Raw genomic sequence first — 72,089 nt, 5'->3', positions numbered from 1 at the left:
ACTTGCCCTCCACCTTTGGGTTGCGAGTTCGAAACCTACGTGGGGCAGTTGCCAGGTACTGACTGTAGGCCGGTGGTTTTTCTCCGGGTACTCCGGCTTTCCTCCACCTCCAAACATGGCACGACCTTAAATAACCCTGGCTGTTAATAGGACATTAAACAAAATAAACCTTATGGTCCATCCTCAGCTTGTTTTCACTTTCTCTACAGAGACATGAACTATATTTATATTGGATGTGCCTGCTGCATTTGCATTTTAATTTAATGACCATGAAAAAAGTAGCTAGTTGTCATTGTGAAATACAAGCGACTGTAAGTTTTATCTGTACGGTGTATTTCAATCCAACGTTTTTCTTGGCTTAAGAAATTAAAGCCACAATATGCTGTCATTTTCACTGGACATATGTAGTTATTTTTCCAATGCAAGTGTAAGGATAAGAGACATTGTTTTTCCTGTTGCTGGAAATATAATTAGAATCTGTTCATATTTTTTTCTTAGATATGACTGGTCCAGTATCATACTTTGTATGCATGTAATACAAATGGACATCCCAGACTGTTGCAGAATAAAATACAAAACTTTAACTTGGGGAACATTACTTTGATTGCTTGCAATCAAAATATCTATTTGGTTTGAGTTGTTATAATGCATCATGGTGGAAAAACTTACAAATGGATGAAAAGAAGAAAATATAAATGTTATGAATAAATTAAGATCAATATCTGTCCAGTAGTTTTTTTTATTCAATTACTGATATAGCGAAATTGTCAAAACTTAATTGGAAATTTCTAATATTATTCCATCAGTAACTTTACTAATACATACATTTATGTCATTTACGCTACAACAATGCTGCAGTTTATTTTTTTCGGCATAGCCGTATAATTTTTTTTTGTCCCCGGATATAACGCGACAGGTGGCGTTACTGGTCAAGATGAAGTACGTGATTGGTCAATGTAGCGGTAAATACAAAATGCAGATATTCAGTTAAAGACGAAACAAAATTAAAATTGAATGCAAACTGAATAAGTGGATGTATATATCCAAATGACACATTAATAAAATTATATTCCTGATTCAAATGCAGTCTTATTATCACCAAAAATTATTCAAACTGACATAATTTTATTATCCGGGCTAAAACACATTTATTAATTAGTTCTTTAATGTATTTCACCAGCAGTTTTACATTATAACCACCAACATTAAAACTATGCCGTTTATCTTTTTTTAAAGATATTTCTTGTTTCTGCTGTGCAGAACATGCATGAACATCTTCAAATACAGGGGACATAAATGCCATAAAAAGACAGTTAAAATGCTTATCCCTATGCATGTTTTGTCTTATTTCGATCTTGAATTCATTTTTAACACATATTTGTTACTGATAGTGTAGTCTGTTAAAGGGAAGCCTGTCTTTTCGATGATTAACCATTGCTGTTTCTATGTTAAAATTATCTGTGTCATTTACTTCTATTTGAAGTTAGTTTATGTATTATAGATATTGTTACTTTAATTAATAAAAATAATGAATAAAATGGTAGCCGAAAGTGATTATTACGATTGTAATTATTAATTATGTATTGGTCCATACAGATCAACTAATTTCCTGATTAATTCATATGATGTGATATCAAAATCATAAAGGAGAACCTTCGCAACAGATATTTCATTTTAATCCAGATATTGAATTGAGGTGTTGATCCTTCTAGCCATCTCGACTGTCTACTGGTACTTACAATATTATCTGACAATAAGGTCATGTCTGTTAATAAGTCCATAATATTCTTAGAATAATTAAATGTCTCTAACAGTATGCCTCTAGACAACACTTTAATCCAATATTTAATGAATAATTTTAAAAATACCTTCTTTTAATGAACAGACCACTTATACTACTTACCAAATAGGAGACCTACAAATCCATTTTGAGAAATATCCTTCCGGGATTTAACGTCCTATTAATAGCCAGGATCATACCGGCCTCATTTATATGAAATATGACTGCCCTCCCCAAAGGATGTTTCACACCCAATTTGGGTGTAATCTACCCAAACGTTAAGGAGGAGTAGGATTTTATAGCAAAATTTCACCAAAGTTGTTCCCTTTTTTTTGGCCCACCCCTTTGGCCTTAGGGGTCATACAAGCCTAATTTCTATCAAATATGACCGCCCTCCCCAATGATGCTTGACACCAAATTTGGTTGTAATCCACCCAATGGTTAAGATGGAGTAGGGTTTTTAAGCAAAACATTACCAAAGTTCCCCTTTTGGCGCCCCGCCCCTCGGGCCCCAGGGGTCACACTAGCCTCATTTATATAAAATATGACTGCCCTCCCCAAAGAATGTTTCACACCAAATTTGTTTGTAATCCTTTTGAAATAGTGACATGATGTTTGGTTAGATAAATCTTCCTTCAACCCTGTAGGTAAGGCCTAAGAATTGTACCTGCTGCCTTTAATGCATGACGTAAGATGTGACTACAATATGTGATCTTATCTTTATTCTCTCTAGTAGCTTTTCTTCCTAGTGTCTCCCTTGACAATGCTTCACTTTTGACCTTAAATTAAGCGTTCGCTCTAGCTATGATGAAGGCTTTGAGTTCTCTTCTTCTGTAAAAAAGGTAGTTTTTCTGCTCCTGTTTAGTGCTCAGCATTTGGGAGTAGGACGATCTGTTCATGTATTTCTAAATCAAAGTTCAATGTTTTTTGGGTGTTTTAATTGATACGATTCGTTCATATATGTGTTATTTGTTATGTCATTTTGTTTTCACACTATTTTGTGATGACAGATGAGCAAATTAACAGAACTGATTGATTGTGAAAGCTCACATCTACATGACACTTAAAAATTAACTATTTCAATACATTCACATTACCGAACAAATGCTAATTTTAACAGATGCTATTTGATAACTCAAAGTCAATACAGAATTATGAAAAATTTGCATTTATTCCCAGCATTGTACCAAAGTATATATATAAACAACAGGTACAGCTAAGCATGTGTACACAGTTGCCTTGTCTGTCTATATGCACACACACCGGCAATGCAGCAAAAATATGTGCATCGACCAGATACTAGTAGCCGCGGCTTGCTCGAACAGGTCCCATCGGTTAAACATATTCCTTTCTCCAGCGAAATTCTAGGGATTTCTTTTGCCCATTTGGTCATATTTTGTTTTGTAATTGACGAATATACCCTTTGAAATCACAGAAGATTCATTCGAGAGGCCATGTTTTTACAGGTGTGTGGTGTGTTCAATTCAATTAATTTCCAAATGCGGCATAGCATATAGGATTCCAAGATACCTATATAATACTTAATGCATACAAAATGGCGGAGTGCACGGCCGAATTATTTCTGACTAATACTGAACCACACAAAAATTATAAAATACAGGTGACATGTCTATAGTATGCTAATTACACTCTGACTTTGTTGGCATCATATACATATCTTACTTACTTGCTAATTTCGCCAATATTATTGACACACAATAATCATATAAGTTTATACATCGACGGTTTGCGCCAGTAAAATGGTTTGATGTATTTTTGTTCTTAATTAATGAAAACTTTCGCAATCTCAGGCGTAGTGCATAGTAAACGTTGCCATGTAACAGCTGATTTTAATCAGATTGAAACTTTCGCATACTAGAATAAAATTATACTCATCTTCAATATCTTGTTGACATTTAGTACAAAGTCATTATTCTTAAAAATAAGTAAGTGAATGTATCTATCTGTCTCGATAGCTAAATTATGAACGAACTGATATTTACAATCATCTGTCCATGTAATACTTCGGTCTGTCAGTAAAATCTGGACCGTCTGTGTTTGTATCGTTAGCCTTATTTTTTAAAAACAAAGTTTCCAACCATATTTTTTTTACTAAATGAAACAAACTAAATGTCGATAATAAATAATCAACTACACTAGTACCATTTGACCTACAAAAAGTAAACTCACTGGAAAGATTCTCGGGATCTCGTTCATTCATAATTCTAAGTCCTGAAGATTTACAAAGATTTAATAACCTGGTACCGAATTATTTAACACCTAGATCAGGATTTTTTTTTCTTTTGGGAAACAGGCGTCCGTCATCCGTATCAATAACATAGCTAATAACTGATTCTATATGTGACCGTAATCTTTCGTCTTTGTTATCGAAAGTAATAAAATCATTGGAATTACGGGTAAGGCTGTTTAGGTCGCCAATCACGATAACATTCTTAGATTCGGACAACTCTAACAACAGGTTTTCAATCAATGAAAATACATCACAATCATATTTATCATAGTAATTTGATGAGCTAGGCGGGATATAGGTAAACAACAGGACTAAGTCATTAGCACTGTTGGTTAAACATCTATCAACATTGACTAATATAATAGTATCATACAAAATATTGACTACACTGAGTACACTCACAAACTTGATTAAAGTATTACGGATTAACAGCACCATTCCACCACCTTGCGCACATTGTGTTTTTTGACGTGGTACAACAACAACCTCAAACTCATCAAGTTCTAGGTTAAAATTATTAGGGATCCAACACTCTGATTAGAAAATGATGTTATATGCAAATACAGATTTGCGGAATTCTATTAATTTCAGTTTATTCTCTAACGCACCATTAATATTCTATGATAAAATCTTGATATCCCCCTGACACCCCTACAAGAGGGCTACTTTCGATCTATTGACGGCCCCCGGGGGAGTGGCCGTAAAACGCCTTTTCCTCTTACTGTCCCGAAAGGAGGAAAAAAGAACGTCCGTTGTCGGTTGGAGGAGTACCGATGCGTTTGGCGCTGGTCTCTTCGGAATCCTCAGTAGACACAGCGGTACTTGCAGGAACATATAGTTTGCCGTCAATATGTAGTTTGTCGCACACAAGTCGAGTAGCATCTTTCTCAATTTTCATCGGGAACTGTTCATTTTTACTGTAAGGGCTATTACGAAGTTTGCATGCCAGGTTTTTAACAAAAAAGGGGGTCCTTGTAGTAGAGGAAGCGTGCAACGATTAGCCGGGGCTTCCCACGCCTAAACCTACCAAAGCGGTGAACATTACCGAACTCAATCCGGAAGTCGACACCAAGCTCAACGAAGAGGAAATCTCGCTGCACTTAAATGTTCTCCTTCCTCAATGAATCTACGTCGTTGTTCAAAGTTGAAGTATCGGAGGCGGCGCTGATTTTGATGTCACTCAGAGAAGATTTATTGGCATGAACATCGGATTTTACGGAGTCCAACACTCACATTTCCTTGACCGTTTGTCTATTTCACGGATATTACAATGTTCAAGTTCACTGTTTTTAACTTTCACGCCACCGACCTCACGTTCTAATTGGTTAACTTTGATTGAAAGTGCAGATACTGTGCTCTGGAAATTGTCTATTTTACCATTTAAACGTTTGTCCATATTCGACATAAGGTCCATTCATTGTGACCATGCCTACTCGCATTATCACCAAAGAGAACACTATGAGCTTCCTTAACTACGTGAGAGGTAGACACTGCCATCATTACCTTGCTGATCTACCCTTAGGCGCCTCTCTGACAAACAGATCTTGAGTGACGCGTTTTCTATTCACGTGCGGGTCAGCAGGCGTGCTCACGCGTTATCATCTATCTATATTATAATATTTTGAATGATTCCAATATTGTAAGAAAACTACATGTATTAATATTGCCTGTCGTGCTTGTAACATGAAAAAAATATTTGACCTCTTGTTACACACGCTGTGTGTCAGAGTGAATAAAGAAATCTTGAATCTTGAATATATATTACGCAAAAAATTGGAACGCAGCAAACTTCACCGGTTCTATACCATCTTTTGCATGCGCACATACCTATTCTAAAATAGCATTTAAGAAATTCATCTTGTCGTAATCTATTAGACTGATAGCCGCTCGCTCCACGTGTGTGGTATAGATATTTTGAAACGTGTCTGTAAATACACGGATATTAGATAATTATATTTGGAAATTCGGATGTCTGATCAAGTACTTAGATATGCCTGTAGGATAGCCATTGGTCAGATCAAATCATATGTCCTGTCTTTCTCCATTTTTAGGACGAATGTTTTGTTGTATCCTTGGGTATTGCATTATGCTTCAATTTTCTGATCTGACGATTTTGTCGTCTAGATAATTAAGAAAATAAAAAAAAAAAAAAAAAAAATGCGCATATAGTTAACATAATATATATTTGAATCTAAATAGTAATAAAGAATGATATACTTCATCATTCCACCACCAAGTAGTTATCAATCTTTTATTTCCATTATCGTTCTGATCGAGATGTTGTCAGCCATCAGCCTCGTGCACTTGCTAATTAATAAACGACAACTAATATAACAAAAAAAAAACACCGCTTGAATTAAATACATTATATTGTTGGGTTTTTTGTTTGTTTTTTATTCTTCTTTTTTAATATTTCTTTTTGTTGCTGTTGTTGTTGTTTTGTTGTTTTTTCCCATAATCTCAAAACTATTGTAACACTTGTAATGCATTCATGCAGTAATAAAAACAGGACACATTAATAAACCTAACAATAATGTCGCACTACTATTGTCAAATGTTAATATCAAAATAAATACTACCAGATATAACGAGATAAGCCAATTCCCTACTTCCATGAAGCACGAATTAACGCAAATCAGAACACGTAATAACGTAAATCGAAACACATTTTAACACGAAAATTCACGTTATAACGCGAAAAAACACGTAATAACGCATTTTTTTCGTGGTATTACGTGTTTTTTACTCTCGTTATTACGTGTTTCGATCTACCTTATTAAGTTTTTGTTTCGCGTTATAAGAGAAACAAGAGGCCCATGAGCCGTAACGGTCACCTGACTCTAAAAACCCTTGTAATATTATAGTATACATACTCAGTAGCAAGTATGGTGGCACTGTTGGCTATGGCAGCCATCTTGGATTTCGGACTGAGCAAAAAAAATAACAACACTTGGTCAGGACCATCTCAGGATAATTTCAGGTAAGCTAGGGCTCAATCCCACCAATGCAACTTGAGATGTTGCTTGAAATAGATGATGTTCAGCAAAACCCTGACTGCGTAATCATGTTACAAAATGGCCGCCATGGCTGCCATGTAAACGTTTTTACGAGGCTGAAAAATGACAACACTTTGTTGGCGCTCCCCTCCCTTATCATCCTCGCCAATTTCAAGTTCAATGGCATCAGTGGAACAGAGGTCACTTGTTCAGGTAGAGCATCCCATGGTTAAATCATGCATCCTGCGACTGAAATAGCTAGAGATTAGTTGTTTCTTGCAGGGTTTTCTGAACAGTTTTTTCGAGCGCCCTCTTGTGGCTATTATTAGCAAAGGGTGAACAGCTCATCTTTGTCCAGACTGTCAATGTTGTTAAAGATTTTGTATTTAAGCATTGAACGGCTTTCAGTTGGCATTCATAGTCAATATGAATGCCAACTGGACAGAGGCAAATTCCATGAAGCGCGCTAGCGCTTCATGTTGAATTTGCCTCTGTCCAGTTGGAATTCATATTGACTATGAATTCCAACTGAAAGCCGATCAATTCTTATATTTACCATCTGCGATTTTTTATTTGTCATGCGATTTTTGTTTTGAAATTTTCAAATTCAAATTTCCCGCGCTTACCAGTAGCAGAGATCACTTCCTGTTGGCAGTTCATAGGCTGGTGAACTCGCAACTGAATTGGTAGGGTTATATAGTGGCAGTGCCATACAATGGTAAATATACCTGTATGACTGGAAGAAAGACAGGTCTTATAGATCTAAAAGTAAGATGAATGTTGCTACATTAGGATATACTACAAATTAGGGTTCATAAACGATGTACACAATATATATATTTAAATACACTTAATTAAAACTAAGTAAAAGCCAATGCATAACACATTCTAGCTACACATCCAATACACATCACTTATCTATTGTCCACAAAAACACATTCCTTAAATCCTTCGTCGGGTCACTCCTGAACTTTATAGGCTTCTTATTCATATGCCATGCATTCGAGGTTTATCATAAACTGTAAATAATATAATGTTATGTAACATATGAACCAAACACAGTATTAATATCAACAAATTGTAGGCAGGTGGTAGAGATCTAGATAGGTTTTTTTGGAGGGGGCATATCTGATTGTATACAGTGTAATTGTGATGTCTTACCGGTTAGAACTAGCTAGGGGTAATTGTGATAACTTGCCGGTTAGAACTTGATAGGGGTAATTGTGATACTTTACCGGTTAGAACTTGATATGTGTAATTGTGATAACTTGCCGGTTAGAACTTGATAGGGGTAATTGTGATACTTTACCGGTTATAACTTGATATGTGTAATTGTGATACCTGAACAGTTAGATTATATAGCACTTTGCTTTGAGCGGAACTGATTATGACTGTCCTCTATAGACAGGTGTCCTTTGTACAGAGGTGTCCTTCACGGCAGGTTTGACTGTATTATATAATATATATAACTAAAAGTCTTTATAAAAATAATATTCTGTAAGAGCCTTAGCATATAAGCAGTTTCATATATATTGTCTGTTTCCTGATGTTACTACATTAGTTGAGATGTTGATATAGGTCAGCAATCGATAAGCAATATACGTATACATTTGTATATTGTACATGTATATTTTTTTTGTGCATTGCATGTACATGTGTAAATGTTTCAATTTTAAAACAATACAAGCTAAATCAAGTAATGGGTTGAGTTTAAATGTTTGGAATCATATAATAATACCCAGTAGTGATACATAGTGTTCAGTATTTATATATATAAATCTTCCAGTATAATACTTATGATCTGGATACAATATCGAAATAATATCTGTAAAGTACTCAGTACGACTGTGACAGTATAATAAATATGTACATGTACTTCGGTTTACAACTGAATCAGATTTTAATAACTACAGCACTTTAATAAACTAATGTCACAGAACACAGATTAATTGCTATACCCTTGATTATTATTAGCATAAATGTATATTATCCGGATTCAAGTAGAATACTAGCCGTGATGAGGCATTTCCGGTATACTGGTCAAAGTCGCAACAGTGCTTAAGTTGAATTGTACAATATTTTGGCATGAAAGAGTCGCGACGAATCAGACAATTTTAATTTCAGGCCAGGTGTGTGATGAACAGGTGTTGATCTACTCCTATAACATAAGAGGCCGCTGGTCGGCTCTTTTTCTATCGGATATTATTTTGCCGACTGCGACCTCTTATTTCCGAAGCACTAATTCTTTGATGCAGTTTCCGCCCGAAATCCGGGCGGAGCTAAATATGCTTGAAAAAAACTCTTAAGAGGTTGACAGGTCATTACAACGATGTCTACGTATCATGTATGCAATATTTATCCCATATGTATGTCACAGACACAAATATATAGTATAATACGGTGTATAACACACAAAATACATGCCCATGTCGTTGTAGCACTTTTCTAGTCGTTTTTAAAAATGGCTGCCTAAAGGTTGATGCAAAATAGGTGTGTTATTTCAAACGGAACGAAATGATACGGACTTTGTTGTATTCCGCTTGTAGGACAGAGATTGTAATCCATTTTTGTATTAACCGACAAATCACGTGGTATTTCTACTATCACTACCGACAGTATTGTCTGCTTGAGCTCTGCTCCGCTTCGGAAGAAGAAAACTTCATAATTTGTGTTTTTTTACGAAATTATTCTCATTTAATCATTCGATTATGGAAAGAAATATATATTGGACCCTGTGGATTATTTAAATGTAAGTTGACACGCTATGTTTTTTTCAATATACGAACTTTGAAAATTTCATCGTCAGCATCGGGAAAACCAGCTATGGGCAGTTAGAGGTTACACGGCGCCTGTCAAAAGTATCTCGCCGTGTAAAACCTCTAACATTGTTGGAGTAGTGTTGATCTAGACTTCATCAATATGATTTTATTATGTATTCTGTCATTTTCTCTTCCTATTCCATTTCTTTCTCTTTTCTGGATGGTAGACCATAACTCCTTAGATGGTAAGTGGATATATGTATTATGTTATAACCGATGTATGACCACACCTTTTGATTATGGATGACCTAAATATTTTGTCAGCAAACTGTCAGGGACTGGGGGAACACGTTAAGAGAAAGGATATTTTCTCATATCTGAGAGCAAAAGATTATAATATATATTGTCTACAAGATACCCATTTTACAGCAGAAAAAGATAATTTGATTCGCAGCGAGTGGGGATATGAATGTTACTTTAATTCTTTTAAATCAAATGCTAGAGGAGTTGCAATTTTATTTATTAATAATTTTGAATTTAAAATTAAAAAAACAAAATCGGACTCAACTGGTAACTTTTTAGCAATTAACCTAGAAATTAAAAATATGGAATTTACTCTGATTACTGTTTATGGCCCTAATTCAGACGATCCTAATTTTTTTAACCTTATTGATGATACTATAGATATCTTCAGTAATAATAGAATAATAATATGTGGTGATTTTAATCTAGTTTTAAATCCTGATAAAGATTATGATAAGAGTTACAGAAATATAAACAATTCAAAAGCCAGAGAGAAGATCTTAGAAATAATTGAAAACCACAACCTAGTCGATATATATAGAGAACAGCATCCTGATAGCATTAGATATACATGGAGAAAGCCAAATCCATTAAAACAGTCTAGATTAGACTTTTTCCTAATTTCAGAAAATACATTTTTTTTTTGTATTTCGTCGTTAGAAATAAATTCTTCCATAGAAACAGGATATAGATCAGACCATTCATTCCCCAAAATTTGTATGCAACTTCATGAATTTAAGAGAGGTAAAGGACTGTGGAAATTTAATAATTCGTTACTAAGTGATGTAGAATATATAGATGTTGTTAATAATATTATCCTAGAAATTAAAAAACAATATTGCTTACCTATGTATAATATAGACAATTTAGAAAATATTCCAAATTCAGAAATACAATTTAATATCGATGACCAACTATTTCTTGAGACACTTCTGATGAATATAAGGGGAAATACAATATCTCATGCTGCTTATAGGAAAAGATCACAAAATTTAACAGAAATTAATCTTCAAAAATCAATAGAAGAATTAGAAAGTCAAAGTGTTTTAAATACAATAGAAATTGATAAAAAGAAAAAAGAAGTAGAAGAAATCAGAACGAAAAAGATAAAAGGCAGCATTATTAGATCTAGGGCAAAGTGGGAAGAAGAAGGGGAGAAACCAACTAATTACTTTTTCAGTTTGGAAAATAGAAACTTTACATCAAAAATAGTTCCAAAAATTCAGTTAGAAGATGGCACCTTAATTACAAAACAAGAAGAAATTCTAGATAAATCCAATGCTTTTATGAAAATTTATATAATTCAGATGATACTTTAACTGATATAACTCTTGATTCTCTTATTGATTTCGAAAACATCCCAAAACTAAATATGTATGAATCTGATAAATTAGAAGGACTTATAACTATTGAGGAAGCATATAAGACATTAAGCAATATGAAAAATAATAAAAGTCCTGGCTCTGATGGCTATACCGTTGAATTTTTTAAATATTTTTGGAAACAACTTGGGTATTTCATTGTCCGTTCACTAAATTATGGGTACATGAAAGGAGAATTATCTGTAACACAACGCCACGGTGTAATAATTTGTATTCCAAAAAAAGATAAACCACGTCAATATATCAAAAACTGGAGACCTATAACTTTATTAAATATTATATATAAAATTGGATCAGGGGTTATTGCAAATAGAATAAAATCAGTTTTGGACATAATTATTAACAAAGATCAATCAGGTTTTATAGCAGGTCGATACATTGGGGAAAACACTAGACTTTTATATGACATAATGAATTATACTGAAGTAAATGATATTCCGGGGATGGTTTTAATGATAGATTTTGAAAAGGCGTTCGATTCTGTTTCTTTTAACTTCATAGCAAAAGTGTTAGATTTTTTTGGTTTTGGAAATTATATAAAAAATTGGGTACAATTGTTTAACTGTAATGTAGGAGCTTCTATTAATCAGGGAGGGAATCTTTCATCATTTTTCAGAATAAAAAGGGGATGTAGACAAGGGGATCCGATCGCACCATATATCTTCATTCTTTGTGCCGAAATTCTTGCTATTAGGCTTAGAAATAACAAACATATTAAGGGGATAGAAGTTGATAATACAAATATTTTACTTTCACAATATGCAGATGACACATATATACTTAACTCTTGATGGATCTGAGGAATCTCTTAAAGAAACAATGAATGAATTAAATATTTTTGCATCAATTTTAGGATTAAAAATTAATATTGATAAGACAGAAATTGTATGGATTGGCAGTAAAAAGTATAGTCAAGAGAAATTTCTACCTGAACTAAATTTGAAATGGGGAAAAGAAAAATTTACTCTATTAGGAATAGATTTCAGCGTTGATCTACATGAAATGATTAAAATGAACTTTTATAAGAAAATAGTAAAATTAAAAAATATTATTACTGCTTGGAGCAGACGTAACTTAACTCCAATAGGTAAAATTCATTTAATAAAATCATTAATGATCTCCCAATTTAATCATGTATTTAATTAAAAAATAAAAAAAATAAACTCTATTTTATTTGAATTTTTGTGGCATAGTAAAGTGGATAAAATTAAAAGAGATATTATTGTACAAGATCACTCTCATGGGGGACTAAAAATGCTCAATATTCAAAATTTTGTTGATTCATTAAAAATTGGCTGGGTTAAGCGACTGTTTCAATCTTCAGGAAAATGGAAAACACTACTAGAAAAATATTTAGACCTAGATAAACTAATGAATATTGGAGGGAACTATATAGATCTATGCCAACAAAATATTAGCAATTCTTTTTGGAAAGATGTACTTAGGGCTTGGTCAAGATTAGATAACTCTACTAATATGAAAATAGTCAAAGGGAAAGCACTCTTGCATACACCTGTCTGGCATAACAAAAATATTACAATAGGCGGTGGAACAATTTTCTGCTCTAAGTGGTATGAAAAGGGTATTTATGTCATTGGTGACTTCTTCAAAGATGTAAACAACAACACTTTTTTCTCTTTTAATGAATTTATTCAAAAGTATAGCATTAACACTAACGTTTTGAAATATAATGGAGTAATATCTGCAATAAAAAAATGTTTACAACACTTTGAATTTGATTCCACTAATTATAACTTTGTATATCCAGTTTTACCTAGCAATATTGCAATATTTCTTAATACTAATAAAGGCTCGAAGATATTTTATGATATCTAAATTCAAAGAATGATATTACTGTTAAAGGGAAAGAGAAATGGTCTAACGTACTTGATTTCAATTTAAATGATTGGTGTAGTATATATACACTTCCTTTTACAGTAAGTAAAAACTCACGATTACACTGGTTGCAATTTAGAATATCACATCATATCTTAACAACTAATTCATTTCTTTTCAAAGCCAAACTAACAAACAATCCATTCTGTAACTTTTGTAACTCAGAAATTGAATCAATTGTTCACCTTTTTTGGGAGTGTGACCAAGTTCAGAATCTTCTTGAAGGTCTAGATATATTATTAGATGCATTATTTATTCCCTTTAGACTAAATAAAAAAAACAATGCTTTTTGGTAAATATGATGGTGATTAAAAAAATCTATCCTTTAAAGTAGATAATCAAATTATTTTGATTATAAAACAATACATATACAGAAACAGATGTCTGCATAAATCTTTAAATATCAACTCTTTACTCTATTGTATCTATGATCATTATAAGGTCAGAAAATTTTGTATCTCTAAAATAGGGGAAAAAGAAAAAAACAAATGTTTGGTTGAATGGAGAAAATGGGATAAACTTTTGCAGATTATGGAATAATACTTTTTAAATATGTTTTATTGACTTATACATTACATATTTATTTGTATTAAATATTAATAATCGCATACATGTGGTACCTTCTTCTTTTGCTGGAATCCCAGTGTCTGACAATTGCAGTAAATATATATAATTGAGTTAATCTACATTTTTTAGTAAGAAGTCTACCACCCAGTCCTTTCCTCTTTTGGCATAAATTGTGTAAAGTATGATATTTTTTTTTTCTTTTGTACTCTCTTTGAATAAAAATACTTTAAAATATTACAAAGTACTCCCTTCCTTTTCTCCTTCTCCTTCCTTTCTTTCTTCCACCTTTCATCCATCTTCTCTTCCTTCTCCTTCCTTTCTTCTTCTTCTTTATGTATGTCTGTATATGTCTATATGGATTTTTGTCGTTTTGTTCAAGATTAAATAATATAAATGTTATGATTTGTATCCTGTCCACGTGTATCTGTGTTTGTTTTTATCTTATACCATTGAGTGAATAGATGCAATATACATAAATTTGAATGTCAAAAGATAGAATGTAGAGTGAGTGAGTAAGTATGTAAATGTTTCCGAAGTAAAATATATATATGTACCTTTGTATAATATGCCTTGGAAAAATAAAACAAATATAAAAAAAAAATCTTAACAGTTAGAACTAGATAGGGGTAATTGTGATACCTTACCGGTTAGAAACAGATAGTGGTAATTGTGATATCTTAACAGTTAGAACTTGATATGTGTAATTGTGATATATTACCCGTTATAACTAGATAAGTGTAATTGTGATATCTTACCTGTTATAAGCAGATAGGGGTAATTGTGATATCTTACCAGTTATAAGCAGATAGGGGTAATTGAGAGGGCAGAGATCTATAGGTAGGGGTGGGGAGGGACATATCTGGTTGTATCTGGTGTGACTTAGATATCTCACCAGAAAGAACGAGATAGGGATGGGAGGGGGTATAGACTTAAATAGGGGCGGGGGAGAGGGGGTGTAGACTAAAATAGGGGTGGGGAGGGGGTATAGAATTAAATAGGGGCGGGGGAGAGGGGGTGTAGACTAAAATAGGGGTGGGGAGGGGGTATAGACTTAGATATGGGTGGGGAGGGGGTAAAGACTTAGATATGGGGGGGGGGGAGGGGTACAGACTTAGATAAGGGTGGAGGAGGGGATATAGACTTAGATAAGGGTGGAGGAGGGGGTTAGACTTAGATAGGGATGGGGGAGGGGGTATGTACTTAGATAGGGGTGGGGGAGGGGTATTGACTTAGATAGGGGTGGGGAGGGAGAAGAGACTTAGATAGTGGTGGGGGAGGGGGTATAGACTTAGGTATAGGGGTGGAGGAGGGGGTTAGACTTAGATAGGGGTGTGGGCGGGGGTAGACTTAGATAGGGGGTATGTACTTAGATAGGGGGGGGGGGGGGGGTATAGACTTAGATAGGGGTGGGGGCGGGGGTAGACTTAGATAGGGGGTATGTACTTAGATAGGGGGGGTATAGACTTAGATAGGGGTGGGGGAGGTATAGACTTAGATAGGGGGTATAGACTTAGATAGGGGGGGGGGGTATAGACTTAGATAGGGGTGGGGGAGGTATAGACTTAGATAGGGGGTATAGACTTAGATAGGGGTGGGGGAGGTATAGACTTAGATAGGGGGTATAGACTTAGATAAGGGTGGAGAGGGGTATATCTGGTTGTGTCCGGTGTCATTTTGATATCCACCAGATTTGTGTGACGATGAGTTAGATGATGATACTTTTTTTTACTATTTTTTTTTCTTTTTAAAAAAATTCAAGAAGTTGACAAAACAATATATTTATATCAAGATTCAGAAATTTCACCATACACAACCGTTCACTTGCATTATTCTTTTTTAAAGTAAAAAAGCAAAAAGGGAAAAGAAGAAAAGGGGGAAAAAAGAAAAGAAAATCAGAATAAAGAGAGATACATATATTTAATTCGTTACCTGGATAGACAAAAAAAACCCATTAGACTGACATTGATAGTCATGCCTGTTTTATCGTTTTTACATGATAAAAAAATAAAATGGAGAATGAGTTCCATTGATGGCACTTTTTAACCCACGTTGCTGAAAATGGATAAGTTTAGAATATAAAATTACTTGGGTGATGCGGGTACCTGTAGTTACACACATCCAATATGGCGCAGGGCAAAAACGACGAGTATTTCAACTTTATATGGCATTCTGAGTAAGCGTATCCGATAGTTGGCTCAATATAAATGTAATCTTAAGCGATGAGTTAGCGATACATAGAGGTTACACAACGAGTGGTTGTTGGATATGGAATTTATTTCACACGAGTAAGTTATTTTTTCAAAGTTACAAAAGACACGAGCTTTAGCGAGTGTTTTTTGCAACTTTTAAAAAATAACTTACGAGTGTGAAATAAATTCCATACCCAACAATCACGAGTCGTGTGACCTGTTTCTACCACAATAATATCGGCTTGAATCAAAGGGAAACGTGGCCAAGTATAATTTCGCGTATGCAAATAAAGTGTACCGGTGACGTCCGGGACCCGGTGATGTGACGTCATTAGATTATTGATGACGTCAATAACAATTGCAGCTTGGGTCAAAGTTCACCGTGTTAGCCAATCGAAATGCGTACAGAGTTTATACCACGTGTGGTATAAACAGATTGTTAATCAACAGCTGTAATGATTAACTGATGGTCTGAGAGTTGAATAACACGGGGTATTGTGGTAGAAACTGATATTAACATCGTAAGTTTTGGCATGAAGACGTTAACTTTGAGTCTATATGATGCGGGTATTTGATAAGGTAATTTGAAAATGATGCGGGTAACTGCTAAACTGAAGCAGAAACTGCATGTGATTAGCGTAATTGTAGGAAATAACAGAATTACTTGTAATTGTAAGAGTTTGGGTGTCATTTATGCGGCATATATCGAAATTTGTTTGTACTTATAATTACGCTCCACAATCATCCAATGATTAATTTATAATGATTGTAGATTTATTTTTAATTTGAATTTATACCAAAGGACAATATTTTATGAAGGAAACTATTTGCAATAATCACGTGTTCCACGAATAAAATTGTTTGATATATTAGTGATCGCTTCAAGGAAAAATATACTGTACGTTTTCGGATGACTAGCATTATAGTGATTTCGTAAAATTGACTAAGCTATCGTTTGTACATCGCATCAGAGACCTATATACTAAAATATATATTTAAAAAAAATTAATATAGGTCTCTGATCGCATATACATACCCGTGCAGTTTGAATAGCACATCGCACAATTGTGAACACGATAACTGCAGGATGTACACAAACTGTTCTTGGTACATTGTGCGACCACACCACAGTAAAATATCTTGATTGTAATGCTTTAGCAAGATGTTATAGTGTATATCAATAACACATTCGTAATCCATCTGTACTAAACAAAATTCAACAAAACTAAAAAAAAAAAAAAGGTCTTAAATAAAGAATACAACAAATAAACAAATAATGAACTATTCAACTCAAATCTGTTTGACTTGTATACAGGCCTGTTTCGTTTGATAAAATCTATAACAGAAAGAATGGTTCATCTGGTGGATTTGATACAATGCGCATGTTTTCTTTGATTTGCATGCAGGATATAATGATATGTATATGTAACATACACTGTGTAGTTATATTAGGTCTTGAACCGCCCCTGTCAAGCAACGTGACAACGAAAGTCAAATACTCCTTTACTAGTAAAAACTTTTTCATGAAATACTCGTTACATAGTATAATTTAGTTTGTTATTCTGTAGTGTTTTCACTTTAAATACTGTCACAATTAACAATTTCTCCGATATAAAAACAAATAGGTATTCACATACAACAGGTTTCCATAAACTGTGGTTACATATAATAAATGCACACTCACCTCAATGTTATCTTCCATTACATTGAAAACCGGTCCGCGGAATTCTAAAAGACAACTGCATAATAATAAAAACCTATAACTTCAGGTGTATGAAAATAAAATCAATTTGTTTGATATATATAGTTATCGAAGTTTGATGGAACAGAATTAGCCGATAATTATTTTCCCTTCGGTGTCATATTTTCTGATAGGTGGCGTCGTGGTAGAGTAGCACACGTGCTTGTGTACGTGGTATGTGACTGTCTGGTTATTCCCTTTCAGCGATAGTCGCTCCGACAGCGCACGTGGGTTTTTTGTTTTTGATTTAATATATATATAAATTTGAATAATTTTCATTTAGGTGATTGGTTGGAAATTTACAATTTATAAAATTTGTATCGAATGAAATTAGTTGGGATATAAGAAAAGTGAGCTGTGCGAGTGAGTTGATAGCATTGTACATATCTGTCGGCGATTATGCGGTCCTTATCAATAAATACTATTGTTATTCAAGTGTTGAGTCTTTCCTGTCAGAAGGTATGGTATTGGAGGGAAGTATAGATACACAAATTGTAGTACAGCTTGTGACTCAGGGTAAAGAAACAAATTGTCCCGTCTGAATAGCCGATTGTTGCAGGTCAGCAAATCTTAAAACAATGGGATAATCATCAAGAATTTACAAAAAATGTAATCGAAATACAATTAATTAATGCGTTATGAAGATACATGTGTGTAGTAAAAATAGCGAGATAGTACGAGTGCAAAATCATAGAACAGAATAAAAGTAAATGCTTTCCAACATTTTTTCCTCTGAAATAATTTTTAAGCGAATAGTTTACTGAATTATACATCGGTTCTAATGCGTTTTCGATTTAAATGAATTTATACAAACCAGTTACTCTCATCATTATCAAAAGATACCGGCATCTTCGCGATTTGGACATTCTCACTCAGTTACCGTCATCATGCCAAAACTAACAATTTTAATATCAGCTTAATTACACCAAGTATCGCTCACTCATCGCTTAAGATTACATTTATATTGAACCAACTATCGAGTTAAAGTTGAAGAACATTGATAATTCACATCAGTTATTACTCTCCGTTTTCGCCCTGCGCCATATTGGTTGTGAGTAACTACAGTTACCCGCATCAGGTTAATTATAACCCCCTGTGAAAATAAGCAAGCATAGCATATGCTATGCTAAATGATGGTACGTTGTACGTTGGATGATTTTTATAAGTTTGTTCCATAGTGTTGAAAAAAAGTAAAAAGTTTTTAAGTTTTTTTTTTTTGGTAATTTCAATTCTACTCAAATATATTTATCAACAAAAAGCGTAACATGTGAACAATAAATAATTAACAAATGTGTATCATTCAACCAACAAACGACTAGACAAAGGCAAAACATTCCGGATACATATATAAACCTTCATTAAAACTTGAAGGGTATACATGTGGCCTTGATTTACATATTGGGCTTTCGGCCATGATTATTGGGCCTTCGCGGAATGCTGGATATAGGCACCGTCAGAGTCAGACATCAGCAAGTCGATTCGATCGCTATCAGGCTATATAAGGACATACACATAGATTTACGTCACCGGCCTGTTATCCATAATGCATTGCGAGGTCCAGCCATTCGTCTAAATGAGATGTGATCACATGATCTGCTTTACTACACAGTTACTAGCACCAGTCACCTGTTTCATTCATTAGATAATGATTTGTAAATAATGTTGCAAAAAAGTGCAGTGGGTAAAAGAATATGGCTTATCAATCGGTAAAAATTGTCGAAATGTTAGCTATACACATAAATTCAATATTCTACCTTTGGAATTTGTAACTTAGATGTTAGCAAAGACACAAAAACTGGTATCCAAATTCAGTCAATTTATTCAGAAAAAATCGGGAATTGTTTGTTCATTTACTAGTTCCCGAACACTGGTCAAAAACTGCAGTAATATTGTTTTGCTAGCTGTTTTTTTATTTTCTCAACTTTCATTCTTGTCCCCCATTCATCTTTTACACTTTCAGGCATCACTCTCACATTCTCGTCAATCATCGCAATCAATTCCTGTATCATTCTCAGTTACGGGGAATTTTCTTACTTTGATTTAAAGAATATTTTTTTATAAGTTCAAAAAAACAATTGTTTAACGCTTTTAAAAGTTGTGAGTTGTTGACACATTTCAATTTTACTATCAATCGACTTAATGTTTCTATTAGAAACACCTAAAGGCCCATGGCATATCAAATTATTGAACGAGTTAAATAAATTCCATATGACATAGCCACTCATGTAAGATCATCCTCTCTATATATAATGCATGTACATACTAGGTTATCTATTGTAATTGGGGGCTTCTCGGATGGGATTCTCTCACTTCAAAATGTCATGTCACTTTAATTTATATACGGCCAATTTCTAGCTGGAATTCTGGTATTAATTGTAAAATTGCTTAATTCTCGTGATATGTGTGTAACGCGTGTTTGCACGATACACGCATTGATTGACACGTGTCCTAGTACAAAAATACATGTACATGTATATGTGAATACATTATTGATAACGATTTCGGTGCTTTATTTTCTCAGTCTTTTATAAAAACGTGTAATTCCAAAGGTGGAATTGTTTATAATCTTGTAAACTTTACTGATACAAAATATTGAACAATAAATTACATAAATGAATTACCTAGAAAAAAACAAACAAAACATGTTTATGCACGCAACACGTGTTTTTTGCCTAGTAGACCCGTATACGTAGTCATTTAGTCGATTGGCCGAACATCGCAATGCATTATGGATAACAGGCCGCTGACGTAAATCTATGTTTATCTCCTTATACGTGTATATAGCGATCGACTCGACCTGATCAGCCAATTTAGCAAATCCCCACTCCCACTTTGGATTTAACTCTTATTACTTACCAAGTTCAAATTCTTTCAACGCTTCAATTGCTATAAATTAAAATATAGCAGAAGGGTGTAGACTAAAAGACATATTATACATGTGTGTACTTCATGTAGATCTACGCAGTGTTGGATTTTCCCCGGAGTTATTTTTAGCTACTTTCTCTATCGGGGCGCACATACGCATGTGTTTAGCAGAATCTGATAGCAACTGGTGACATTTCAGACTGCCCTGTTATCATTGTTCATAAGGTGTTTCATTTGATATATATATATATATGAAATAGTGATAAAACAAACAAACAAAAGCACAAAAATGTCTGGCCTTGGTGTCGCGGTAATCAAACAAAGATAAAATGTGTTCGCATATGTGTGTTACTGACCCGGACGTAGTTACGATAGTTTCTAAGTTTAGAATAAGAGTCATCAGGCAATGGATGATTTTGCCGTCCGCTGCTCAGCATAACCTAGTATTTCACCCCTTCTGTTTTGAGTATTAAGGTAAGAAGGGCTAGGGGCCAGTGAATCGTGTAATGTACATTTGTATGTACATAATGAGTAGAGTTTTATACTGTACCTCTGTGTAACCAATGTTATTCCCTTCAGTCAATTTCACAATCACTTTGACATGTCTCGTTCTTTAATTGTTAATTCTAATTGTAAATCGTAACCAATTTTAGTATTGATATAGTATAAAGAAGTTAATAAATATGAAGAACTCATGCGCACAAACTGTAGTTTTAAAACGTTTTCATATGCTTTTGACATTAAGGCGTAGAATTCACAGGTACTTGGGGGTAACCAAGTACCTGTGGTAGAATTAAGTTCGCCCGTTACATTTATCTCAAGTTACATATCGATACGAATCAGGGGTCAGAATAGTTCTTATCTTTATTTCATGCACTCACCTTGTCAATCAATATACACTCGATATACTACATGTATATATTGGGTGTATTGACAGACAAGACAAAAACTATTATATCTATATGAGAAGCCGACCGCGTTTTAATTGTTGCACTAAATCGTACCGGACCAGTCATGTGATATAAACCAACACATAAAGTCCTCCCCTTAATTAGTACATAGCATTAAGGATTACATCTTGTTCACGAAAATATGACAATAACAAAGGTAAAATTTTTGGATAAAGTAAATATGATTATTAAAGGAACTATTACCCTCGATTTTAACCTCGCATTGTTTACATTTCTTCATTTTTTTTAGATATCTATCATAAACAGTCGCAGTGACTTTTAATTTTTGTAATTAACAGAAAGTGTTAGTTTTGTAACATACTCTTAGAATATACAACGTTTTGTATCCTTTTCTCATAGTGTTTTTTTTTTAACCATATACAATAACATGTAGTCCCTTTAATTAAATACACGTACATTTTATTTGGATTTGATGCAGATAACAGTCACCTTTCAATTGATACGGACATCTATATACGCCGTCTGCGACAGGAGGTGTAAACAGATTGGTTTGATCACTGGAATTACTGGTTGACATTAATTTAAGTTGTAATTACTTCTGTGATGTATGTAGGGTTTGGTGATGGATCTTATGGCAGTACACGACTTCCTTCCGGTTGCGCAATGTACTGAATATTATTGGCACTACAAAGTAAGGTTATAAAAAACTCACACTGTCTTAACATAGGTTTTTGACAACTATTTATAGCTTTGTCCTATCAGTTGACATGATACTGAGGGAGTTGCACTAGCTTGTATCATGAATTCATTCAAAGTTTTAAAAGCACAGTTAAGTTTGTATATACATAATGTTCAAAGAGATACTTAGATGGTGTTCATAAAGACGATGGTTTGAATTTCCGTGGACGGTCTATCTAGCACAGGTTTAGCCCTTTAAAGCAATTAACACTTGGTGTAGAGATCACTTGTTCAGGTAGAGCATTCCATGGTTAAATCACCTGACTGAAATAGCTGGAGATTAGTTGTTTCTTGCAGCATTTCTGAAAAGTTTTTTTCGGGTGGCCTCTTGTCCAGACTGTCATTATTGTTAAAAGATTTTGTTTACCTGCAACATGTCGGCCCTTTCACGTCGATATTCTAGAGCTGGTAATCCAAGAATAAGTAGTCTTTCTGGATATGTTTAAGGCAAGGATGTGTTCAATTTGTAACCTAAAGTTTAATATTTATTTGATTCACATAAATCAATAGGATCATAAAAGGCCAAACAACGCTCCAATAAGCCGTATCGGTATGCAACCAAAGTTTTTCTTATTATTTGTGTATTTATTTTTAAAAAGGAAATTTATCTTAAAAAATATAATGAAATAAATAAATAAATATAACGTATGATATTGTGTGAACAAGTGTTTATATCAACTCAACTCTGAAATTATAAAATATTTTCTAAATACTTAAAATCAGAACAGGGGCAGTAATTGGTGATGAAAAATGTAGTGTATTTAAAACATTGTTACTAGGATGGTAAATGAGACATACCAGAAAAATTCACAACAGTTCGGCAATTTAAGTAACATTTGTTTATGATCTATTGACACAAGACAATATTTCCATGGTTGATAAAAGAATCTAAGGGATAATTTGCTGCCAAAAACATATAGAGGATCTTACATGAGTGGCTATGTCATATGAAATGTATTAAGCGAGTTCAATAATTTGATATGCCACAAGCCTTTTGGAGGGTTTCATATCAAATTAGCAAACTAGTTAAATAAATCGCATATTATATAGCCACGAGTGTAAGATTATATTTATCACATAACTACTATTTTATGAGAATATAAGCAATCAAGTTTCCGTCTACCCAGATACTTATGCGACGTCAGAAATTTATTTTGACGTCTTTATAGTGTTATTACACATATGTGATTTACAAAATTTATGTCATGGCCTTTAACTATATAAATAAAGCATGTATCCAACTTGCCGCTAGTATACATATGTAGTTAGGCGAACAATAGTCAGAAGAATAGACATAAAATCTTGATTTCACACATATCAACACGGAACTCCTGGTAAAAATTTAACAATCAATGCGGTACGAATGCAAGGCACTCCTTTTCCCAAATAATTACAAATTTGCAAAAATATCCCCACAAAAAAATCTTCGGGTTACATATAGAAGTTCGAAATCCGGATTTTATCACTTTTCTTTTTCTATATTTAGAGACAACCACACATTTCCGTTCCATTTTTAAACGCACATGGTTACATGGTAAGTACTACCAGTTTAGGGATTGGTTTTCTTGATTTTGCCTCTGGCTCTCTGTTTTTAAGTGTATTTTACACCGTAATGTAGAAAACAGTTATTTGCTCGAATATAAACTTTACTAGTTCTACCTAATGTGCAACCAATTTCATATAATTTTACCAAACCGGTGGTAGGTAACCGTGTGGTCGGGTAATTACCCCACGCCAATAAGGCCGACGCCGATCCAGGAAATAAAATTCTGATTATATATATATATATATATATTTGAATGACAGTATACTCACATATAAATGTAAGACATATCTGAAATGTGGCGTTCAGCTGTAAGTGTATATAAGAGGAGAAATGGCCTGTGCATTTGGGAATATTGTAGTAACCAACCACATTGATTGTTCAAAGCGAAAGTAGGAAACCCGAGTCCTTGGTCGTTTTCGTTTCCGCGGCCCAAACGGTTGGATCAGTCGGACCGGTGTTGTTCGTTTATGAAATAAATACTGACCTGGTGATTTTATACTACATGTATGTTCATACGAGCCTCGGCAAAGACTTCCAAGGCCTGTATTAACATTTGCAGGTCCGTCAAGAGTCGTGTTTGAAGTATTACATTTGAAAGCTGACGAACCGTTTTGTCCACATAAACCAACATGCCCCTGGATGCAGGCAACTGAAACATAAGCGTTTTAAACAAATTAATCACAAATGAGTGTACATGAATGTTAAAAAAATAATTTATCAAGTGAAATTCAGACTGTTTGTACGTATAGGATCGCTGAAACCGAGATGCATAACCTGTATACATAAAAAAAAAAAATTAAAAAAAATACTCCTTGATTCTACCCTAGATATAGAGGCTATCTAACAATTTCTTCAGTAAAACTAAATATAATTCATTCGTGCAGCTATTATTTTGATATTTTTCACGCGTGCGCACTGGAGATACTGTTAGACATTCTGTTTATTACATTTTATAACAAAATATTCCGAGTCTGTTTTTAATTTTCCCAATTTGTCGTTTGTAAGCACTACACTGCTTACTATTACTAAGCAGTGTTTTGATAGGTCAAATAAAAAAAACCCAGTGAATTAAAAAATATAAAATATCACTTTTAAAGAATGAATAATGTTCGATATTTTACTGATAAAAATGTAATAAAACTCAATTTTGTCATACTGGATTATCGGAACATGTCAAGCTCTTATTCATACATGTATATGTATTTACACCAAAGAAAGAGAAAAATCAAGATTTCCCGAAAACACGTCCTGCATTTGCAGTGCAAGTGCCGATATTACATTCCTGCGTACTGCATAGTAATTGAGGAAACACGATCTTCAATTGTATTGCTATCCCAATTTTTTGACAATTTCTAACAAAACCTCAGAAAGAAATGCTATACTTGTTTTGACCGCTGTTTATGATGTCCATTGATGACAAGTAGATCGTGAATGATGCAAAAATTTCAAAAAGCACGTGTTTATATTTACATAGTAAAACAATGATAAAGTTTTAAGTATTTAAAAAAAATTGTATTTGATTATTTTTTATTCAAATGCCTTTAGATTTATGTAAAGTATTAACATATTTTGATAGTTACACATATTGTAATATTGTAGAAATATTTATATTTTCATTGTACTGTATTACAAGTCTTCAATATGCGAGTGTTTATTGGGAAAAGACGTCGAAAAATCTGTTATAACTTGTGCCTAATCCTTTGTAATAAGTTCAACAATGAATATGTTTCAATCAAAATAAAATGGTGCACTTGCATGAATGCATTTTGCATTAGTGTTCATTTTGTCACGTGATTGTCTTTTACGAACTGATACGGTGGGAATGTGTAATATAAAATGGGTAGGAAATAAATCAAGGGAAAATTCTTCACACTGTGCCCGACTTTACAATTGTAATAGAAAATATTAAGTATTTCCATGGGGAACAAAGCTTGTCCATGGTCTATCAATTGATCCAGATTATCTGTAGCCACACTGCAGTCATAAAACATGGATTTATCTGAAAACAAAGAAATCCAAATACAAATCTCGTATATGCTTTTAGAAGTGCCGCTCAGTTACATGTAGGCACTCATAGCGATCATCAAATAGCATTAAACAGAAAAAAATATATATCTAGATACTATTATGAAAGACCAAGTACATTCAAATTTAATACACTTTTTAATTTTGTAGTAGACGATGAATTGAAATCACTTGTGAAATTAATTAAAGAAATAAGTATACGACTCAACAATATTTAAGATAATCTCTTGCTTAACAAATGTATCGATGTATTATATCATATGTCCTGTACAAATTTTGTATGTATATAATTCTCTACACTTTATATGTTTATGAGAATAAAATATTGTCATTGTCATAAAGTCAGCTACTCGCCACACACGTGTAGCGACAAGCATTTAGCTACGCACAATTTAACTTACCGAGACATCGTCATTTTTGTGAAGGCTGGTTTTGTTTATCCATAGATGTTTACATATGCGCTACGCTTCAAAGTTAGTCTTGAAGCAAACTTGAACCAAGCCAATAAGTTTAAAAGCATATACGTTGTTTTTCCTGTCTTGATTGGCGTCCGCCATGATGGCGGTTGGTAACTACAGTAACCTACCACCGGTTTGGTACCGGATATATATACACATGTATATATATGTATTATCATTTGTAACGAACCACTGTGACTCGTGTCCCATGACTAAGCCTCGAACCCACGATCTATGGTGGTCCACCTAATGAGTGACTTATGATGAATGTGTGTCCTGTCGGTTTTTTTGCTAGCCCGGCAAATCCAGACACCAAATCAAATGGCCAGATACAAAGACAAAATAGCCTTTATATTAATATATCTTAAACCATTTTAATTCGATTCAACCAATTACACATTAATTTGAGCATGTACAAATCAAATGAAATAGAAATAAGTGAGTAGAGCAGATATAAAAACATAAAAAAAAAATCTTTAAAAAATCTTAAAAGCCAAAATATAAAGGAAAGTTCAGTAAACAATTCTGTTGTGAAATTGAATCTGGGTAATGTGTTGTGCATGTTAAGCTAGAGAATTTACACACATGTAGTGTATACGTCCTCATAACAAATAGCATGTAACTAAAGTAGTTTAAATGTAGGCCGAGAGTCCACTCATTAAGTCAATAAGCTTTTAAAGTTACTATAATACATTTGTCAGCAATGTATCATATTGAAAATTAATATTAAAGTAAGTTAACCAGAAAATAGGTACGTGAGTAACTAACCCGTGTAGACTTATTCCAGGTGTGGATCCGGTTACCTGTGCACGTGCGTTGCCATTCACTCCAAACGTTCGTCGGCTCGTAAACTTTTCTCAAATTTTCATTTAAAAGTTTTTGCCAATTAATGATCAGCACCAGTCATTCACTGACATCAACTACTTGTCATAAATATGATGGTTATATACTGCATGTATGCTGACCTAATATGGGAAGTAGTTCTTAGTGTCATGATCCACAAAGTTCGCGGTGCAAGGGAGGTTACTCTAATGTGCAATGTTCTCCGAGTCCGTAATCCGCATCGTTTATATATTTTGTACACATTCCGTACGCAGGTAAGATTTAGAGATAATTCCGATTCCTGGTAAGTAATCACACGAGACAAGCTTTACGTCACACATGATCATGGCACAGATACTCTTTAATCATTCCAGGAAGAGTTACATCCGGTAAGCACAGACTGTTATTGGGAATACCGGAATAACATACACGTATATATGGGCGTGAATGGGATCTATAAATAGAAGTACTTCACCTTCTTCTTCCAATACGGAGACAACTTCCCCGGGGGTTGTAAATTCCCCGACGGTAGCATACTGGCTGAAACCATACTTTAATAAACATTAATTTTGCAAATGCACTGTTTATAATCATTCCGAGTTTGATGGAGTTTTTCTTTTTTTCTGGTTTTTCTTTTTTTTCTTATGACGAATTACTTTCGTATGAATTTGTTTGTGCTTACGTGGATCTCTAAGAGTCGGACTAGGTGAGGAATTATTATTTTCTGTAATAGAAACACAGGTCATATTAAAATGTTAACTGGCCGGGATATGATTTAGTTATTGGGTTGAAGAACTTACATGTACATTGTATATATATATATAGATGTACACTACCGAGATTTACGTTTTGAATTGGTCGAAATATCAAGGAAGTATATTTTCACGACATTATTGTATTTCTTCCTCGATATGGCGATATGTTTACTTAAGCGATATCGTCGCACGAATGTATGAAGCCATACTCATATGTTATTGATTGTTGATATACATGTGTATATTGTAAAAGGGATTGGTTGGATGTTTTTTTTTCTTCTGAAAGAAATGATAGGCCTGTCTTATAACTTAAAAAGCACGCCTGGCAACGTACGAACATCAGTATGCACGCAAATCAAAATATTTTATTTCATTTTCATAGAAACAAAAGTAAAAGTTAAAAAAAAAAATATAATAATAATAGTAATCTTATTTCCTGTTGGGAATCACCTAGTATTTGACATGAAGTATTCATAAAGGTGATTTATATCTGATGATGTTGTTTTTTATTATGTACAACTTCAACTTATTCTCTTTCATTTTCTTAACACAAAATCAGTGTATAGAGAGAACATATTTCCAATATCAAAAATAATAATAATGAATCATATATAGATATATAAAGATACACATAAGTACTGCTCTCTGAATGGATTTACCTTATATAATGAATTCCAAGAACGATATGAAATAATGGCACAGTAACCCAATTTTTCATAACTGAAAAAAAAAAAAAAAAAAACTACTGAATAGTTGATACCCGAAACCGGAAGTACAAGTGTATACATTTACGAGTCAGCAGTTATATATAAACGGCAATGAACAAGGGAAACTGTAAATCCTGTCATAGGATTCACAGTGGGGAATGTGATAATTTCTACTTCAAAAATACATGTCTAAATAATAAATTTAGTCGTGATAAAGAGAATTACTGCCAATTTTCCTATATCTATTTTCAAATTTCCTCTTTTCCTACTTTAGATTTTTATTTTTATATTTCTACGGGATGTCATTGGTTACATCCCTGTGATTATGGAGAGTATATAAGACATGTTCACATGTACAGCGGTGGGACCTAGAAAACATTTTAGAAAACTATAACGTGTGACATTTCACCTAAGAGTTACATAATTGTGTTAGAAAGTAGATAGTCGGTGACATATATTTAAAGATCATGATGTTGTAACCCGATTCTTCTTCTTCTTCTTCTTCTTCTTCCCTCTTCTTCTTCACTTTACAAAAAGAAAAAAAAGAAACTGAATGCGTATACATTTTTAATTGATCGAAGAATTTAGGTATTCAACTTTTTCCACTCTACAATTACGTACATTAAAAATAAATTACTGTGTAAATGAAAAAGAAAATAGATGTTTGAATAAGAATTCGAAAAGATTCATGTCATTCATACATCGCGCTGTTGCTGCCTTTTAAATGAATTTGATGAATTTGTTTTCTGTATCATTTCAGATTTGATTCGATGTCCTTACAACGAGCGATGGGTATTCATGGGAAATGTGTTTACCCTCGCAATCTTATATAGCGGCTTTGGAAGAGAAGTGATCCTGAAGGGATGTTGCATAGTCCGTTTATTAGGATATAAACGGCCTTACAAGCGAAAGCCTTCGGTGAAGTTAAAACATTTTAAAGAGTGGTTTCAGCTGTGAAGAACACGGTTGTCTCTACTCAAAAAGGACAGCCAATCCCATTACGACCTTGTTACTTCCATTTTTTCCCATACTGAACACTGATTAGTACTTTTTCATTTGTTATAGTTATTTTGCTCAATACGAATCTAGTCAGTGTACCTGTGTACGAATGATATCGGATGCGAGTAGTTTTGTGAATAGTGATATATGAAATTGTCTTTCGTGTGTTGATTGATCAAAACGTGCATTTGTTCGTTTTTGAGATTGCATTCGATTAGTACGCTTAGCATTGATAAAAGAATATTGATGAATAATAAGAATGTGCTTGAATATCGATTGAGAAAGTAAATGTTGATGAACAAAGATATCGAATGAGAAATTGGTGATGTTCCTGAATATCGGATGAGAAAGTGACTGCTGATTGGTAACAAAAGTCTACTTCCATGTGATATTTTTTTTTTTTTTTGTTATAAACATTTGTTTACATTATAACTCGGTATTCACATATTCGTGGACTTTTAAGTTTTATTGTGTATGTAACTTAGTATTTATTTAGTAATATGAATTTTGACGACAAACAAAGCTCCCTAAATCTGTCGGGTCCGCCATTAACGTTGTCAAGTACGGATCGTTTGACTGGAACTCTAGGGAATCTGAGTTTGTCCAGCTCCCTTGGGACTCCAGAAGATACACCCGAATTTGTACAACTTGATCCTTCGTGTTACTGTGTTCACTGCAAGCTTGTTGTGAGAGAAGCATTGCAACTTTTGTGCGGCCATCATGTTTGTCTACTTTGCCTTGATCCACTGTTTGGTGATGAAGACGTTAAAATATGTTCTGTCGATGACTGTGGGTACCAGATAAGCAAGTCGGAGGTAAGTTTGTAAAAGTAAAGTATATAAGGTCGCCTTACTACCCCAGACTAGTGGGAATTTCCCTTTAGCCTAGAATGGGCAGGATATTTTTCATTACTACTTAACAAGTTTTGGTGATGTTGTATCACCATTATAAGTAGAGATTAAACGGCAAATAAAAAATCGTGTCCTTATTTTAAGTCGACAATGATTTATAGTCTTTTCAAGACCCAGCTTTGGTAGAATAAAACTGTCTTCATAAATAGAAGGGTTCGATTAAGTTCCTTTAACAGAATTGTGAATTTCATTTCCTTACGGTTTTCCCCTGAGAGAGGGAAGAAGGGTGTATAAAGAGATGTAACAAGCGTCATTTTTTTTTATTAGAAATAATTCAAGCTAGCTTCGTTTGACTTATAACCACATATTGGTGTACTCGGCGAAAATGGGTCAAATTGAATGACATTTACTTTAAAAGTAGAACTGATGACCATTATGGTCCATAGGCCTCTTATTTCTGTTAAAATAGTACATGTATTGTTTTGAGAATTTATATCTCTGAGCGAAATAATCAATCGTTTTGAATTTAGAAAAAAGGAATAATAAAAGAACTGTTTGAGGACACAAAGTCGTAATCTTGTAAAGACAAATGAAAAAAAAAACGAAATGACTAGCAGAATCGTTCGCTACCTTGATGGTGTGATAGAGAAATCTTCAACACTCGGACGATACTCATGGTTGTCTGACCCGAAATTATGCCGAGAGTAAGGCAATTAAATATTACCCCAAGGTTTGGAGATTTCTCGGCTACGTCCTCAAGGTAGGGAATTATTATTTTCTCCCATCATACTATTTTATATCTAAAATGATATTGTAATGCGTCATGATGTCAACCCTGACGTGATTGAATTTCGACGTGACGTTATTGAACTGCCGCTGTGACATTACTGTGTTGTTGCAAAAAAACTTTATTTGTCATACCCTAGCGGGTGACAAGAGATATCACACCCTAGGGGGTAACAGAGATATCACACCCTAGGGGTTGACAGAGATATCACACCCTAGGATTTGACAGATATCACCCCTAGGGAGTGACAGAGATATCACACTCTGGAATTTGACAGATATCACCCCTAGGGGGTGACAGAGATATCACACTCTGGGATTTGACAGATATCACCCCCTAGCGGGTAACAGATATCACACCTTAAGATTTGACAGATATCTATCGCCCCCTAGGGGGTGACAGAGATATCACACTCTGGGATTTGACAGATATCACCCCTAGGGGGTGACAGAGATATCACACTCTGGGATTTGACAGATATCACCCCCTAGCGGGTGACAGATATCACACCTTAAGATTTGACAGATATCTATCGCCCCCTAGGGGGTGACAGAGATATCTTGAACAAGTCAAATTGGTGACAAATCTGCAAACGATGGGAGAAAGTACATTGTCATTAAGGCATATCGAGTTAAATGACGGTATACTTATTATTTTCGACTGACATGATCTTAATTCTGACACCGTCATAATTGTATTTCAGGTTTTTCCAGATACATTCAAACGTCGAGAGGTTCTGAAGCAGAAAGTTTACTGTACATTTAGGTCCCGAGGTTGTGACGCGATTGCGGCATGGAAAGATTTAAAGGTGACTCTACACAAGTTTGTTTTAGAATGGAAAGAAAACATTGTTAGATATATTAATCTAACGGTTTTATAATTGTAAAATATCTTTCTTCGTTAGGTTGTGTTTACACGGTGTGAGTAAAGTCCTTGGTTTAAAAAAATGACTTAATATTTTTGCTTAATGACAAAACGTAACGTTCAATAAAATCTGATGATTAACGTAATTGATGAATACTTAAACGTTATCTATTACAGTAGTAATGAAGTTTATGTATGTTTGAATTTGTAGAATCACGTTACCCGATGCGAGTTTGCACTGGTTCCATGTGTGAGGGCAGCCGAAGGTTGTACAGCGTTGCTGCCCAGAGATATGTACGATTCACACGTCAGAGAGACGTGCGACTTCCTACCCGTTACATGTAACAGTTGTCAAACGGTTACCCTGAAGGGTAAATTCCAGGTATGTCAACAACAATATCCCCATTCCTTTATACAGGAAACACCGGATGACAGGTTTTGAGATCATCATACCAATTAATATCATCATCGAAGAAATAACACGAAATCCTACTGGAATCTGCGTTTTAACAATATTCTTACATTTTCCATTTTCCAATACAATTAAACCGCTGAGATCATCAATCTGTATAATGTATGAATTCGGAATCAGTTCCACTTCATCACGAGAAGCAAAAACACTCCTGCACGCAACTCGCCCACGGAATGACCGCCCTGAAATGGATGTTGAGCAATACAAAGCCATAACAAACAACATTTATACTGATTAAATGGTCACTTGTCACATATTTAATATCTTTGGATCATGGCTTTTTACAAAAGTGTAAGAAAGGGCCACGAAGTGGCCAAATCGGTCCTATCTCAAAATAGAATATGGATGCTACCACAACTACAAAAGGTTGGAAAATCGTTAATTCTGTTATATGTATTATATAACAGAATTTTATACAAAACATGGAATCATAGCAAAAACTGGTGATTTCTGCTCTGCCATCATCGTTCGAATAGCATACCCTCAAAATCAAATTACAAATCTGTATTTCGATAGGCCAGTCATCTTTGTACTAGTGGATACATATATTACAACGACCCGTTTACACATTTTGTTTGGTATTTGAGAGATTTAATAGAATCGCATTTTATGGGAAAATGTTGAAAATAACTGAATTGATAGTTTCTGTAGTTTAGTATTGTGTTAATTTATATATAATATGTAAAGGAACTAGTCAATTATAAATTGAACGGATTTATGTATATATAAGTTACACGTTTTACTGCTTTATTATTTTTTTTATATTTGTTTTATTTTTTAAGACATTTTCAATACATAAATGTATAAGAACCACACACACACAAACACACATCAATTCCAATTGGTATGGTTTGCCTGTCATCATCATCATCATATTCATCACCATCATAACCTCATCATCATCATAGTAATCATCATCATCATAGAAATCAACATCAAAATATCATCATCATCATCATCACCATCATAATCTCATCATCATCATAGCAATCATCCAAATCTCATCATCTTCATTGTACTCTTATCATCATGCTAATCATCATCATCATATTCATCACCACCATAATCTCATCATCATAATCATCATCATTGTAATCTTATCATCATACTCAACATCATACTAATCATCATCATCAATTAATCAAGGAGATAAATAAAAAAAACCATACATACTCCTATACTTGTATATATATTCTGATACAATGTCATACCCACATGTACCAGAGAGAGAGAGAGAGAGAGAGAGAGAGAGAGAGAGAGAGAGAGAGAGAGAGAGACTTTTCAATTGTTATTTATTCAAGTGGTACCATAAACATATAAACTCCAGCATCCAGCAGCTCAAGCAAGCATATACAAGGTATGTATATTTACATACATAATAATATCATATATTGGCACACTAAATCAAAATTGTAAAGAAAATTAACTATCACATAGTTCAATAAGTTTTACTGCTTTATTATAGTCTTCACCACTTTTCAATGTCACATGTGTCATTTAAAAAAAAAAACTCAAGAATTTCTCAATTATCTTCAAGATCAAAGGGGTCGTATAGTTATTTCCTGATATGTATGACCTTGGTCGACTTTAAAGGTCACAGAGACAAATAGTGAAACATTCCTTTTTGAACCATCTTCTAATGTTATAAAGACCAGAGTACCCATCTATGACCAGTAGGTACCTGCTATGGAGTGATATTAAGTTTCCTTATATCAAGGACCTTGACCTGTTAACAGCTTCAGTGATCTTCTTTTCAAGTTCCAGAAGACCCATGTGCCTAACATTGTGCAATCAGTTAACAAGGATTGAGTAAGATTCATCATACAAATGACCTTGGCCTATTTTCAAGGTCATCGCTGTAAAATATGAAATATGTGGCTAGAGAACGCATACACTTTGTATAATACACAGACACACCAACATGCCTCACATTCTACATGTGATGGGTTTCACATTGGTGATGTTTGATATAACCTAAACATCAACAGAGGTAACGTTTGGTATTTCAATTACATTAACTGACTCGGAAATGCATTCATGCAAACTCTCATTGATTCAGCATTGCATCGGTGAATCACATCGCCACTTGTGTCGGGATATCGTCTTCAACAAGCTCTTATTTCCTGTATTAAATGATTTCATAAATAGATACTATTCATTCATGAATCATGGCACGATATGCGCACATGATCTTTTACTTATTGTACATATATATATATATAGAATTGCTAATGGGTGTTGAGCGTTTACTTATCCTCTTATAAACGACAAGTAGTGTTGTCAACCGTCATAAAAACAACTAGATTTTCCACAGCTGGGACAACCGTATGTGTTATATTTTGTGAGTTGACGAAGTTTCCTTCGACATGAATGCTTTAGCTAAGACTATGTTTTAAATGATTACAGGCCCACATCGAAAAGGATTGCCCTAAAGCCATGATAAGTTGCCCCTTTTCGTGCGGAACACCTAAATTTTTCAGAGAACAGGTAAGACAAGAAAATCAGATTAGTATGATTGACATCATTTCACCCGAGACGTAGTATCAATTAACATATTCTAATCGCCTTTTGTCGGTCGCCATGCGCCGTCTGTCAAAAGTATATGGTTTTATTTACTTATCAATAACCAAGAGGCAAAAAAACATTATAGGTGACAAGTAGCATGCTGGGATGAAGGGCTACCGATTTTGTTCCAATGAATAACATCTCTCTAGGTCACAGTGTTGAAATCTTAAAATGACTTTGCAATAACCAAAAGTCCTACGGTAATTATATTAGTCGATTTGCATTCTGGGATGAATGGTCACCAAGATTATTTAAATGTATAACTATACTTATTTTCACCCGAGTGACCCATAAGGACCATGGGTCTCTTGCCCAGTGTAGTATATTTATATAATTTAATGTACAGAGAGTATGTTTTGGAATTATTGTTTTTTCTATTACAGTTAGACACTCACAGAGAACAGTGCCCTAACAAACCCAACCAGTGTTCATTCTCTAGCATAGGCTGCGAGTTCAAGGTAAGTAGCAAAGGAGTATCATAGGACAGAGAAGTGATTCATATTCCTACTAACTCAAACAGTAGAAACTTGTGACAATTAAAACATTTGTTGGTCGAATCTTTTGTATTTTGCCACTAAAATAGCTTGGTTTGATTTGTATTTTTGAACGTCTTATCAACAGCTATTATCATTTAAGGACGGTCTCCCCTGTAAGAGAGATGTAGTGTGTAGTTCGTGTGCTTGAGACACAGATGCAGTATGTATGTTTTTTTTCCTTGTGATTATATAGATACACTCTCCAATTATTATTGTTTATCAGCCGTTCCACGGCTAAACCTGTATATATGTATATGGTTTGTTTTTTTGTGTGAATAATATATTATAATATGTCTGGACTTTTAACTGAATTGGGCCGCGGTGGCCGAGTGGTTAAGGTGTCCCGACCCTTTATCACTATCCCTGGGTTGGAAGTTTGAAACCTACGTGGGGCAGTTGCCAGGTACCGACCGTAGGCCGGTGATTTTTCTCCGGGAACTCCGGCCTTCCTCCATCTCCAATCCCGGCACGTCCTTAAATGACCCTGGCTGTTAATAGGACGTTAACAAAAACAAACAAACCAAACTCTTAACTGATGAGCTAAATAAGTAATAAAGAACCTTGTGATTAAGATACATGGGTATGGTGCGTGCGTGTTTCGGAAGGCTGTGGTATATTCTTGTTTGTCGACATGAGATAGCGGTGGAACTGATGCCGTGTTTACAGTGCTACCTTGCTGAAGCATACTATCAAAGACACTCAGCAGGTCACAAACCAATATTAAGCCTCTATCTAATGTTGATTTAGTAATGGGTATTATACTTTAGCTGACAGAAAGTTTGTTTTCTACAGTTTTGTATATTTTTCAACATATTAGAGCTTACATTTATTGATGAGGTTTTCTGTGTTTTCGCAATAGGGAACTCTGCAGTCGGTACAAAGCCACGAGAAAGATGACCTTGCATCCCATCTCCAGCTGCTTTCAAAATACACATCTGCTATGGAGCGCCGAAATGCAGACATCATGACAGAATTATCTGTAATTATTCCAGTTCATAACGGCAGTCTGACAAAAGCGAAATAAACGGAGCATGCCATGATTGTTTAAAATGGCATATGATATAAATGGCATATGATATAAATGTAACTGGCAAAACACTTTCCGCTATACACCTTTCGGCTAAACAGATATAGTGGTTGAGCATAAGACTAGTTAACTAAAGGTCATGGGTTCGATCGCTAGCGGAGGCAGTGATTTAAATCTAATGAGTGATTCGCTCTATTACATAATCAAACTATGTAGGTGTATTATAGAAGAAGCACAAAGAGACAATTTCAAACTTATATCGTCATCCTTTAAATGATAACATAGCCCGCCAACTATTTATCCAAAACACATATTAATATGTACATTAATTTGTGAAATACGTTTCAAGATTTAAGGCGATTCCTTTGATAGACTTCGACATTATGTAATGTTCAATATTATAATTAAAGTCTTATGTTTTACCTTATCATGCTTGTATGTTCAGATTGCATGACAACCAAATCTTTACACACTGGCCTAGTCGTAATTTAGACACTCTCTGCATATTGCATGTTAATTTCATAGGATCTTAGACAAGAGAAAGCGAAATGGCACCAACATGCAAAGGCATTGGAGGAGCAGTGCAACTTGTTGAAAAAAGAAAATTCTGCTGTTAAAAAATCAGAAAAAGAACTTACGGGTAAAGTATATAACGTTAATTGTTTTCTAAACTACTATCCACCATTTCAATCGCGCCTTCTTAACATTATTTTGTTAAGTCATTCTGTCTGTCATTCAGTTGCAAAAACGATGAAAACGTCAATGCCATTGTTGTTTTAACTTACAATGAGGTTTATTCATAACACGATATTTTCACCATTTCGAAGAACATCAACTTCTCCCTAGAATTGCCTATTTAGAAACAATATCGAATATCAGATATAACGTTTGGTGTGCACAGTATTTCTGGTGTAATGCTGATTGATTCAACATAATTTGCCTTGTTTATCTGCCCAGGTTCTGATTGCGCACCACGGAGAACGTGTAATTGGCCTAGACAGGAAGATCGAAGATAAAGCCTTGATGACCACCACAGACAAAGCTTGTCCGTGAGGTGACCGCTATCAAAGAGACTAACCAAGCCCTTAGTGCAAGGGTAACAAACATAGAGAGGGCCGGGCCGATTGTCGGAGTGGGCAACATAACTGATCCGGGTGAGGAAGTATACGTACTATAGAGTTTACAGAGGGACGTTTGACTTCTTTCTGCGTTTCTCTTGCCTAATATCATGAGATGATCAGCTAATCATTATATCAAAGTGGTTCCTAGTTATGGTAAATTGAAGTTTGGTATTAATCAGCCATCTCGAAATTTTAATATTTCATATTCTTGGCTACACATAAACGAACGCATTAGCCAAAATAACTGCAGTTTCTTCAGTCAAGAAATAGCGATAACGAACTTCAACTGGCAAAAATTCAAGTTGATTGACTGTCGCCAATTTTATTTCCCTATGAGATTCATAACTTTTTGGCTACAACTAAGAACCAAGGGGAATGAGTACTATTTACGACATAGTGATAGCCCAAGGGAAGAATAGTATACGTGTATATTTAGTCAGAATTATTCTGTTTACCGCTCTCATAAACTGCGAGGGGCGGACATCCGTCCAATGTGAAAACACCAATTTTCTCCGACACGGCTCTGGTGGCACATGTCTATGAATGATTTTCACTATTCCAACATAGCCAGTGGTGTATCAATAACGCACATAAATCAAAAGAGTATAGATCACTACTTTACTAATTCCAGTAACATAATCAAACATTGATATGTAAAACCTTCGGATATCTGTTAACTACCTTACCTATTCCAGTAGCATAATCAAACATTGATATGTAAAATCATCAGATATCTGTTAACTACCTTACCTATTCCACTAGCATAATCAAACATTGATATGTAAAATCATCAGATATCTGTACACTTCCTTACCCATTCTACAAATGTAGTCACATTAAATCAAACATTGATATGTAAAACCTTCAGATATCTGTTAACTTCCTTACCTATTCCAGTAGCATAATCAAACATTGATATGTAAAACCTTCAGATATCTGTTAACTTCCTTACCTATTCCAGTAGCATAATCAAACATTGATATGTAAAATCATCAGATATCTGTTCACTTCCTTACCCATTCTACAAATGTAGTAACATTAAATCAAACATTGAAGTAAAATAATAAAACTTTCGTTTGTGGCAAGTGAGAGCAATTAAACCATTGTGTACACACCAAAATTAGTTTATCTCACTGGTAGGTAGGCAGCACGAGTTGTTAAATATAGTGACTACAATAGTGACTACTATCCAGAGACTAGACCTCTAAACCTGGCCAAATAGACCACAGATGGCATGATGTCAAAGGGTAAACAGGTACATACTTACCTTGATTCTGATGGAACAAATTTTGTCCTGTTCGGTCGGCCGTAGTATACAACAAATATCAAAAACATTTACCACACTCAAATATACTCGTATAGTAAAAATACATGATACTAAATACATACAAAATATATGACACCTAGCATGAACTAGAATAAATACTACCGATTACTAACTTATCACCGGTAGTGGTTTTAACGGCTTTGCCTTCCTCTTCGCTTTTGCCCTAGTCTGAACAGCATTGAGCGAGTCCAACTGCTACTGTTCATCAGGTTGATCCACAGGAAGAGCATCCTCAATGTTTCCAACTTTCATGTCGTACAAAGGCGAATCCAACAAAAACGCTTCCGTCTCTCCTCTGAAGTATGGCGTGTCGATGAGTCAAGAAGCATCGGCTAAAATAAAAGTCTTTGTCTTGTCGGTGTTCTTCTCAGGGTCCACTAACCTGCGTCTTACGGCAACCTCATCACATCTCGAAGTACCTTCACAAGCTTACTGCCTACATGACAAAAAGCAACTCGCACAGAGAATGATTTCGTATTATAGTCCTGACTCATCTTTGGGGCATCTTCTCTGCTACAAGAATTCTGTACCTTGGATGCTGCTTTGCCTTCTTTCAAAATATCATATTTCTTCTTGCGGCAATCCGATGGCCAATCTTCTTGCAGTAAAGAGAGGTTCTCTCCTTTGACGTGTCGGATGAACTTCCCAGTTGACTTAACATGTATAGACGTAGACATTGAATGTCCGAACATCGATGGTCTCCGACCTCAATGTTTTGCTGTTTTGATTCGCCTGACATCTACGTACTGGACTGTATGTGTAGACACTTGTTCAATAGGATTTTGAATTCGTTCTTTCACGAACAAATCGAATCCTGGTTACATACTTGCAGAAACTGGTCCCTCAATATCAAGTCCTTCAATTCGTCAGACGTCTTGTTGGTGACGGAGAGTTCGATTCATCTCTCGGGGTAGTTGTCCAAACGAATAGTGAACTGGACAAAAGTTTTCCCTCATTCTTGTCGTGACGGACGAAAGCTTTCCCTGAACCCCTCTTCTATCTTGTCGAATCTCTTCAGCAAATCTTTGTTCAGTTCGTCGAAATCCAGGGCCTACTGAACCGGCAACCATGAAAATACTGCTAAGGCATTTCCAGTCAGTAATGCGCTCAAGATGGCTCCCCATCCAGGGGCCGCGGTGGCCGAGTGGTTAAGGTGTCCCGACACTTTGTCACTAGCCCTCCACCTCTGGGTTGCGAGTTCGAAACCTACGTGGGGCAGTTGCCAGGTACTGACCGTAGGCCGGTGGTTTTTCTCCGGGTACTCCGGCTTTCCTCCACCTCCAAAACCTGGCACGTCCTTAAATGACCCTGGCTGTTGATAGGACGTTAAACAAACCAAACCAAACCAAACCAAACCAAACTCCCCATCCATCTCGGTTCCACTTCTTACCTGTAACGTATCGTTCAAACCGTTGGATGTATGCATCGATGTCGTCTTTTTCCTTGTTGAATATACATGTAGGCAACTTAGGACCTATTTTCATCGACTTGTTCCTCTTGAATAGATTTGTTTGGTCATGCTGCTCGGCTTAAATCAGCTCCAACTTGTGTCAATGTTCTTTCCATGCTCTTTTGTTAACTCTGGCCGCTTTATGTTCTTCAAACTCCCTCAGTTTTAGACGTTCCTGCTTCTCTCGATCATCCCTTTATTTGGCCTGTTGCTCTTTGACAAATGACCGAAGTGCCTCACATTCCAACTCTATCTCCTTGCTTACATAATTTAACAAAGCTGGAAACTAAAAGCAAATACAAACAAAATAGTGAACCCGCATGAATCCCTCAGCCGATCCCTTGCTGACATTGACCCTGATGGAACAAACACTGTCGTGGTCAGTCCTGATGCTGAGATGGTAAAGAGAGGGATTATCTTGCCCAGTCCTGACCAACTAGTCACCCGATCCCGACATATGAAGTTACAATGATTAATAACAATAGTTAACCACATCACTCACAATTTCATACTTCCCCAAGAATAATCAAAGTAGAGAATAATAATCAAATAGCCCTAATTAAATAAAACTAAAGTATGTTATCACGGAATAAACTACTATATTATCTTTTGAATACGAAATGATAATGTACGGCTAAATTGCATACATCCAAAACCATAATACTCAGAATTATACTTCAAAGCTTCAAGGCATTTACCATACGCCCGCTCGCGAACTACCACACTTTGCCAATTAAACTGAGCTTCCATAGATTTTTGATTGTGTGAAGCCCATGATATATACTGAACTATTTCATATATCAAATACATTCATTGAGTAAATACATGATACATGTACTAATACATACAAAATATGTGAAACCTAGCATGAGATAGCATCAATACAACCGATTACTGCCTAAATAGAACAGTAGTCACGGTTGACTGGAGCGCATTGGTTGACTCGATAATATTAAGGTACAATACAATATTACCCACTGAAACAGAATATAAACAAAGTATTACATATACTTACCACGGTCTGTAGTATATTCCTAGTTCACATGCCATAATATGTTGGTAAATCGGACTAAATCCATACCTGTTAACAGCTCGGCTTCAGTCTGCATGGTATGACGGGAAAACGCAATGCACTCTGGGAGATATTGGCGGAGCTCTTGCACACTTACCTGTGACGCATTTCCGCCCAGCAGTATCTAACACGGGGTGCATGTATTAGGCAATATACTAAGTGTATTTGTTTTTAGCTCGTCTCTTCCGAGAAGGGGGAAGAGCTTATGTTGGTTTTTCAAATATTAAGTTTTTGGTGGAAATGTTGAAAGACATAGTGCATGTAACTATGGTAATATGGTCCCTGTGGGGATTAAACTATCCACTCCCGGAGTTAAACTAAAAGATTTTTTGGGAACAAAACAGATTTTTGAATATTTTTTTTTTTTTACTTTGAATATTTCTGCGTTAAATGTTTGGTGCAGTTGTTGAAAGGTATGAATACATCACTTTATAATTGCACTAGGGTGCTGATATCTTGCAATTGAGTCCCTCTGGAGTTAAACTATCCCTGCCAGAGTTAAACTAAAAGATTTTTTTGGGGAAAAAAACAGATTTTTGAAATTTTTGGACTAAGAATATTTCTGTATTAAGTTTTTGGTACAAGTGTTAAAAGGTGTTAAAAGGTTTAAATACATCACTTTATAATTGTACTAGGGTGCTAATATTCGGTAAAAGAGACCCTCTGGAGTTATACTATACCTTCTTGGAGTGAAACTAAAAAAAAAACAATGTGAAAATGCTCACATTAGACAATTTATATGGTTCTATATTTTTCAAGGGAAACAACTCTCATTAGAATAATTATCAAAAAATTGAAGAAATAGGTCCATAATCTACAACAGCACAGCTTGTCTCCTGAATGTTTGTCAATAAATAATCCACACATATATATAAATTGGTATGGTTTTGAAAATTGCATTAATACACAATCTGATCAAGTAAACAATCTAAATATTACTCAATTCGCGAAACCATACCAATTAATATATTTTAATTATGTATTGACAAATATTTGTGAGACGAGCTATGCTGTTCTCCAATAACTCTTGTTAATTGTTATTATTAATGTATTTATTTTATTTTCCCCAATTACATTCCAGCTCAGCTGACCAGCAAGCTAAGGCACTTGGATAAACAAACCACACTCCATGATGTCAGACTGGCTGAACTTGATCTCCGATTTCAAATCCTAGAAACTGCAAACTACGATGGAGTTCTCATGTGGAAGATTCGAGACTACACACGCAGACGGCAAGAAGCCGTGAACGGGCGAACCTTGTCGTTATTCAGTCAACCATTTTATACGGGTCGCCATGGATACAAAATGTGCGGACGAGTCTACCTAAATGGGGATGGAATGGGAAAAGAAACGCATCTTTCCTTCTTTTTCGTCCTTATGAAAGGGGACTATGATGCACTCTTACCGTGGCCCTTCAAACAGCGAGTGTCGTTGATGTTGAAAGATCAAGACACCAGGACACAGGACCTTTGTGACACTTTCAACCCAAACGCTGCTAGCAACAGTTTTAAGCGACCAGAATCAGAGATGAACGTGGCGTCGGGAGTTCCTAAATTCATATCCCACGATCGCCTCGAAATGCCAACGTACCTACAGGACGATACCATCTATCTGATGATCAAGGTTGATACGTCTCACCTTCCAAATCATCCAAACTCGTAATATTGTCATCTGTCACCAATTCCCTGACAAGACAGTTTGACGGATAAACATAAAAATGTCCGGTCTCGTAACATTTGAACATATATAGTAGGACAGTTTGACGGATAAACATAAAAATGTCCGGTCTCGTAACATTTGAACATATATAGTAGGACAGTTTGACGGATAAACATAATAATGTCCGGTCTCGTAACGGTGCAAGAGTGTCTCGGACACATTTGAACATAGTGGACTTGAATCTTAAGTTCCAAAAACATCACACGTTTTAATTCAAATGTGGAGACGGATTCCTTTCTAAACCAAACCCACCCATGCGGAGATAATACCTGGTGTAATGGTGGTAATGTTATAACATGTTGGACACAAAATGGTTTCCTTCCGACAACTTAATCTAACACTACATGTGTGTATTGTGTTAACCGTGAGAAGCGGCCTAGAAATATAGCTACACAGTTCAATATAAATAAATAATCTGAATATATAAATAGTCTCTCTGTGATAATAATGTCTATATATTAACATATTAACTTATACAGATTCACCAGAAAAATGGAAAGTTCTGTCTTAATTGTTAACATCCAAATGTTCAAATGCGCCAATATCATCATTATCAGATTGGAGAATTCATTTAGGCTGGTACACGTCTCGCGAAAATTACTCTGATGACCCAGTTTGCATGAATTACAGTGTAACGCCAAGCCAGCTTTACATAAACTGTCCTTAAGGCTTTGGTTTAGAGGGGTGAATCATAGGCATTCGGCTCTCTGTCGCTTCACCTATAATCTGTATTGACAGAAGAGGCCTGTGACTGAATACCTGTGTCAATCTACACGATATCATAACGGCTAGTAGCGGTATACTTATTTGATGAAAAAATCATAATCTTGTATAAAAATTACGTTTAGTTCTTTTTTGTGCTGCGATTTATTTTTCACAAGTGTTATTGTTATGTTGCATATTAAAAATTATACAATTCGCAAGGATTTTGTGTTATCCTGTCTCCTTTGTATACATAAGCAGTTGTTGTCACATGGAATGAATGGGGGTCATGAAGTCGTAAGCTTTGTCACCCGAGTAAAATTTGAATAGATTACGGAGTAAACAAGATCGTACATCTGGTGGTAAGATTAGTGGCTTATAGATACTGAAGAAGTGAAGAGAACATGTGCAGATGAAGTGAACTACAAAACAAACGCGTGCTACACTTTTTACTGTGGTCATATCTAGCATGTGACCCGGATTTGACCTAGATTTGTATGGCAGGTTTCGCCGTGACCTAGATTTGTATGACAGGTGTCGCCGTGTCCTGAATTTGTATGGCAGGTGCGCCGTGACCTAGATTTGTATGGCAGGTGTCGCTAAATCAAGGGCGGGATATGAATTGACTCGGCATTATCTCCCAAACACTTTTGTCTATTGATTTATTGTTTAAGGTCCTATTAACAACCAGGATCATTTAAGGACGTGCCTTGTGTTGGAGGTGGAGGAAAGTAGGAGTACCCTACTGTCAGTATCTTGCAACTGCCCCACGTGGGTTTCGAACTCACAACCAAGATGTGGAAGGCTAGTGTTAAAATTGTCGGAACACCTTAACCACTCGGCCACCGCGGCCAGAAGTGTTGGTCTATTTTTTGCCACTAACGCAACATATTTTATTTCTCAATATTGTCATTCCTAGCGTCTTAATCTGGATACTATCTCCCACATGACAGTTCTGATAAAAGGTTTAGGTTTTTGTCTTCTTAATTTATACTAGTTCTGTAGTTATGATAGTTATATTTCTCATCCGAAACCTGTCTATTGAGAGAAGCATGACGCATATTGGCCTGTTTCGACCTGAAGGTAACCTTAACTAAATGACATAATATACATAGATGAATACTCTTATTTACGAAATGATGTGCTTGTTAATTGCAATGGATATTATGACCGTAAAGATTCACCATCGGACTACTAGTAATTATTGCGGGGTTTTCTCGAATTCAATAAATATTTTGACATTGAGCGCATCGCAGGACCAACTTTTACAATGTCTTATCTTATCTAGTAATTTATGTACCAAACAGCAGCTTCAATTATATTCCTGAAATGTGGCCCTCCGATGCCAAAATGTAGTTGATGACATTTTAATTTCGCCGATTCTATTTCAATGAAGTTTGGTTTGTTTTTGTTTAACGTCCTATTAACAGCCAGGGTCATTTAAGGACGTGCCAGGTTTTGGAGGTGCAGGAAAGCCGGAGTATCGGAGAAAAGCCACCGGTCTACGGTCAGTACCTGGCAACTGCCCCACGTAGGTGTCGAACTCGCAACCCAGAGGTGGAGGGCTAGTGATTATGTGTCGGGATACATTCACCACTTGGCCACCGAGGCCCCTTATTTTTTTTTCAATGCAGCCTGCCTGCCTAACTCATATAATAGACTTTTAATGTATACGATATTAGTATGGCGGTATTTTGAGTGTAACGTGGGACAAGCGAGGTTGTTCTCCAGTTGGGGAAAAGAAAACTCAATAACGGATATGTACAAAAAATAGTAAATTTATATACACAACACAACACAAAATACAGCAAGATAACTACAAACGTTCATATCACACTCTCACATCTTACACACAATTAACAAAATGTCTCTGCACATGTCTCCTATGTTCCAGAAAAACACTAGGTGGAGATCAGCTGCATATTCTTGTCATAGATATAGGACACCAGTCTGTCTGTCTGATATCTACACACGTGTGGCAATATCCTATAAGAAAATCACAGACTAAATACTATTGTGTCTGTCTGCACAGCCTCCTACACGGACGGCTGCTATCATCGTACGAATGATGAATGTACATGTATTGTCAATCACTGACGTATGAGAACCCGTCGTCAGATCTATCTGGGTCTCCATAACTCGGCAAACTGCGCCTTGTCTTCATCACAGGGTTTTTATTTACTGAAGTCCAGTATGACAGCATCTGGTCCTGTAATACGACTCAGGCGGTTCTGACCATCTGGCTTCACATCTCTGCAGTCTGTGCCCGTATAATGTTAAAAACCCTCAAATCCGTCGACACGGCCTGTTAGAGCAGTGTCATGGCTCCTGCTCGTGCGCGCTCACTCACCCTCTACGGAACATCCGTTACGCCATACAGATAGTAACAACACGTCACATAGTATACAGACACACATAACAAATATACAAATACAAGCGATTGTGACAGTGAGGAGCCTTGTACCTTCATAAATCTATTATCTAGTAAAAGACAACAAGAAACAAACAACAACAACACAACAATAACAAATCCAAAATCTGGCATATTATGATTGTGATGCTTTATATTCTATGTCTGTCAACTATGTACATGTTTTCTTGTTTATTTGTAATGTAAATTTGCAGTCATGTTGTTTGATGAATAAAAAGATAATTATAATTAATTATTTAATTTTTCTTGGTCATGTTTGAAAGATATCTTAAACATCAAAAGTATATTAGATCTGAAGTTTTTAGTATAAAGATATACATGCCGAGAGGGAATTTTTTCACTTGGATGAAAAAATGTAAAATAAACGATTTACTCCGTAAACTGCCACGTCCACGGACGTCTACGGGAGACATGCAGGGATAGGTACTGCAAAAGTCATGTTCAATTTGTCAATTTTATTTAAATTCAAACGGTATTGATTAAGAACATAAACGGGTGTTTTCATAACCGTTGACAACACACATCCCGGCGATCTATGTATATTTCTAGCTCAAATTACCTCTGTGCGATCATTGTTCTGTACAGTATATAACAGTGTCTCGCAAACAAATCTCTGCAAATTTAAATACAAAACTACAACAACAATTTGTAGAAAAATATATGCATCAATAATGTTCAAATATAATAGTACATAGATCACAAATCATTTGGTCTTTGGCAATGTGGTAGCTGACTCAGTCTCTCAGGTAAAAAAAATCGTCAGGAATAAAAATAAACATTTGACCAGTGAGGTGAAACCTAGACAATGGACCAACTAAGTCACAAGTATCCCTCCTTAAACACTCGATTAGTGTTGCTGAATCAGCCATGTTCTTATTAAGCCTTCAAGAGATATTCATCATAAATAAAAATTTGAATACAAAACGCAATATTGTATATACATCAGAATTGTTTCTATGTTTTGTTCGACCTATTGGCACTGTTGAACAGTAAACGTTAGGTGAAACCGAGAGGCCTATATATCCATGTTCGTGTGAAAAAAAAACCCTAAAATGTTCACAACAAGTCTTGCAAAATGTTCTAATACCCTAATGTTTGCAGCCGACAGTAAGCTTTTTAAGTGTGTAAGAACGTTGTCCGAATGTGAACAGTTACAGAGTGCCATAGATAGAGTGTATGAATGGTGTAAGTTGTGGAAAATGGAAGTAAATGTGAAAAAGTGCTGCCAGATCATTTTTACAAACAAAAAGAAATGTATCGATTTTAGTTATAGTATGAATGGAGAGAACCTGAAGAATGAAACGTGCGTGAAAGATCTTGGTGTATGGTTGTCCTCTACAATGACTTTTAACTGTCAGAAAAGTCGCATAAATATTAGAAAGTATAGTGTTTTAAACAGGATTCAATGTAATTTTAATACTTTTGATCTTGCTACAGACTGTGATATGTTTTATTTGTCTCTCACTGGGTTCAAAGTTCGATTACAGCATATTTTTTTCCACTAGTTCAATACTTTTGTGCATATATGTCTGTGTTACATTCATAGCGAACTGTGATATTTTATACTTATGTTGTATTTGTTATCCATTCTGTAAGTGGACCCCCGGGTCTGTTAAATTGGAAATAAATAATTAAAAAATTCATATCATTATCAGGGTATTTGATAATTTATTATATACTCTCTACTGTATACAGTATTGAACGACGTGCTTCAAGAGTTGTCTCCCTACTCAGTTACGAAAGTTAACACTAGGGTTCGTACTTCCGCTGGACAGAAATTGCATTAACTACAGTATAAGTTACAACATGCGTCCTATTTGTAGCCAGGATATTTCTCACAAATGTGTATATGAAGTTCAACAAAATCGTCGACAGATCAAAACAAATTTTGAAAAGATGACAGGTTGAAACGTCACGCCTGGTAAACGCCTCAATGAAAATATATTGAATTTCATAAGTACATGTAATACACGTGTCTAAGTTCCAACAGGCGATATTTATAGGTATGTACATGTTGGCACAAAGACTCATGTTAGGAGACTAATCCCTATCAAACCAACTGCCCTGCAGATAATTTCAAAACGCGTTTCACCCGTCATTCCTTACATATCGGTTAAATAGCTAAACAGTGAAGTCCATATTAAATTATAATTAGCCTCTGGTCATGTGACAACTGATGACCACGTGATGCCAACCCGTACAATATGGCCGCCCTGGACAAGATAAGCCCATTGACACAGTTTAGGTAACTCTTGTTTAATAATGAATGGCACTTCATAGACTATTAACTCTTATATTATCGGGTTATCACCTTAAAACAACAAATGGTTTTGTTTGTGCGATAGTCCAATGCGGAATTACACAACAGCGCATGCCAATCCCGTGATGTTTAAAAACAATGTTGAAAAATATATATCTTACTGTGACATGTCTGGAACAATGACAGTACAGAGAAGACATTTTAATGGATTTATCTTGAATAACTATTTACGAAGGTGGTTATGAAAACATTGTTTTACTTCCGATCTGAATCAATCAGCATTTCACGACATAGTATGTAGCACCAGTGATAGTTTACACTGAATTTAGCTCTCTGGAATGAGCCCGTTTATCCATGTCTTAAGTGACAGTAACTCGGCTTTATTTAATTCGTGGTGAATTGGGTATTTGGTAAATGTACCTTTGACCCCGAGAGACGAGAGTTGAGCGAACGTGTTCTCAGCCCAGACCGGAAGTGCCAGGTCATCCTTTTCGCCTTGACAGTAAAACAAAGGAGGTAGCTGGGAATTATCCGGAAGGGCTTCAAGCTCCTAAAACAGAACCATATACACATGTCAAATGATAATGATCACTGGATTTGATAGTGATTATACGCTTATAATGAATTTAAAAAAAGAAGTTTAGTCATTGATCCCGAATTCGTTAACTCAGACTTGTCTCGGATGGTCTTATTTTTTGTCCTATATTAAAGGAAAAGTTTGTCCGGGCTCCATCTCATACACTTCTTGTCACTGGAACTTTACTTGGGGTATTGGCTCTTTCTTGGCATATGATCGCCAAATGGTCATGTTAATGTTACTTAATGACCACCAAGTTAATAGGCTTATTCTGGTAACAGAACTACTATTGGTTATCTAAAGTTGTTTGGGTAGAGATATTTGATTTAATAAAATTATGTTACTCTTCATACCAGCAAGCTACGGGACCACTTCAACGATATTTGTCATCTGAGCCATTCAAAAGAAAATGTGTCATTTAGAAAATTTTAAAAATATGTGACACTTGAAGGTCATTAATTTGACCAAGTATGCCTGTCCTTCGTCTGACCTTGATCCCATTGCTGATATTGCTGCTCATTCAAACAAGAACATTTTCTTTTTAACATGGCTTTTATTTTCAGAAGGTCGTTATCTGCATTTTACGAAAACTTTTGGCACAAAGTTTTCAGAAAGTCAAAAACTTCAAAACATTTGCAGATGCAGCGGTACTTTGTCGAAGTTTGACGTCGCAATAATTACCTTGAATAGGGCCGACCCGTTATTTATAAATGATGATAGGGCGAATACTCCTGCCACGTCACGGTTAAATCTGTAGGCAAGGTGCAACGCCATGGCTCCACCCATTGAGAAACCACCTGGAGATAAAACAATTGTAAATATCAAAACGTATACCAGTGTGTTATGGATGATGGGTCGTATATATAGGATGATGATATGTTGAATTAAAAATATGACATAAATTCTTAATCTCCGATGAAACATATCAAAATAAATTAATACACGTAGATTTAAACAAAAGCGCTTTCATTTTTCAATATTCATGAAACATGAAAGCGCTAATACAGGTATAAGTGTTGCTCAAATTTATTATATACATGTATGTTGTACATGTATACAGATATCTACAAATGTGCTTAAAATTTATCCAATGTGGTTTTGTCTGTCCCTGTCAAGCCCAGTTGTCTGGTTTTGTCTGTCCCAGTCAAGCCCAGTAGTCTGGTTTTGTCTGTCCCTGTCAAGCCCAGTAGTCTGGTTTTGTCTGTCCCTGTCAAGCCCAGTTGTCTGGTTTTGTCTGTCCCTGTCAGGCCCAGTTGTCTGGTTTTGTCTGTCGCTGTCAGACCAAGTTGTCTGGTCTTGTCCGTCCCCGTCAAGTACAGTAGTCTGGTTTTGTCTGTCCCTGTGAAGCGCAGTAGTCTGGTTTTGTCTGTCCCTGTCAAGCCCAGTTTGTCTGGTTTTGTCTGTCCCTGTGAAGCCCAGTAGTCTGGTTTTGTCTGTCCCTGTCAAGCCCAGTTTGTCTGGTTTTGTCTGTCCCTGTCAGGCCCAGTAGTCTGGTTTTGTCTGTCCCTGTCAAGCCCAGTTGTCTGGTTTTGTCCGTCCCTGTCAGGCCCAGTAGTCTGGTTATTGTCTGTCCCTGTCAAGCCCAGTAGTCTGTTTTTGTCTGTCCCTGTCAAGCCTAATAGTCTGGTTTTGTCTGTCCTTGTCAAGCCCAGTTTGTCTGGTTTTGTCTGTCCCTGTCAAGTCCAGTTTGTCTGGTTTTGTCTGTCTCTGTCAAGCCCAGTTTGTCTGGTTTTGTCTGTCCCTGTCAGGCCCAGTAGTCTGGTTTTATCTGTCCCTGTCAAGCCCAGAAGTCTGGTTTTGTCTGTCCCTGTCAAGCCTAATAGTCTAGTTTTGTCTGTCCCTGTCAAGCCCAGTTTGTCAGGTTTTGTCTGTCCCTGTCAGACCCAGTAGTCTGGTTTTGTCTGTCCCTGTCAGGCCCAGTAGTCTGGTTTTGTCTGTCCCTATCAGACCCAGTTGTCAGGTTTTGTCTGTCCCTGTCAAGCCCAGTTGTCTGGTTTTGTCCGTCCCTGTCAGGCCCAGTAGTCTGGTTATTGTCTGTCCCTGTCAAGCCCAGTAGTCTGGTTTTGTCAGTCCCTGTCAAGCCTAGTTGTCTGTTTTTGTCTGTCCCTGTCAAGCCTAATAGTCTGGTTTTGTCTGTCCCTGTCAAGCCTAATAGTCTAGTTTTGTCTGTCCCTGTCAGGCCAAGTAGTCTGGTTTTGTCTGTCCCTGTCAGGCCCAGTTTGTCAGGTTTTGTCTGTCCCTGTCAGACCCAGTAGTCTGGTTTTGTCTGTCCCTGTCAGGCCCAGTAGTCTGGTTTTGTCTGTCCCTGTCAGACCAAGTTGTCTGGTCTTGTCCGTCCCCGTCAAGTACAGTAGTCTGGTTTTGTCTGTCCCTGTGAAGCGCAGTAGTCTGGTTTTGTCTGTCCCTGTCAAGCCCAGTGTGGTTTTGTCTGTCCCTGTCAAGCCCAGTGTGGTTTCGTTCGTCCTGGCCAGTCTCGTCTAGAGGCAATCTGGCCGTGCATCCTATTGAAAATAACTGTTAAGAAATGTCAATGTGACTCTAAAATTTGATAGATAACCCGAAATTAGCCAGGTGGTCAATCATTTACAATCTGAATTCAGACACACAGGATTAAATTTTGGCATCATCAAAATAAAAGAAAAGGCCTACAATTTGGCACTAGTTATTGACAGATATTCTTGACCAGGACTTGAGCATTCGTCAGCATGATTAGATAATCAAATGCTTAATTCTAATGCGCCTAGTACATTTACCATGGTTAAACGTAACTAAATGCCGAAAATCCCAGAGCGATCTTGGCACCCACCATTGAATGATCTTTATCGATCCTATGAACTGATATTTTTCTCTACTTTCCCTTCTTCCCCTCTTATCATTTGATAACATGTATAACCTAAATCGTCTTCGCTAGCTAAGGCTTCTGATTACGTTACACTCCACGAACATTGTAACGCAATCAGAAGCCTTGGCTAGCGAAGATGAACCTAAATATGAAATTTAAGAAAATAAATTAGATTATCTAAGAATTCTTCGGAATAAGATAAAGACATCAATACTCAAAATCCACGATGGATTCCTATCAGCCGTTTTGATTTCTAGATCCGTCTCAAAATTGGATGATCACAACTAGAGACCAACTGGAACGTACATGTCTAGATGCTTCCAATACTTCTCAAGAAATGTTGTTACAATGATTTATTACGGATGGATATTACGACATTTAAAACACTGTTTACCTCAGTTAATGGCTGTTAAGTATGCTAAACTGAGAAAGCTTGGTTTGGTTTATTTTGTTTAACGTCCTGTTCACGTTCGGGGTCATCTAAGGACGTGTCAGATTTTGGAGGCGGAGGAGAGTGGGATACCCGGAGAAAAACCACCGGCCTACGGTCAGTACCAGGCAACTGCTTTACCAATCGGAACCCCTCGTCATTTTCTACGTTCGCAGCTGGGGAGGTGTTCCGATTGCTACACCAGGGCCCCAATCGGAACACCTCGCCTCCGTCTGCGAACGTAGGCTCGGAGGTAAGTGTATGAATACACATGAAAATGATGGGTCCAGGTGATTCGCCGGACGATGACCAAATTACCGCGAACTATAGCTGTCGATAGGGTAAACAACATGGCTGCGCCCAGTCTATTCCATGCGGGTTTTAAGTATTTCACTGTATATGTGAAGAGTAGAGTGGGGGTACGTAATTTCGCACACTTTCGGTATGTATTTAAATACATTTCCATCAAATCAATTTCAAATCAAGAAAGAATACCTCACATTGTTAACGTCACAGGACCCCATTTGGTACAAGACCCCATTTGGTACAAAATTTGATAAAATAGCTCCCAAATCCTCGCATGTCCATTCCATGACCCAAGATTTCATGGCGTCATAATGTAAACATAAACGGTCATTTCAACGTCAATTTTGAGGTATGCAGCGATCCAGCTTGCTTAATACAAGATATTGAAATGGGTAAGTTATAGGAAAACATCCGTTTTGTGCATAGTTTTGCCTTTCGACGACAGTGTTATATCAACTTTTGAAATGTTTTCCGGCACATTTATCACTCCAAATGATTTCTTATAGTCCTAAAAGTCTTCGTTGGTCGTATTACACAGGTACTTGCCTTATGACGTGAACATACAATCATTTTCAGTGTGCTGTACCTGCAATTCGAACTTCCCCCGCTTCACCATTGCAGTAAAACTATTTGTGCGCATGTCGGAAGTTGATCTCTAATACACTCTCACAGGTGCTTGATCAACGAAAAGTCCGGATTTTTTAAGGCCTTTATTAAGAGTTATTTCCCTTCTACTATGAATTCTTAACATAAAGGAGCATTCACTGAACACTGAAGCAGAAATAATTCAATTAATAATTTAATTTTTAATAATCCTTCTAATACTTTTAACATGCATAAATGGGAAATATCCTCTGTACATTGGAGAAATAGTAATTCACCATTTCCTTTTAATGATATAAATCATCATTATCAATTATCATGAAGAAAAAATAAATACAAATTAAAATAATATTTATGACATGAATTATTTATTATTTTTACATTCACCCATTCCCATCAAGCTGATTATTAACACCTAAAATACTCTGGGACTCCCAAATTTTTTTCTCCATTCAAATTATTCTCATGGACCCATCTTTTTTATCTGAAAAAAAACCCATTTATGAAATGCCAAGCCCACCCTTTTGTTTCAGTCTTTATGTCCTTACTTATGGCATCACTGCAACACATGAATGAACAGGCCAGCTAAGTGATAAAATTGATCAACATATTATATTGAACAAGATCTTGCCGGAGTATGCAACCAAATATTCTATAATATTATTTATTATTAGTTTTAATGAATGAACAACTCGATTCTAATGGTAAAAGAAAACCAAATGTACAAGTCGAACCTGTGTATAAAGGACACCTAAGGGACAAGTGTCCTTTATAGAGAGGTGTCCTTCATATACATGTAGATGTTCAACAAGTTATGTCCCTTATAAACAAAGAAACAAACCAGAGTCTGATTACAGTACACTACCATATATATCTCCTGATTTATTATATTTAAACACTAAAACAAATGAATAAAAGACAAATGCCTAATTAATTTCCAATCATTTATCTGACACAAACATTGAACTTCAGAAGTTGATAGTTTTAATGATTTATAGTAAGCCAATAGTATCAAAAAAAAATCTTCACAATATCATACTATATTGAATATCTATTCAGACAAATACTCAACATAGGAAAAAAGGTAAAGGTAATTCTTATTAAAACAATTTCCATTAATCATCAATATTTTGGAAAATCTATTACAACATTAACCCATTAAAAATTAAAGAGAATTTTTCTCTGATAATTTTAATCCTAAGCATTTATTTTGAGATATATTTTCTGAAATCCATGTTGGGATTTAATTTAATAAATACCCTTTTCTAATTCAGTCAATAACTATATTGTACACAAAGGCACTCGGAACTCTTCTGCTGTTCTGTCAGATTTGCATTCTGTTGGTTTTGTAAGTAAAACAATTTTGACAGACATAACTATTGCTTTATCCTCTTTTGTTGGTCTTAATAATGATTTAATTACCACCTGACCATTCTTGTTGTCTAGGCCATGGTTGAATGGCTAGCTGTCACCCGTGGGGTTGAGGAAACAAACACCTCTGCAGATGGCGATCGGTCACTCTCTTGTAATTACTGTTGATTGTTACAGGTAACAGGACACTTAGGGACTGATATAGTGGCTTCCTAAGTTAGCATTGCTGCCGGAGGAATTGAGCAGTTAAGGCTCTGTTTTGTTAGTTAGAACCTTTTTACAAACAAATAACAACACGGCTATGGTTTAACTCATAATTTAATCTTTCATCTACTGAACAAATGCAATGAACTTGCAGAAGAAATATTTACATGCAAAATTTGCAACATCAGGGATCGATGTAATGATGAGGAAGAAGATATCCTTTGGGTTAGATACGATGGTACATAATGTGGCTGCTGGTTTCATCAGGACTGCCTCAATCATGAAGAGCATGAATGTTGATGTTTAGCCATTCCCAGCTCTTAGTCAGGACACCAGTCACAGTACTCGTGTTCAGTCAGATATTGAGCTACATTGTATTTCCAACACTTGACAAGGATCTTGACCAGGATGGTACAACCCCAGAAGGGACACGGCATGCTTATATGTCAAGTATCACCAATTTGTTTCTCCGATAGAGGAAGAATTATATTGGGTGACATGCTACTTATGTAAGAAGTCCTTTCATGCATCTTGTTAACCACCCAGAGTGTACCGCAAATTTGAAATGAGGAAGGCATCAGCTTCATCCTGGTGTTGCCAAATGTGCCCTGCAAGTTGAGAAACAAAATGGTTAACTTTTAATTTCACTTCTGTTGATTGAATGTTCTTAACTCACACTATATTAGTGTTTATGTCAATTTTATAGTTCGCTATATTAGCATATAATCTATATATATATGTACATTACAATAGTATTATAACTATTTCTTTAGTCACACTTGTGAGAATTACTAGTACATTTATTCAACAATTCAATATATTTCATTTCATCCTAACTGCCTCGGTGATGTAAGTGATCAATCTTATTATATTCAAATTAATTTGTTGGAATTTTACATGAACTGTGATATCTTGTTAAATCTTACTGGTGTTATGTTGCGAGAATAGCACAACAGTGCTAATGTCATCATGTTTTAAATATTCAATTTTGAATAAGGTTTTTTGACTCTCCATCAACAGTGTTTTAATTGATTGATTGATTAAAATGAATTAATTGTCATTTTTAAGGTTTTTCTTGTAATATTTCATTTCAATAATTACCCCGGGGAAAAAATAAACAAAAGAAAGCAAAATTAATAATTGGTACTGCCAGTAATAGTCACCAACATGAAACAAACTTTGGGTTTTTGTTATTATATATTTTAACAGTTCAATCACAGGGACAATGATACTCAATGTAACATGTTTATAACTTTAAACTGATCAGATATGACCCCTATACATTTAATGCATACTTTTAATATTATATTGTAACGTCCCTGTGGTTCAATATGTATCCTGTAGACATACATCTGAGCTGCCCGACGGCTAGTAGGAATGTCCTCACTGGATATAGCAGCATAGATTCAGCAGTAGGACTCCATTCTACCTACCTCCTGACAGCGACAAGTGCCCCTTGCTTCAATATTCTATTTCTAGTAATCTATTATTTATAATTTTATTTATTTTTTATGCAATTTTCGTCATCCTAAAAGAAGTATAATGTATTGCCACTTATAAAAAGTTGTGAAGCCACTGTACATACATGTACATTTATGATATTTGTTACAAAACATATCGTTCAATGAAACCACGTGGACTCGAGCTCAATGGGAAAAAATACGGGAAATACGGGCCGAGATATTTGTATTTCCAGCTATGGTATTTATACACAAATTACTGATATTTTGGGAAAATACTGATGTAATAAGAAACAATACATGTATAACCATCGCAATCGCTCACATTATTGATAATATTTTTGGAAATAATTGAATAAATCGATGTCTCACCACTTTGTACCAAATGGGGTCCTCTCTGCATGCTCCAGACCGGAAGTTACGTAACACAAAAAAAGCGGATCTATAAATAGCTATCACGTACTATTTATTTTTTGATCATGCAGCTGGAAGTACTAAAGGTTGTCTTAGTAAAATATCAACATTAATTTGAAATTCTCACGTGAGTATTTTTTATATTTGAATAAATGTGTAAAAATTGTACCAAATGGGGTCCTGTGACGTTAGATGTACAAATGCTTCGTAACATACAAGTGTGCAACCTGATATGCGCACACGTATCACTGCGCAAGGGAGCTGTTGTTAACTTGTGTTTATTGCTGGGTTTGAAGACGATCGGGAACGTAATTTCGCACACCCATCTAACTTCTTTAATTTTGTTGGTAAAAATAGTTTTCAGCCATTTTGTAGACAAACAACATCCTAAACTAAGATTAAGCCCAATGCCATGATTAAAAATATCTTTAAAAACAAAATAATGTAAAATTGGAAAGTGTCAATTTACCGCCATTTTTGCTTTAAATAATGACCGCTCCCTACGGAGGTAATGTAAACAAGGCGGTGAAAATGACGGGGTGTCTGCAGGTCAGCGCTGTTATTAGTTATACTTGGTGGATTTGTAATAAGTTTTGTTTATAATCTGATCAAATGATATTTTCCTTAAATATTTGCAAATTCACATGCCAATCAACAATTGGGATTATTTTAAATAAAATATTTAATCATCCGGTATCCATTTTATCGGACGAGAGTCGTATCAGTTAAAATTTGTTTTCAAAACGAACTAAATCTGAAAATATGTACTTAAAACGGCAAATGTTCCACTAAAGGTTGGCATTAGTCAACATGTAAACAAAAAAACACAGCCCTCGACCACTTGGAGGAAAAACGCAAAAAAATGTCAGGTGTGCGAATTTACGTACTGTGCGAAATTACGTACCCTTGCTCTAAGCGTTATATCAATGTTATTGACATGTTTTTCATTTTAGTTTTGTGTTATATTTATGATCCAACCGTATTTGTAAAGATCTACTATGTGTGTACCGGTACATGTAACATCTACAGCCAGGTTATTCACTTATTGTTTTTATTAAATCCATTTTTTTTTAACGACAGCGATGCGTTCCTTATATCAACTAAAGTATCCCTAAAAAGTCCTATTGTCTGCCAAATGTCATAAATGTTAGTTAACTCACCGAGAATACACATTAATAATAGCTAGACTGATTTAATTCTGGTAGATGCTTGAGTAAAAAAATAAGTGGCATGAGTATGATAATCGTAAGAATAAAATACACTCTTCAACATTAGACATTACATCATTGAGTCATCAAATACCGTATTTGAAATACATTTTATATATGATTTTAAATTTTACATTAATTCACAGGTAGCAACCTTGATTCTGAAACCTATATATATAACTTTATAAAAAAATACTGTACCTCTTGACCACCTTGATAGATTTCAAGTCATCAATACGTTTTGTTGCGCCTTATCCTTGATTAAAAGTTTTTCATCAATATATCATTGTTGTGGTTCCTTGGATTTCTTTATGATTATATACAATTTCACCACCTCTTAAAGTTTATGTACAGTTTCCCAAAAAAAAGATCACTTTAAATTTGTAAAAATTGTCTCACAGTCCTCTTTTTCCTTTTATATACTGGCTTGTAGATATTTAAACACAAGTTGGGTGAAATTTTATCAGCAGGTCTTTCCAATGCTTGTTGAGTCTATTTTTGAATTGGTTAATTGTCTAACTTTCTTCCACTTCCCCTGACAAGTTATTCCAGTCATTGATTACTCTTATACTAAAGGAGTTTGTTCTGATGTTCAGTCTGGTTTGGGGCTTCATACTTTTGTATTTGTGTCCTCTAGTCCTCCTGTTTGTCTCTATTTCGAAGAAATCTTCTTTTTCAAGGTTGTCTATTCCCTTGATTATTCTGAATGTTTAAATCATATCCGTTCTTTTTCTTCTGTATCATGTAATGGTATATTCTATCTGAGTTAGTTACAATTTCTATGGTGTATTGTCAAGTCTCAGTTTTTTCCTGGCAGTTTTTATGTTTGATTTGTTCATGGCACTTGTATGTTTCTGTAGAGCTTGATATGTAAACCTGTTGGCAATTAATAACTGTTGTGAGTGGTCAGTTGAACCATTTACTTTGAAGATTGTGAGGTTATCTAAGAGATTCAACAATAATAGCTTGGATCTAATTTGTACTTTTCACTCATTTGTCAATATGCTTGGGTATGTGTAGTGAGGGCCGATAACTCTGTTGGAGCACGAAAGACGGATAAAAATAAATTCCTTTCCTTTAACATTAATACCTTGCACTTAATTTCCTCACTTTCACTTAATACCACACATGCACTTCATTCACTGGTGCGACATTTAAACCCTCAATTATGTTTAAAAATTAACACTGGCACGAGGAAATTGAAAGTTTTGGGGTTACCAGTGTAATAATTCTCACAATTCTACAGTTTTCTGGAATATGACACTTTAATTGATTATGAGACATCAATTGGCATCTATCCAAGCATAAGTTCAGGGCCTCTTGTGTGGTGTTCAATGATGTAGTTACTAACGACTACAAGGAGACCCAGCCTCAAAATGATCCTGCATGACTGAATCATATGTGTGGTGATAAAACTAGCAAACAAACCAACCTAAGTAAAATCAGCTTAGGAACAAACGCACTTGCAGTACATGTATTCTAATGGATGAATAGTGACATGCCATCAAAGTTTAAAAAATGTCATGCATCTTTTGACATCAAAATCAATGTGTTGAGCATTTTGTTAAAAATACTATGAATCTAATTTATTGAGCAAAGTTTTTAATTGAATAAGACATCAGCTGACCAGAGATTTATTACTTGTACATGTATATAATTTATTCTTTATTTTCATTTTTACAATCTCATCATCATCTTCATGTGAATGTACTATCTTGACATATACTGTTAAGTGCATATTCATCAAAATACACATCAGCATTTTTTTTACCATGTATATATGGCATACATATATTGAACTTCCAATCCAAAACAAAAAAAGATGGGGGGGGGGGGGGGGGGGGGGGTAGATCTTACAGCCTCATTCCTCCACATCACATAATATGACCCACAACCTTTCATAGCAAGATATCATTCACATATGAACTAATGAATTGCCTATTGTATATCAAAATGGTATTCCTAATGTATTAATTATGATAAATATTTCACTTAATTGTCAAGATGGACAGGAAAGTGTGAAAAAAGAGAAGAAGTTAGGAAAGGTAGTGGAAAAAAAGACAAATAAATACTAGTATGTTTGGCTTTGTCAAGGGCTGGGAGTAAGTACAAAAGGGTGCTTCTTGTGAAGTGTAAAAATGATATCAATAATAGTTGTAATAGTAATAGTTTAATCATACTTGGCAATTCAAACCAAATACCCAACTTATGAATTAACTACTGTAACTTTTTTTTACCATTTACTCCATTGTACTTCAAACTTTTCCTTAACAGTCACTCCTACCAGAAGCAATAGATTGTTGAACTTTATAATAAATGTCCTTTTTTGTGTTGATTAAAGAGTTTATATGTATTGAGTTGTGAAAACACCTCATTCGGTATAGATACTGCTCAATAATAATGATAATTTCATTATCAATCCTATTTATAGGTGAATACTTAACAGAAATCTTTAAGTACAGTAAGTGTAGTTTGGAACAATCTTCTAATTCAATTTAATTTTAATTAAAAAGTAAATAAGACTAGAATTCAACTTCTTCAGAATATATTTCACTTGGATTGTGGAGTGAAATAAAAAGGTGATTGAACTGCGATATCATCAGTGATTTAATTACATATGATATCTGTCAACAACAGTTAATGACCTTCTACTCCAGGTTTTAATGAATGATTTAAGTTTATTTTTTTAACAAAATTCAGTCTTGGTTCAGCTGACCAGAGATAATTATCACTGTGTCAACAGTCAATGTCACTGTTAAAATGTCAAGTCACTTTTAGCTGGTGTTTTTTTTTACACTGGTACACATTTTGTTTTAGCTGTAGCATGAAGCAACAAAAGTTTACTTGTCAATGTTCAGGTTTTCATAAAGGGCTATTCCAAGCTTTCCTTCACCGGCCTAGGAGGCAATTTTCCATCACATCAATATTTTTTCTGGTATGTACAGTGTATATAGATGTAATCATATAGAAAAATCAAATCCCTTAACTTTAAACAAAAAGAACACAACAAGATAAGAAAAAACACATTTCTGGAGACATATATGTGGAGACATACATGATAGAAGAAAAGTTGGAGAACCCGATAATGATTTTACCATTAGTAAACTTTATCCTCTATCATAATATATTAATAGAATCATACCAAATTGATATGCTTCAGGGTTAACTATGTATTTTTATACCTAATAAACATAAAAATATTTTATTTCACCATTCTTTAACGGGTTTTGTATTACCCGGTATTTGAAATAATGTTCTAATAGGAATTTTATTTGCTTTTTGGAAAAAAAACTCTCCATGTTAACCACTTTCCTAAAGAAAACATCCTGGTTCATTTGCCTTTGTGGATGACACATGGTTGTGTTCTGTATAATGCTGATGAAAATAATATAATAGTATATACATATATATATAATATTGGCAAAGGTTTGTTAATATTGAACAAAAATAGACTTTATCAAAGTGCAGGTATGATCATTACCCTGTATATAATGTATGAGTGCATAATCCAGCTGTGGAGGAACAGTACAGATATTCTGGGTCTGGTGTAATATGAATCAGACTAGACCTATATCTGCTGTCACTTCTTTTTTTATGATTTTCAAGTTAGAGAAAGGAGAACACATCTTTCATGAAAACTTATCTCCGCCGTGTTTACAAGTTTTCTGTATTTTACTTTTGTCTAGATTTCATATTATAATTTATATGCATTTATAACATCAACATTCCTGCATACATGTAATTCAGATATTGTAGAAGTCTTTATATGCTAGTGATAATTTGGATGTATATCAATAAGAAATACAATTGTACTTGAAATATCATAATCATAACATTCAGGTATGCTAATTTCTCCAAATTATGAGTCTTAAATTTCAGTGTTTTTACATAGAAATATATCTACAAAAATATCATATTTGAAGGTGATCACGATGTTCTGCAAATCTTGCAATTGATAAAAATGTGGCTGTCATAATGAGATGGCAGGAATGATGATGTTTATAGATATCTTGGCATATACAAATGTATATATTGTATATATTGATGTACATATATATTATATCAGACCTGTCATGACAAATATATATATATATATTAAAAGATAAAAGAATCAAGGGTGAGATCTGTCGAAATCATTTCAGAAAATTAGAGAACTAATATGTATTGAGTAACAGAAATACCCTACTTGACAATCGAACACTCGCTGACAAAACAAAACATTACCATTTGAGATTGTTAGACAAATATTTACTTGGAGGTAAATCAGCGACTTCCTAATGATCGAAATATGAAATATAACGAAATACTACAATCGTGATGTGGAAAACTTTTGACATCCCATTAACTACCGTTTTCACATCATGTCGATTTATGATGATCGCTGAATCTCGCCGTTTAATGAAACATGGGCGCCGCCATTTTTTGTGTCATGTGATCGAAAGTAGTCCAAAATGGTTACTACTTTGGTCCGAGTCTAGTTTCGGAGAAAATGACGAGGGGTTCCGATTGACCAGGGCCCAAGAGGGTCGAATGGCGTCACTTGGGTGCGACAGGCGCATGCGTGAAGCGTTCTGATCAGGAGAGGAAACATGCATTCTTGTAGGAACTACTGAATCATAATGTTACTCTTTCACACTGAGTTAGCGTTGGCCACTTCCTGTTGGATGAGGTCTGAGAGGGTGCCACACATGGCTTCCACTGACTGCGCATGCTCCGGTACGTTTGGGGAGATCTGCATCCTGTCGAACCAAACATTACTCATAGCGCCACCCATTGGAGTATATGGTCTGCCAAAAAAACACGATATACAAGATTCGACTAAAACAGCTGACACATTTCGAAGAAAATGGTTTAAACAATATTTCATTTTCCATCAAATACACACTTCAGTTTCACAATATATATGCAATCAGGATTGGAAAGCAAGCTGAAAGTTCATATCATCTCCTGTCCTCTTTTACAAATCATGTGGAAAAATATTGCAGAATAAATACAATTAGACACAAAATTTGATAAACACTATATTAACACATTGACAATAAGTTTTTAATAGTAAGCGATATTATATTCCTATAATGAAAAGATAGAACAATTACGATTATGGAGTGTGCTACCTCAGTTGTGTATAGAAAAACTGTCTTAGACATTCAAACATCATTAAAATCAAGTACTGCTGTCTGTTGCGAGTATAGCTATTACACGATATTTTAAAAAAAAGTTATCCTCTATCAAATCAATAAGCCACAAGTACAGCGTAGAGTATTCTTTTCCTTTTTTTCTTTTTTTTTTCCCCGTAAAATAAGTGTTGATTTAGTGAACTGCTTTAAAGTGACAGGCTCAGGGAGGGGTGTTTAAAAAATGGTGTCCTGATGGAGGAATTCGGTGATGTGTTTAATGTTTTGGAAGCACGAATTCATAGTTAATGACATGGTAGGTTAAAGATTAATGTTTCTTGATGACGGTCCTATGTAGTATCAATCTAACTAAAATCTAGATGCTCATTCTCACTACGTTACACGTTCATGTAACGTAGTGAGAATGACCATCTATATTTAATTAGCTCGATATACCATGTCAGTTTGAATAAATGTGTCGATGAAGTGCCGTCTCACACTTGACTAGTTGGCAATCGTGTGCTTTCCACAATACCCAGGCCTTGTCATATCTTTTTTTTCTTTTTTTTTTTTTAATTAACATCTAATATGCAAGTGCGTGTGGCCACAACCAAATAAATTCTACAAATAATATTTACATATCGAAATCAGAAAATCCAAGTATTTAGTATCGGGTGCAATTCTTTTCCAACACACAGGCAGATATTCAAAACTAAAATTTGCATATATAAACATGATTTCACATGATGTTTACGTTAAGTACATCACCTTACACGTGCACTGAATAATAAGATATATTTTACAACAAAATTTGAAAGCTAATAGTTTTTGTTTTTTGTTTTATTATGAAGTTTTGGTTTTAAATTATTTATTTATGAATATTCGGTGAGGCAGTGACGTACGTTTTGTTTGTTTGTTTGCTTGTTTATTTTTTGTTTTGTTTGTTTGTTTTTTTGTTTGTTTTTTATTTTTTTCAGGGCAGTTACTGTTAACCTGTTTTGTGAAAGGATGCCAGAATTGGTACATCCAGAATATTAAGTTGTGTTTGCAAAATGATCATCACCATCGTCAGGGTATTTATATTGATACTTTATCTGGCCTCATTTTCCTCAATATTCTTTCAGGTTTAAATCCCTTAATTTACAATCTTTATCTGGAAATACGGAGCTTTAAATTCCTTCGATTCAGAAAGTCTAAGTCAAATAATTTTCTGAAATTAAGAAATGTTGATAAAGCGGAGCCCGGATTGCGACACTGGCTCCGTGACAGCTGCTATCTAGAAGTACGAACTGACCTGATTGGAGCTGTTGGGTACAGCACCTTTGCGTGAGGAAAGTGGAACTCTCCCCTGGAGGCCATTTTTACCCAGTCTGAAACTCCGTTTCCCGTATCGCCTACATAAGGAAAAAATATTTTATGTGTAGACAGAGTACTCAAGAAGAAATCCGATTATGGCAAAGAGTTATCACTGGAGTTATATTACAAACGTTTTCTCATTTTGGGATCAATCTCAATATCATTGAAAACGCCCAATTTTAGTACAGGTCTTGTTCGACCCTTCACTTAAAAAATCAATGTTCTCCATCATCAAATTATACTTTGACTTTAAACATATCTATTGCCCAAATTAGGCACAAAGGATTTGGCACAAGTTATGACAACTTATGAAGCCATCTCCTATCAACAAAACATTTTACACAAGTGATGACATAGACATTTACAAATTCAAAGTTGAAATAAGTCAATTTTACATTATTATGCAAATAGTGATATAAAGATAGACACAACTTGCATGTTTAAAATCTCTTGCTGGATTTGATGAAAGCCTGCATATCTTCAAACACATAATCATTTACATCCAAAGCCAATTCAAGTCTTGGTTACCAAAAAGTAACAAATTTAGATTAATTTGTATATTCAAGTTATTTAATGCATTAAACATTTCTGAACGTGCAGTGGAAAAGTATTGACACTCGAAAAGGAATTGATATCAAATAATAGCCAAAGATTGACATTTTTATGTAAATACGGTATATAGTCTCAGATTTTTAAAAAGCTTATACAAATAAACGTACATACAATGTATTTGTTTACATTTCTGAGTACAGTATCTGGGGTTTTATCTATTTATTTACTTTATTTATTTTTTGCATTTTTTTTCTTTTTTCTTTTTTTTGTTCTTTTCATGTCACCTGTTTATAAAGGCACATCAATTAAGTGTGTGACAAAGGTTATACGATATTAATTCACTGTACGTTTTGAACTTATTATATACCTATATACGCACATTTAGGGGATCGCTAGCTTTGTGTATCCAACGAACAAATCTATGCGACAGGTTAAAATTGGTAGAGGCACGATAGCATTTCTTCGGGTGTAATTAATAACTTGTTCACTTAAGATTTAAAATATGCTATAAGAAGCTCAAACTTTTGGAGGGCGGTTATAGCATAAAGTATTTAACATTGGGTATTGTATAATACATATGTATATACTTCAGTCTATTCTAGTATTTAATCGATTATAATTATTTTTTGTCGGTGCTGTAATATCTAAACATGCTGTTTGTCTATATAGCTATACATGTCGATTAGCAGATTATATGATATGATCACAATCTTAAGAGTAAAAATCCAACACAATGTACATTGTTAGTTTTATGAAAAAAAGATATTTTCCATTGCTTGGGAATTTATTTGAATCAATGATATGACTTATTAAACAATACTACTAAATGTGCGATAGAGATCTCACTTTTAACAAATATGTTTCCGACATCCCATTCCAAAAGAACGGGAGTGAAAATCTTCCACTTTGAGAACGTATGGATTTCGTTCCGTATTTAGTTGGACGAGTTGTTTCGCATTTTATTATCGCCTCAGTTTTTTTAGCTTGTTTGCGTTAGACTAACAAGTATCATGGTATATGTTAATTCCTTCTGTGTTGTCGAACGTATCAGTTTGATAAGTCACCTGTACCTACCTGATCCGTGTAGAAACAAAACCGCAGCATTACAAACTTGACCTGTCTGTTTGACAATTCGTGGGTATAGAATCGATGCCGTGGATGCCGCCATTTTGAATTGGGGGAGGGTTGATATTTTTGAAAGTTACAATAACTTTAAAATCTTATATTTCATCTAGTTCGCGAATTAGAGTAAGAGTGAAACAAAAATATTGATATATTATGACGTAGTTTTAAGGAAAAGACCTTGATGCTGAATTAATAAATTATCCTACGAAATGTTGAAATTTCAGTAATGAAATTATTTCTCCCTCATGCTTTTAGGGACACAATGATTTCTCCCGAAAACTTTTTAATTGGGATTTGTCGACGGTGTATGACTTCCGGATTTACCACATACATGTATTGGAAAAAGTTAGAAAATCATCAACGCAACCTCCTCTGATATGTAAATAAAAATTACAACAAGAACAAATGGTCCAACAAAAGAAATATGGAAAATGAAATTTACCTTACCACGTTTTTTAATTCACACTGTACATGTACAATATGTATTCTAATGCACGTATACGTAACGAAAAAACATAATTTTTATCTTTTATATTCAAATCCCCAAATTCCCTTATAATGCCTACTCTTGAAAATGATATTATATCAATATGTTATTAGTATTTCATATTCTACGATTTTAAAAAAAACAATAATTTCACCATTGCTTGATAAAAATATTGTAGAAAAAATATGTCTCTTACAAAAAGAATTGAAACATGTTTATACAGTTTTAACTATGATTTTTCAAAACCAATAACAGTATATAATGTCATTTTAAGATTTATAATTGTTTGTAGAAGTTCAGGCTTTTGTGAATTAAAACTAAATATGGCCGTTCTCATTATAATCCACATCGTGTAACTGTATAGGGACCGATACCAACCCATACACAATGCATAGCTGGAATTTGAAAAAAAAAAAAAAAAAAGGATTACTGAACTTCAACTCTCAAAATTAAATTAAATTGTTTGACGACCAGCATCCAACCTGGAGGCCTGGGCGATTCTTCGCAGGTACTTGGCAATACTATTTGCATTATAGGTACACAAACGTATATTGTTTATCGTGTCATGATGAGAAATAAAAGTTAGAATTGTTCAATGCATGAAGATTTATAGTTTTCATGACATTCCTGTTCATATAATTAATTTCTATTGATTTTATTGATATTCCCGCATGATAAAAATACAAAACTGTACTTCCGTTTTATTTTTTGTTCATTTTCCCCTTGAATTTACTTTTAAATTGATGCTATTTTATTTTAAGTGTAAGCTATTTTACACGGTTTTATTTACATGCAGCAGTACATTAAAAAAAGGAAAAAAAGTAAGAAAGATATAATATACTCGCGAGTGGAACTTTAGAACAAATTTTAGACAAAGATTCTTTATTTTTATTGTTCCATGACTATATATGCTTTCTGCCGTGTTTATTGATCATTGAGAAGCTAAGGAAGGAAGGATCAAAGTGTTGTACTTTAGCCTGACACTAGGCTATAATTAAGCTTTTTTCAATATGACTTGTTGAAGTTTTGACATAAGAGATTGCAACTTAATTTGACAATTTGGATACTATTATTGTGAACTTTAACTGTACCTCAAACAAACATGCCATTTCTTTTAAATAAGTGAAATATCAAATCTTTATATAAAATGGGTGTTAGAAACAATGTATATATTAAAATGACTATAACGGTAAATTCAAACTAATTATTCAAACGCTGACCCCTGCCCCCATTATAAATAGTGAAATAAGCAGTTACATATGCATTCTTACAGCACCTATTGAGTTGTTAATGTTATTGTTTTGCACTGATTTTTACCAAACACTGTAGTGAACACATTTATTTTCGTAATTAAGGCTTAGTTGTATGATATTATTTTTTGATATTATATATATTTTATAATATGTATTATCTTATTATTTTCCAACATTGACTTTTGCAGTAATGGTCCATTTAACTGTAATATATTACATATAATATCATTATTATTTTGCACGTTTCTATTGATGATTACATGTACATGTATAAGAAATCCAGACATTAGTCCTTTTCAAAACAGTACTTTAGTTTTAACAGAACGTGCAAAACTGTTGCTAAAATGTGGTAGCTCCTCTAGATTGTGAGCTTTATGTGCACATTGTAATAGTTTTTATGGGGATGCAGTTGCTTACAGTCTTTTTAGACTGTAAAGAGTCAAACATAGATAATTTGCGAGATACGTTTTAAATAATTTTGTCAATATCCCGTTCATGTATATGCGGCCTTCGATCAAGCAGAAGGCGATGTTCAAATTTTTAATTTATCGGGTGTCCCAAGTGGTGCAGCATTTCAGTATGATGAACTGTCCGTTATATCCTTTTCTAAATATTGCCTCATTTTTCTGAATACGACCTTTCAGTAAATGTTGTATGTTTGTTAAATTTTCAAATCACTCATTTCTATGGCTTCTCATTAATAATACATATTATTAATGATCTAATATATACGTCAATGTATGTCTGCACCTTCTAATTTTCAAATGTTTATCTACACTTAATTCATTTTCTTCTTCATTGTCCTCTTCATTTTTTTGGAGGAAATAAAGAATTGAATGAATGAATGAATGAATTTTCCGGTATTGTTACTGTTAAAACTGAATGGATTTTAAAGAAACCAAATTCGGTCAGAAATATTCTTGGGGGGAAGGGGAAATTATTTTGCATAAGTAGTGACTCTGATCTCCCTGGTGCGAGAAGGGCGGGCCAAATAGGGGGAAGTCCTTTAAATTGCTACTTGTCACAAAGTACTGAATGGATTTGAATCAGATACATGTATGGTCAGACAAATCCCTTGAACAGATTTTGCATAAATTGTGGCTCTTATCCCACCTGGGGCCAAATAGAAGCAAGTCGTTTTTATCGCTACTTGTATTTTTGAAACCGTGGAGATCCCCACCCCAATAACCATATAGAGCCTCGCTGGGCACCAAGAGATAAACACAATCATGTTGTAAATAAAGGCCCTAGGGTTTTCCCCCGCCCCCAGGGAGTTCAGTTTCTTGGTTATATTTTTGAAACCGTCGAGATCCCCACCCTAATATATACCATATATAGCGTTGTTGGGCATCAAGAGAGAAACACAATCGTGTTGTAAAAAAAAATAGGCCCTGGGGTCTTCCCCACCCAAAGGAACTCGTATATCAATAAAATAAGCTATAAAAGAATTGAACATGAACATTATTTTTATGTTTGGTCAAATAAAACCAGGTGAGCGATACAGGCCCTCTGTGCCTCGTTTTGTATGTACCAAGTTGTGAACACTGATCATGATAAAGATGTAAAATGTATTTAAAGGGAATTTCCTAAACTTTATACTGATATCATAAACCTTTAGGTGTATTTTTTTAATCAGGTGCAAAATGGGGAGATCATATCAAGGGATTCCGATAGTAGTTTTTTTTTTCTATAAAAACATGTACTAACTAGATGTAGACGTCATATCCACGAATATATTATGCTGTCTATTATTACGGGTTTTCCAATTTACGTGTCCGTATTGATACTCTTGCTATCCGTAGAAAACTCAAACTGATACACAAGATGCACCACCGTAAATAACTTCAGACTTCATAAATAATATTCTTCCTCCTATTATCTAAAACAACCGCTAGTGCTATGCAAAACTTGTACATGAAGCTTAGACACCAGTGAAACTCCCTCAATTCTGATCTCTTCAGGGAAAACTGTGTAAATAACGTAGCATGTACGTTTGGCAAGTCCTGCACTACTCACAGGGGCATGTCTAGTTTTATATTACAAAAAATAGTCAGAAATACCTATATATAGTAGGTATTTCTGACTATTTTTTGTAATATAAAACTAGACATGCCCCTGTGCACTACTTGAACGAGATACGCTTTAATACCCAAAATTTAACTCTTTAATGCCGAATTCAATTTTGAAACAATGTAGTTTAGAAACCCACTGCAGCCAATTTCTCCGGAAGCCTCTGTGTGCAGCTGTGTATGAAAAGGGTAATTCGGAATGTATTCCTGAAAGGAGGATCTGTGTCCTCTGGGCATTAAACTGAAATTCCCCGGGCTCAAGAAATGCAAAGTTAAATCTAGATGTTTGTATATTCCATGAGGGAACATCAGACGTTAAAATTCAGCTGTGTCGGTCAATTTTATGGCGGGTTCTTGAAGGAAATTAGAAATGTAGGTAGAAAACTGTCAAAAGTTGGATTTTTAGGGGCTTGATTTTAACCGAGGTGCATTTTTTCCTTCCGTCATTAAGAGATGGGCGCATATGCGTCTTACAGGTGTTCTTCGACCAAGCTCAATCTACTAGACGCATGCCCTATGGACTTGATCTAGCAACTGCGCGTTGACCGATATACCATATAACTAGCCAGTTTTGTTGGAATAAGCGATCAGTAAATGCGCAAAAGCATTTCACACTCCTCAATCAGTAAGAAAAGACTCGTATTGGGTACTTCGTGTGTGGAATGAAAGAGTTTTGAATCATGAAAATGGGGTCAAGAAATCCAGGGATTTTTGTGTAATCATGTGCAAAATTTGGGTAATCTTGTCAATATCAGCAGGTCTACAACAGCACCGGGGGGAAAGGTCTTTTTACAAGGAACAAGTCAAATAAATGCCCAAGCTGTATCCTTTTTACCCACAAGTTTTATGAACCATTTGACCCTAACGACAGTATGACAATAGTTTCCCTAAATGTGAAATATCTTTGTCAGATTTTAGCGAATTCGACAGCTGTGACCTTGAAAATACCGGAAGCTTAATCAATTCAACCGGCTTCTAGTCATTCATCCTAGCAGACTACAGAACCAATATCAGATGTCTGGAGCTTCTCGAGAATAATTCCTTTTAATGAAGTGGGTCACTGGACGGAGCACCACTACACAAGATAGCCATACCCTTCAGACTTGTTCAAAATAGAGAAAAATGATTTCTTTGCCACAGTATAATGTAGATACGGTACATGTTCTTCCTTTTCAAGATAGATTTGCTTTGACAATCATTTATTATAAGAGGGTCTAACTACCGTATTTGACCTAATAAGGGCGCCCCTACCTTTTTTCAAGGAAATAAATCTTTGACTGAGTGTCAAAATGGTGTTCAAAAGTAATAATTCATGTGAAATATTTTGCTACTTTATGTGTTCAATTTTCTTCAGCAAATTAAGTAACTGGAACACATGTTTTCGCCACATTTTGTGTATTCCTACAGGCTACAGATGACATGTCAGTGCAAAGAGCACCCAAAACTAAACACATATACAAATAATAACTTACCATCTTTATTTGAAGGTAAAGTAAAGACTTCATTCTTGTTGATAAATAACTTTTGTTCAGAACAAAAAGCTAGTAAAAGACATTGTAAATCAATTATTAGGTCAAAGAAAACGATGTTTGATATGATCTGGGAAATCACCTGTTTCTATAAATAGAACACAAAAGAGTTCCATTTCAACATAAATGGCGGAACACACGTTCTCTGGTCTAAAGATCAGCTGGCATGGTTTACAAGTTTACAGGAGTATTCAAGTGGTGTTAAAGCTTAATATATGATAATGATTAGATATCTTCATCTGGAATATTTTTATGACTGAATATTTTACCGTTTCCACAACCTTGGGTATTCTGCTATAAGGTATAGTCTGTTTC

General features: G+C 35.0%; 3 protein-coding genes and 2 long non-coding RNA genes across 7 annotated transcripts; 2 read left to right on the top strand and 3 right to left on the bottom strand.

Annotated features, from left to right (window-relative positions):
* Positions 1-21,109: 21,109 nt before the first annotated feature.
* Positions 21,110-43,113, top strand: LOC117322936 (TNF receptor-associated factor 3-like). Of its 2 annotated transcripts, none has more exons than XM_033877905.1 (10): positions 21,110-21,203; positions 29,452-30,505; positions 32,032-32,136; positions 32,404-32,574; positions 35,071-35,151; positions 35,613-35,687; positions 36,625-36,744; positions 37,318-37,432; positions 37,750-37,946; positions 42,844-43,113. In XM_033877905.1, exons 2-9 carry the CDS (start codon positions 30,191-30,193, stop codon positions 37,806-37,808), a joined length of 1,041 nt encoding a protein of 346 aa, XP_033733796.1. In that variant the 5' UTR covers positions 21,110-21,203; positions 29,452-30,190; the 3' UTR covers positions 37,809-37,946; positions 42,844-43,113. The 2 variants fall into 2 exon arrangements, with proteins under 2 accessions (XP_033733796.1, XP_033733795.1); XM_033877904.1 differs by lacking the exon at positions 21,110-21,203 and adding an exon at positions 27,463-27,504 and having other exon boundaries at positions 37,751-37,946.
* LOC117322940 lies at positions 24,449-27,830 on the bottom strand. Of its 2 annotated transcripts, XR_004531622.1 has the most exons (3): positions 27,176-27,830; positions 25,808-25,923; positions 24,449-24,573 (listed from the first exon to the last, which is right to left on the bottom strand). It is a non-coding gene; the product is annotated as an uncharacterized LOC117322940 (long non-coding RNA). The 2 variants fall into 2 exon arrangements; XR_004531621.1 differs by lacking the exon at positions 24,449-24,573 and having other exon boundaries at positions 25,806-25,923.
* Positions 39,951-44,404, top strand: LOC117324563 (TNF receptor-associated factor 3-like). The gene is made up of 2 exons (XM_033880481.1): positions 39,951-39,993; positions 42,844-44,404. Exons 1-2 carry the CDS (start codon positions 39,951-39,953, stop codon positions 43,422-43,424), a joined length of 624 nt encoding a protein of 207 aa, XP_033736372.1. The 3' UTR covers positions 43,425-44,404.
* A 1,537-nt stretch (positions 44,405-45,941) lies between these two features.
* On the bottom strand, positions 45,942-66,552 carry LOC117322937 (lysophospholipase-like protein 1). The gene is made up of 6 exons (XM_033877906.1): positions 66,386-66,552; positions 64,698-64,797; positions 62,924-63,076; positions 54,048-54,055; positions 50,133-50,248; positions 45,942-49,424 (listed from the first exon to the last, which is right to left on the bottom strand). Exons 1-6 carry the CDS (start codon positions 66,477-66,479, stop codon positions 49,200-49,202), a joined length of 696 nt encoding a protein of 231 aa, XP_033733797.1. The 5' UTR covers positions 66,480-66,552; the 3' UTR covers positions 45,942-49,199.
* LOC117322939 lies at positions 55,304-57,137 on the bottom strand. The gene is made up of 2 exons (XR_004531620.1): positions 57,040-57,137; positions 55,304-55,815 (listed from the first exon to the last, which is right to left on the bottom strand). It is a non-coding gene; the product is annotated as an uncharacterized LOC117322939 (long non-coding RNA).
* Positions 66,553-72,089: the final 5,537 nt, after the last annotated feature.

This window comes from Pecten maximus, chromosome 3, assembly GCF_902652985.1.
Source record: "Pecten maximus chromosome 3, xPecMax1.1, whole genome shotgun sequence".
In the NCBI taxonomy this organism is placed as follows: Eukaryota; Metazoa; Mollusca; class Bivalvia; order Pectinida; family Pectinidae; genus Pecten; species Pecten maximus.
Note: the sequence above shows the minus strand (reverse complement) of the source record. Positions and strands in the feature narration are given on the sequence as shown.

Coding starts and splice junctions, on each gene's coding strand:
- LOC117322936 (XM_033877904.1), top strand. CDS start 30,191: ATGAATTTTGACGACAAACAAAGCTCCCTAAATCTGTCGGGTCCGCCA. Junction 30,506..32,031: donor ACCAGATAAGCAAGTCGGAG/GTAAGTTTGTAA, acceptor ATTGTATTTCAG/GTTTTTCCAGATACATTCAA. Junction 32,575..35,070: donor CCCTGAAGGGTAAATTCCAG/GTATGTCAACAA, acceptor AAATGATTACAG/GCCCACATCGAAAAGGATTG.
- LOC117324563 (XM_033880481.1), top strand. CDS start 39,951: ATGTTTTGCTGTTTTGATTCGCCTGACATCTACGTACTGGACT. Junction 39,994..42,843: donor TGACATCTACGTACTGGACT/GTATGTGTAGAC, acceptor ATTACATTCCAG/CTCAGCTGACCAGCAAGCTA.
- LOC117322937 (XM_033877906.1), bottom strand. CDS start 66,479: ATGGCGGCATCCACGGCATCGATTCTATACCCACGAATTGTCAAACAG. Junction 64,798..66,385: donor TTTGTTTCTACACGGATCAG/GTAGGTACAGGT, acceptor TTCCTTATGTAG/GCGATACGGGAAACGGAGTT. Junction 49,425..50,132: donor ACGGGTCGGCCCTATTCAAG/GTAATTATTGCG, acceptor GTTCTGTTTTAG/GAGCTTGAAGCCCTTCCGGA.